This window comes from Galleria mellonella, unplaced genomic scaffold (assembly GCF_026898425.1).
Source record: "Galleria mellonella isolate WM207_F2 unplaced genomic scaffold, CSIRO_AGI_GalMel_v1 utg35, whole genome shotgun sequence".
NCBI lineage: Eukaryota > Metazoa > Arthropoda > Insecta > Lepidoptera > Pyralidae > Galleria > Galleria mellonella.
The window spans coordinates 1745079-1806026 of record NW_026442082.1 but is presented as its reverse complement, the minus strand read 5'-3'; the positions used below and the strand labels follow the sequence as shown (position 1 = coordinate 1806026).

At 32.8% G+C, this 60948-nt stretch overlaps 4 protein-coding genes across 6 annotated transcripts; 2 read left to right on the top strand and 2 right to left on the bottom strand.

Annotated features, from left to right (window-relative positions):
- Positions 1-1350: 1350 nt before the first annotated feature.
- LOC113514523 (MICOS complex subunit Mic60-like) lies at positions 1351-12004 on the bottom strand. 2 transcript variants are annotated; one of them, XM_026898611.2, is made up of 17 exons: positions 11860-12004; positions 10143-10339; positions 9721-9917; positions 9531-9608; positions 8772-8926; positions 8087-8213; positions 7150-7313; positions 6814-6939; positions 6380-6452; positions 5861-5961; positions 5244-5354; positions 4501-4618; positions 3723-3860; positions 3095-3198; positions 2827-2928; positions 2464-2552; positions 1351-1650 (listed from the first exon to the last, which is right to left on the bottom strand). In XM_026898611.2, exons 1-17 carry the CDS (start codon positions 11902-11904, stop codon positions 1473-1475), a joined length of 2103 nt encoding a protein of 700 aa, XP_026754412.2. In that variant the 5' UTR covers positions 11905-12004; the 3' UTR covers positions 1351-1472. The 2 variants fall into 2 exon arrangements, with proteins under 2 accessions (XP_026754412.2, XP_052752819.1); XM_052896859.1 differs by lacking the exon at positions 1351-1650 and having other exon boundaries at positions 2422-2552; positions 2827-2944.
- Positions 12005-13045: 1041 nt separating this feature from the next.
- On the bottom strand, positions 13046-31758 carry LOC113514328 (MICOS complex subunit Mic60-like). 2 transcript variants are annotated; one of them, XM_026898387.3, is made up of 19 exons: positions 31606-31758; positions 30049-30230; positions 29349-29505; positions 28733-28823; positions 27871-27942; positions 26944-27113; positions 25762-25888; positions 23956-24119; positions 22630-22755; positions 21627-21699; positions 21450-21538; positions 20885-20995; positions 19909-20026; positions 19386-19520; positions 17644-17747; positions 16855-16956; positions 16351-16436; positions 14972-15195; positions 13046-14400 (listed from the first exon to the last, which is right to left on the bottom strand). In XM_026898387.3, the coding sequence occupies exons 1-18, from the start codon at positions 31648-31650 to the stop codon at positions 15018-15020; spliced, it is 2130 nt and encodes a 709-aa protein (XP_026754188.2). In that variant the 5' UTR covers positions 31651-31758; the 3' UTR covers positions 13046-14400; positions 14972-15017. The 2 variants fall into 2 exon arrangements, with proteins under 2 accessions (XP_026754188.2, XP_026754189.2); XM_026898388.3 differs by lacking the exon at positions 27871-27942.
- A 45-nt stretch (positions 31759-31803) lies between these two features.
- On the top strand, positions 31804-32737 carry LOC113514279 (39S ribosomal protein L35, mitochondrial). The gene is made up of 2 exons (XM_026898322.3): positions 31804-31953; positions 32110-32737. The coding sequence occupies exons 1-2, from the start codon at positions 31932-31934 to the stop codon at positions 32613-32615; spliced, it is 528 nt and encodes a 175-aa protein (XP_026754123.1). The 5' UTR covers positions 31804-31931; the 3' UTR covers positions 32616-32737.
- A 1955-nt stretch (positions 32738-34692) lies between these two features.
- On the top strand, positions 34693-46012 carry LOC113514344 (fumarylacetoacetate hydrolase domain-containing protein 2). Its single transcript, XM_026898410.3, has 5 exons — positions 34693-35289; positions 40755-40974; positions 42922-43086; positions 43918-44084; positions 44985-46012. Exons 1-5 carry the CDS (start codon positions 35009-35011, stop codon positions 45139-45141), a joined length of 990 nt encoding a protein of 329 aa, XP_026754211.2. The 5' UTR covers positions 34693-35008; the 3' UTR covers positions 45142-46012.
- Positions 46013-60948: the final 14936 nt, after the last annotated feature.

Sequence of the window (60948 nt, the reverse complement as noted above, 5' to 3'; positions counted from 1 at the left end):
TTAATATAATATTGAACTAAAAGAAGTTTACTGTGTCGATTGCAAACAGAATTATCAAAGTCTATTTACAATAAAGTTATTGCGTAACATATACACGAAAAAAAAAATACCAAATTAAAACCATAAAATAAATTTTATACACATTAAGTAAATTAACATAATAATAAATTTCATTAACAATTTCTACTATCTAATTTCTAATTTCTACGTATCTAATGCCATGTTATGTAAATCATTGCCAAATGTTATATAAATTTAAAATTCTATTTTAAAAATTAGTACTCGTAGCGTGAATAATGCAATTTTATGATGATTTATAATCATTATTATAATTAATATTTACAACATATGTTAATTTCACACTACACGCTGGAATGTGTTTGCGATAGTATCCATTATCTAGAACAATTTCTAATATTTTCGTATTGAATTTGAACTAGAATATATACTAGGCATCTATCTTTTTGCCAACTATCTATGTATTTATTTCTTTACACTTTATTGCACGATTTAAGAAATAATGCATACATTAAATATTAATGAGATGTGATACAATAGGGGGATCAGCCCTTGTAGTCACTCGCGGAGTAGGCAGACGGAACTAAATGCCAAGAACTATTCCTAATATCTAAGGAAATATTCCTTACACGTTTATTAAATAATTTAAGATCTGTCATTATTTAATTTCATAACTCGTCTTATTACGTAAAATAATATTATGTGAAATAAAATATACAATTTAAATAATACAAATATTTTCTCCAAATTTCAATTTTTATTCAAAAACTTTAAAATTTATTAAATAATTTCCATAAATTATTTCGTGCTTGAACACTTTAATTTTGAATATTAATGTATTAAATTATTTACAGTTACATGACTCTAGATTAGTCATCTAGTCATTATCAAATCATTAAACTTTTATACAGCATTATGAGTCAGTCTAACTTTTTGAGAGTTAATCTTAATAGCACGTAATATTGAGAAAAAATTATATCATTAATAGATATACAATCGTAGTACTATTACCATAATAATTTGAACACCCTATTTATTATTGTGTTACAATAAGAGGTCTTTAGGTTTAGTTTCTTCAGTATTACTACCACATAAAAGTATTTTTATACATTAATACTAACATATCACAGATAACAAAAATATTTAATTCTGCGATACAACTTCCATACAATCCTGAAATATTTTTAAATTTCTTTTTTTATCACGATCTCAAACTATCATTGCCTAATGTTAAACCATTTCAGATTAGTTTATCAAAATAAATTCGGCAGTATGGACAACTAACCTAAAGACGTTATTATAATAAAAAATATTTTATGTAACGTAAAAAAATATATGTATTTAGTCGTTAAACAATGTAAACAAAATTCAATTTTCGAATTCATTAATGTGAAGTTTGCTACATATTTCTCATTTGTTTATTGGTGTTACAAGTAAATTCAAATATTTACACTCTAAATATATTGCAGGCCTAAAGCAGCAGCATGAGCCAGGACAGCTTCAGCTGCTTGCCTGGTCTCCAAATGAGATTTGGCAGCGTCATGCCATGTAGATGCCGCAGCCCGAGACGCACCCTCCAGGGAAGCAACGTAGCGGAGCGCCGCCGCTAAATTACCGCGTTCGATCCAAAATCTGATGGGAATAACTTAATGATACTCCTCACGCATTTATGCTCATATTTGGTAGTGAGAAGTAATTGAGACACTAAGAACCAGTGTTACTATCAGTCAATCAGATCAACTTCCACGGGGAAAATGAAATGGGATTGTTAATAATGGAAATTGTAGTTCTATTTTTTTTTATTCAACTTAGAATAGCAAACAAGCTGATGGCCCACCTGATGAAAAGTGGTAACCGTCGCCTATAGACATGAGCAGTACAGAGTATACTGTTTCACCCATGATACCCCCCATGCGTTGCCATTCCTGAGGACTCAGGTGTTATTCCTCTGTATCCAGTAAATTCACGCCATATCCCACCCTTCAAACCGAAACACAGCCATACAAACATAACTGCTTTACGGTTGAAACCCGAATGGGACAGAGGTACCCAAGCAATCGACTTTTGTACAAAGTCTCCCTCTGGTACTAACAATATACCCTAGGTCGACCGCAATGAAATCCCCGTAATCTAACGTGATTCATTTCTGGTGAACTCATCAAGATAAGCTCACTGATCTGATTTCAACCCCACTTGTCATAATTCAGTATATCAACAACGTAGGCGTGGTTACCGTTCCATTATCACACATAAAAGAAAAAATTTCCACGGGATCCCCTTGAAAACCAACTGGTTAATTCTTTCCCATTCATATATTTTTTTCCACCAGATATTTGTATCAAACTATAAGCACAGGGACACATTCCATTTCGTGTTCATGCACTAAAACCCCTCACATATATTGCAATATTTATTTATTTATTAACTTTTACTTCTCCAACTTGCCTGGCTCTTTGCAATAAATCAAATGTATCCAAATTTTTAAAAGGCTCCTGGGGTGGCTTATCAATCTCTACTTGAGGAATACCTGAAAGCTGTAACAAAAAATCTAATTATGTAGGTACATTCACTATTTACACTTATTCAATGTTTAAAGTTTATACTAGGTCTATTTCAGAATATTATCTATTTGTGTGCCAAATTTTATCAAATTCAGTTTAAATACTTAGGTACCTATTCAATCATCTTTACTATAGTAAGCATACTTCATTTTTAGTATTTCATAAGATATATTAACAGCAGTTGTTGATGCTCGGTTTGACTCTAAAAAACTAACTATAAAAAATAGCGTAAAGTTAGATAAATAACCTTCATAAACAGAAAAAGAGACTGCAACCACGACAAGAAGAAGATCGGCAGGGCCCCACCATCCTGCTCCACTAAGGCTACCCTCAAAGCAGTTTTCTCCATCTGTTGAAACGTAGAACTTTACTGGCATTAGTGCACAAATAACATATCAATTAAATTAAATATATAATAAGGATCCAATTCTACTATTCATACATATTTAAGTATCCGTCAGCACACTGTCTCAACTTTCCACTCTATAAAATATTTAAGATGCATGAATATTTACCAGATGATATTTTTCACGCAGTACACTTTCAGGAACAATTCCTTTCTCGCGCACAGAATCTGGTATAGCCTTCAGAATAGTCAGCACCAATTTGTCACCATCGCCTGCAAATTTGTTTATTTCTTGCTAATTGTAATTCTAACGGTTTTGCTCACATGAACTAAAATAGAAAATGCATATCCTATTTATTAACCCTGTATAAAGTCCGTCTGCATTCCAAATTCCTTTCAATCTTTTTTTTTTTTACTATTGAAAAAATCCCCTGACTGACCTTGATCTTACGAGCTCACCTGATATAAAACAATGATGTGGTCTAAGATGGAGCTCACAAGCCCACAGTTTAGTAAATTTTTAATAGTTCACTCGTTTAAAAGCACTTAAGTAACAAACATCTAAGATTCTTCTTCTAGGATATTAAATCAGCGGATTTGAAACACTTCTCACGATAAATGGATAGCTTTGTATGTAAAGGTAAAGTCAAAGATACTAAAGATGTAGATAAATGTTCGTTCGATTCATTGCAAGTGCATTAGAATGACAGTTGTGAAGCAAATGACATCGGCCTCTGACTTTACAAAGAAACACAATGACCATTCAACCAAAGCATCAATCGAGAAGAAATACTAACCAGAAGCTTTCTCAATGGCCTTCAACTCCATATCGACCTTTACTATCGAATCGCCCTTTTTTGTTGCAGCGAGCAACGAAGCGCCGGCTGTCCATAATTCTTGTGATCTGCGAGTCTCACGCTCCGCTTTCAAGCGATCTGTAGATAACGAAAAGATTGAACGCCTCTGTCCCATTCGTGTTTCAACCGTAAAGCAGTTGTGTTTGCATGGCTGTGTTTCGGTTTGAAGGGTGGGATATGGCGTGAATTTACTGGGTACAGAGGAATAACACCTGAGTCCTCAGGAATGGCAACGCATGGTATCATGGGCGAAACAGTTTACTTTGTTATGTCCATGTTACTGCTCATGTCTATAGGCGACGGTTACCACTTTCCATCAGGTGGACCGTCAGCTTGTTTGCCGTTCTAAGTTGTATAAAAAAAAAACCTAAACCATGCTTTAACCACCACTAACACTTTTTACAGTGCTAACAAGTTAACGACTCCTAGTAACAAAAATGGTAAGCGTGACCAACCTCAATGGATATAAACAGCATCATGAGCATCAACAAATACACTGTCACCTTGTCTTTATAAATGAAAAGTGTCGTCCTTAAAAATAACAGAATTTTCATCCTCTCCATCTAAAGGTTGCCTGGAAGAGATTACTTTCACGATAAGACCGCCCATTGTTTTCTCAGTGTGATCGTTTTCTTGTTATTATTTGTATCTGTCTATAATTAGTTTACTACTTTAATCTTTTGGAAAAACAATAAAGAGTATCTATCTATCTATCTACCGTTAAGTTTATCTTCAACAATTTTCAGTTTGGCACCCATCTCTTTCAACTGATTCGCAAACATTTTCTTTTCACACGCCACTTTTTCTGCTACCAATTTATTAAACTTCGCCTTTATCTAAAAAAAATAACGCCAAACGATTACATCAATTGACTGTTACTTGAAGCTACAAAAATAATGGTATTAGAAATATGAAAATGAACTACATTTGAGACAAAAATAGCAACAACCCATAACACCCAGACTTGTAATTAGACAATTTAGAAAAGACCGTTTCTGAAGTTTATTTCACCGACTGTTTTTTTATTAGATAACCCATAAAAATATGGTTTTCGATTAACGTCCCTATACAGATAAATGCAGTATAGGGGAAGTTATTTTTAGCTGTATATTTTTCCTTTGCTAGCATTGTCAGGTCAATGTTTTCAGAGTGTCCCCTGGAAACCATCAAGTTTAATTCCAGGTAAACTTACCTTTCTCATCATCTCTGGTACTCCGCCAACGTATACTATTAGCGAAGGTGAGATTACCATTCCATTGTCACTTATTATAAAACTAATTTGATATAACGATAACATCATATATATTTCAGGAAATCAAGATGTGAGTGGCTCAAGTCCCTTCTATATGGCGATCAATGAGGGTCTATGATCAGCAGTTGATTAAAAAATCCTGATAGAACAATGTGTGAACGAGAAATTATAATTTAGTTACCGAAAATAATGAATACACAGTAACTTACTTCATTTTCCTTCTGAATAAGTCTTATTTGTACATTTTCTTGGTGTCTGGCCAGCTGTTTCTGTAAAGCTTCTTTCAGAGTGTTGTCATTGGTAGCTCTTAAATCGTCATACTGTAATAAATTTGTGCTTAGACAAAGTGCAATTTCTGGCTATAATATAAGAGACTAGCTTTTACTCGCAGCGTCATCCAAGTAGCCTATGTCCTTCTCTATCCTATACAGTACGTATATACCAAATTTAATACTAATTGGTTAAGCCATAAAAATGCTATGGAGGAACAAACTCTGCTCTGAATGTACAATCCCATGACGACAGTACCATTTTTATTTTTGGAAACACCCAAACAAAATATAAATATATTTCTTAAATTTTAAATATTAATTTTTATTTTATTAACTTCTACAAATAATTAACTATGAGACATAATTAATTTTATTCATTTTTTATAAACTATTTAAGCATTCATATAAGTGTATCAATAAATATTCGTGAATATATATTTTCAAAGTATTAGAGGAATTAATTATTCCCACATGAAAATAATTCTCAATAAGATGATAAATAAAATACTTAATATCTGAGAAAAAAAAGAGAGATATTGTAAGGATGGAGTTACTCTTTTTTTATATTCCTTCTCCAAATCAGCTCTCTTTCTCTTAAGTTCTGCCTGTATATTCGCTTCCCTTGCTTTCTTATCTTTTTCACAATGTGGCAAAGCTGCAGGAAAATATAAAAATTTTAATGTGCTTAAATCTGTCTTAATTGATAATATTCAAACCAGAACCTTTCTATTTTCGAATAAAGAAAAATGTCGGAATTCTTCAAATAAATTATCGTTGATAAATTCTACAAATGTACGACAATCTTGACTTAATTTTAGAAAATTAAAAAAATATCTTATTAATCACTGACATATTATATTTTTTAATTTTCAATGATGAATTTTCTATGCATTTTCGAATTCGACCAAGACATCTACAATAATAAATTTTATATTCATTACAGTACACTATAACCTACCTATTCAGTACCTATTCATTCTACTAAACTCACTCTTTGCTATGTGGGATTAAAAGATTTTTTTTTTTTTATATTTTTAATTTTATAGTTTGAAAAATATTGTCAAGGCACTTACTGTCGATAGCTCTATTCACTCTGTCAGTCATACGAGTATTAGCTCCTTTCAGTTCCTCTTCCAATTTTTGAGACTAAAAATACACTTTTGTTAATACATACTATATAGAAAAAGAAGCACTCTTCTCCAAAAAAGGGTTCAGGTGAATCTTTTTTTGGAAAAGAATGCTTCTTTTTATTGCTTTCTTGCACTAAATAAATTATAGTATAAAGATGCATATCTATGCATTTTACAGACGTGATCTTTACACTATAATTTATTACGTGAAATAGAAATATAATCATACATATTCCAAAAAAATCACTAGTCAGAGACAACAATTCCACTGATAGAATATCGCTTTAAAAAGATGCTAATCATTGCTTTAAAATGTTTTTAATAATTTAAGCTAATTATTTCGATTTGACCATATTTATTGCTTGCACATGACTTACATATCTATATGTATGGTACAGAAGTAAGTCTGCATCGCCTTGCATCGAAGGTTTCTTCTGTGTATACTTTAAACCAGGAAATAAAGTCTCGTTTTCTTCTGTGTACTTTAACATTAATTCTTCTACCTATAAACATGACAAATATACGATTATTAATTAACAAATTGAATAATAAATAACGACACAATATTTACGTATTTAACTATATTTTTGCGAGTAAAATAAGTAACAAGGTTTTGTGGTCAAATTCGTGGAGAGTTCGATTCTCGATCCGAACATTGTTAGATAATAAACATTTCAAAACTATATGCACTTTTTTGGAAAACAGATAATTACCTTTTGCCATTGCGCATCTAATACTACAGACTTGTCGTTCTGCCACTTATATTCAATCATCATAGCTTTAATTTTGTCTCGATATTCCTTTATAAGGCACCTCGTGTTATTCATAGCTTCGCTAGAAGCTTTTACACCGCACTCGAAATAATGTATTAGCCCGTCTGAAAACATTATACTCTTATATTAAATTGGAAAGTTAATATGTATTTTCTAAAAATTGCATGTTTGTAGTCACTATAGTTTCAATGATTAAGGGGGAAAGGGATTGTTAGTAATGGAGACTGAGAATCCCATTGCTAACAATATACCCAACCAGGTCAACCTCCTCGCGGTTCTCCCTGGAAACTATCGTGGTTAATTCCTGATGAATTCATCATGATGGGCTAACTGGCCTGTTTTCATTCTCATCGATCACTCTTCACTGGTGCTCCGCCAGCGTATTCCGTTAGCGCAGGCGGGGTTACCATACCATTTTCACCCATCAAAAAAAAAATTCCAGTGATTACGTGATTAAACGATATATGCCATTAACAAACTTTTAAAATTTCTAAGTTTAAACTACTTCTACAAATTTATAACCCATTTTTTACCCATCAATGTAATAATCTTTCATGTTTTGATTTTCTTAATAGTAGTTAGTTTAACCTGGACTGAATTAGTGAACTACTTTCACTTCCCATTAGGTATATACTTCGTTAACACAAAATGTAAAACTCGTGGAAATGGAAAGTTTGGGTACGACTTTACTAACGAGCACCTCTATAATAAGGATGCCTGTGCAAATTTTAAGACTTTCAATTTTTTAAGTTTTCGGTAATCTCTCTCGTGGCATTGACGTCCTATAAAGGTGATGATAAAATCTATCACTATTTGTCGGTCAAATATTATTGGCGCTTTTTAAATACGACATAGACATTTCCAAATATATGTTTACCTAATTTAGGGGTTGCACTATCGATATTTTTAAGAGACACGTTGACTAAGTCGATTCGTTCAGCCATCGCTGCGTGCAAGTTTACAAATGAATTCAGACAAAAGTTGTCCATTATTTCTTCTACTAACTGCAATTAAAACAAACTTATATTAATTGTATTCTGAACTAAATACCAATTTTTATTCAAACTTTATCGAACAATATAACTAGAATAGAATGGAAAATAATTTATTTAACATTTCACATAGGAATGAAAATAGAAAAAAAATTATTAACCATTTATTGACATTACGCGTACTTCAGTGAACACTGAATGGAGTTCCATGCGGTCTCATTCGGTATATGCTGTAACATTTCACAACACCACAGCGCTGATTTGCAGTAGGGTTACCGAATATTTAAATATACTTACGTGTATAAAATATAACAGAGACTTAATATCGGGAGACACTTTCTCTACCAATCAACCATTAAGCAAACAGAATTAATCGGTACATGTATTAGTTGAAACATATGGTATTACATAATTATTACATCTTTTTCTATGCAAATATAGCAAACAAGCTAACGCCCTGACTGGCTGAACACTGAAGTCACAAATATACATATACTCTGTAACGCCTATCTAAGTTATACCTCTGTAACCTGCATTTTAAATTAATTTTATTATGGAAAAATAAAAAACCTTATTATAATAAGCACATGCGTCTCTTGCGGTTAGATAATTATTGATGATAGAATCTCCCAAGTCTTTGAAACACATCTCGATCTCACAGATGTCTTTTGTAATGACTGGCGGAGGTGTAATCTCGCAGGGAGGTTGCTCCGATTCTGTCTCTTCTAGAAAAACAATATAATTTCACAAACTACAAAGGTCATCTTTATATGTTGTGGAAATAGAGAAGCCAAGAATATTGCAACCTAGTGTAAAGCAAGCAAGATAAATATAAAGAGACTGTTATATTCGCAAAATGAATTATGTCCATATAATTTACCAGAAGGAGACTTTGTATAAAAGTCGTTTACTTGGGCGACTCTGTCCCATTCGTATTTCTACCTGTGTCGTGTTTGCATGACTGTACTTCGGTTTGAAGGATAGGATATGGCAGTGAATTTACTGGGTACAGAGGAATAACACCTGAGTCCTCAGGAATAGCAACGCATGGAGGGTTATCATCGGTAAAACAGTATACTCTGTTATGTCCATGGTACTGCTCATGTCTATAGGCGACGGTTACCACTTTCCATCAGGTGGGCCGTCAGCTTGTTTACCATTCTAAGTTGCATAAAAAAAAAGAAAAAAATTACAGACACTATCGAAGTCTGTTCCTAATATATTGATACTCTACTAGAAAGCAAAGGTGAATAATATACCTAATAGTTTCTTTCTTTTGTCACACAAAAGTAACATAATTATATCCTAAGGAAATGTCAGATATCATACCTTCATCTTCTTTTTCAGTTATCTTCTCTTTTGGCCCTTTCTCTTTAGATCCTTTACCTCTAGATCCTTCAGAAATATCTGCAATTTTCATAAAATATATACCATTTTAATAAAATATATACCTACTATTTGTACGTGCAATTAAATTATTCTAGTTCAACTAAATAAATAAATCCAAACAAAAACCAACACAGAATAGGCTCTCCATCAATAGAGCACTTCTTGGGTTTTTTATCGGTGAAATACTTCAAGTAACAATTTTTAAAATCTTCGATGCTCTTCGCCAAGAACTCTCCATATGTCATGTTCTCCTGGTACGCTATAGCAATCAAGTCGTCGAACCATGGAGCTTGGATTGACAGCCAATCACGCACTTCAGGGTTTTGTCTAGAAATGAAAACCATTTAAAATTACTTGTCCGCTTTCCTCTTATTTGGCCAAAAAATTTAATTCTGAGCTACCAGCATCCTTTCTTCTTACTATAATAAAACGATGCATCGATTAACTGATCCCTACCGATTGGGGGGAGAGGGATTGTTAATAACGGGGTATAACAATCCGATGATAAAAGGTGGCTGTGAGCATCATTACAAACAAATAGCTATAACTTACTTGGCATACACAGCAAAACCTCCAGCAAGAAACACAACACCCAATGTTCCCCAGAACACACGGTCGTCCTTCGGCGGTGGAGGGGGCGGTGGTAACGGCGGAGGACAGGTTTGTCGTTCTGTTGGGTCCTTGTACTTCAGGGTGGGTGGGGCATGTGTGATAGTAACTATTTGTATATCGGCAGGATAACGGCGCCACTGTAACGTTTACACACAGATATTCCTCAAAAAAACAGCCGATGTTTTTTATAGGATTCTTCTCAGTTTGTAAGACACAATCTTAATTATGAAATTAAAATTGTTTATTAAAAAAAAATTATTTCACTTGTGACAAAACCATATACATATATATCGGTCACGCCTATCTCCCATTAGGGTAGGTTGAAACAATGGAACGCCAAATGTTTCGATTAAAAACAAGTCTCTTTCGCTTCCTCCACATTCGTCAATCTTTTCATACACACTCGGCGGTTAAGAGTACTATTAAATTAACCCTTCTTCAGCACGTCACCTATTTGATCGACATATGTCCCCTACCGACTTCTCTATTCATTCGTGCTCGATAAATCTTTTTCGTAATTCTTCTTTCATCCATCCTCTCTTAATGGCCAATCCAACGCAGCATCCTGTTTCGATTTTTATCATAACACACTGCGGTGTTTTGTTAATAGTAAACAAAACACTGATACTTACCCAATTATCTATGAATTGATCCTCCACACTATTTAAAAAAACTATATTAAATTAAGGTATACTAAAAGGTATATATTATTATATAAATTTTAATTTTAGCCTTAATGCAAGCTGTACATGGTGTCCGAGTTGGGGTCTGGATTCCTGAGATACAGATCTCTGATCTAGTTTAGGGTCCAGTCTCCCACAAGTTTTACAGACCATTGTAATTATACATACATATATAGTTGTATTTTTTTCATGTAACTGTATTTTTCTGTAAAATTTGTGGAGAAAATAAATAAATAAATAAAATAAAAATAAATAAATATATAGACTCAAATATATAAATTTTTCAAGAAGAATATTTACTACAATAAGAGTAATAGATATTAAAACTGGGCTAAAAGGAAATATCCAAAACCGTAAAATTTGCAATCTTAAAAAAAAAATGGTTACTAAAAATCACCTCACCTCAAAGCGATATAGAATCCATATAAGATGCCACAAAATAAAACTTAACGTGATTAGCTAATTTCTTATCCCGATATAAAGTATTATAGGCGGTGAAAAAAACGAGCTGACTGACTTTCGTCATAATTGTATTATAATCGGATTAAAATCACATCGAATAAAATATCAAATGAGTCATTATTAGGTTACCTACTGACTTTCGACATAATTAAATTATATGCAAATCGACAGGGGGAAAGGTATTGTTAGTAATGGGGATTAGCAATCCCATTGCTAGCAATAAACCCTATCAGGTCGACCTCCTCGCGGTTCCCCCTGGAAACCATGGTGATTGGTTTATTGTTACATTTGTCACGATGGGCTAACTGACCTGCTTCACCCTCATCTATCATCCCTCACTGGTGTCCCGCCAGCATTTACCAATAGCGCAGACGGGGCTACCATTCCATTATCATCCATTAAAAAAAAATCAAATCGACAGCAGATCTACCCGCGGAAATCACAACACATCCAACACAAAAAACTTTATTTTTATGTTGTTAATTTCTAATTTTAAAAGCAACAATACTTACCAACAGAAACCTAGTATTATAAACGTACGGCGTTATCCGAAACATTTTGCCTGATAAGTATTTTTTTTAAGGAAAGTGGATCGTTTTCTTTTTCATTCTTACGACGTTTACAATATTTTTTATAGCTGACAGACAATGAAGAAGTCAACAAGTTATATCTGGTTCAGTATAAAAGAAAATTCGGCCAGTTTCACTTGTTACTACTAACTTTCCCCCTGATGGGTAAGAGTGGATTTTTTTCCACGTCTTCTGGTATAACTTTTTGAATTAATAAAATACTGTAATGCTATGTTTATCAGTGGAGATTTCCTAAAATGCATCACTATATAAGAGTATCAAGAAATCATAGCGTAAGTTCTTTATCTATGATAGTAATGAAACAGAAGTATCTGGAATTCTAAGGATCGGAGAGACTATATACATACTTACTCATATTCAAAAATAACAGAATTTTCATCGTGCTTCTGATCAAACTGTTTATAAATAATCCTCTTTAACCGAAGGTTGCCTGGAAGATATGGCTTTTAGCAATAAGGCAGCCCATTGTTTTCTTACTGTGATCATTTCTTGTAATTATTTATATTTATAATAAGTTTACTATTGTAATCTTATGGAGGAAACAATAAAGAGTAATCTATGTATCTACTCACGTTTTTGTTGTAAGTTTAGCTGTATGCATCATCATCGCTTTGCCTTTTCCCATTTATTTGGAGTCGGCGCAATGTCTTTTTCTTCCACAAATCCCTCTGCATTTATGCATATTAAAACGAATTGTAATGGAATTAAGGAAGTAAAAATAAACACCGTTCCATTATTGTGGTAGTATTAAGCTAATATCTCAGTTAATGTAATGTCTTGGGAGGAAAGGATTGTTAGTAATGGGGAAGTTAATCCGCATTGGTATCAATATATCATATCAGGTCGACTTCCACGCGTTTCCCCCTGGAAACTATCGCGACCGATTTATCGTTGAATTCGTCACGATGGGCTAACTGACCTGCCTTTTTATCCTCGCCTATCACCTCTCACTGGCACCCCGCCAGTATACCGATAGCGCAGGCGGGGTTATCATACCATTTTCACCCATTAAAAAAAAAATTATGTCTTACATCAATACCAGGGTAGGTATTGATGTAAGACATGATAAAGAATAGAGGTATAAATTAATAAAATAGAAACAACCAAGTAAAAATCATTCTTTTAATTTAAATTACATACAATATTTTTTTAATATTTACATAAATTACTAAAATTAAAGAACCTCCTTGTTTGCACCTGGCACCGTAATTTAAATATCCCGATTGATAAATGCGAAATGGCAGAAAAAAATCTATCATGATTTTTAATATTTATAAACTATCAACATGTTACAGAAAATCTAATACTACTGTACATTTCTGAGTCGGTATCTGCATTTAAAATGACATATTTAAGTATGGTGGAGATTATAAAATACAACAAAATACTCAAGACGTCTCAGCTACCTTTTCACAATCAATAACAATTATTATAACTATATTATAAAGTTTATTATTGAACAACATTACCAAAGTGCCTTCACACACGAATCTTAGCGAATGGGTAATCATACTGAGGTCTTAGTACGAGTTTACATACGACAATTGGTCAAAGTTAAAAACACTCATGATAAATAATTCTCGATCAACACTTTTTTATGAACTCGTCCTAAGCACTCACAGTGCAGCATTCATCGCGTAATACAATACTAATACGTACTACATGCATTCCGAGTGCCTAATGTGGGTCGAACAAGGATTCAAAGACATCTAAGTTTCTAAAACTATCCGCTAGAGGCGCTGTTACAAAATCGATATAAATATGAACGCGTTCGTAATATAAATCTTTATACAACTCACAACAGGCATTCTATACTATAACACCTTATTCGTGTGTGAACACCATAAGAACCATAACTTTGACACTGCAGTGTAATCAATAACAAAAATAAATAGTCTTATTTATTGAAACTAATGCAAAATGACAGTTCCCGTATAAATAAATTAAAGACAATTTTACTCTTCAATATACGACATTCTATATTCTGTTTCACGAACAAAATTGTGATAAAATTGTATAGAAAGTTTAAATTATTAAATTGTTCAAACTTTTGCCATTTTATTTATACGAGCATAAAAATAGTAGTTTGGATAAATCAGAACAATAATGGCAACAGATCTTCAAAGTATTTCATAATAAAATACAATATAATGCGGTAAAAAAAAAAAATAAAATGAGAAATGTTATCACCATATTTAAAACAACCGTAACAAAAGCATAAAGTATACAGTGCTATGACTAATATTGGCCAGCAATGAATTAAAATAACGCACCCTAAATATATTACATTCTCGAATTGTACTGAATGCCATTTCATTTGTTTCTAAATGAGTGAAAAAGAAGCAGATAAAGTTAAACAGCTTCAAATGTATTGAATCGTATAAATGAATGTAAACATGTTATTTTTAAACGAATGCTAGATTCGCAGATTTAATTCTTCACTTGTAGCTCGGTGATTACCATCTGAAATAAATATTTACCGTTTGAAAGTCTAAAAATGTATTTTATAGTAATATATGACTGCTTAAATTCAGGAGAAAAGACATTTTATTGTTCACAGGGAAAATTACATAAAGGTAATTTTTAATGGTATTTTATGTGGTGGTAATTTTCACAATTAGCCAGACTTTATTCTCACCTATCATCCCTCACTGGTACCCCGCCTTTTTTTTAACGTCTGGACAATGCTTTATGCAGACCCATACACGTTGTGGGAGGTGAATGGGTACTGTGGGAATCCCCCCGTAAGGTGGGGGTGTACCCACCAAAAACCAGACATATATCCTCGAGGTGCCATATGTCGGAGACATGGGTTCGCTTTCACACTCACCACATCTCCGACGGCAGCGACCCGCCCCCTGATGGTAAGAGCAGGTCTCCTCTCTCAAGATAGGGTGGATGGCGTGCTTACCCTACCACTCGGTTGATGCACCGGCATACTGGTACCCCGCCTGTGAATACCTAACGATAACGCAGGCGAGTAAACCATTCCTGTATCACCCATAACAATCCCAAACTAGCAGGGTAGACTCACCGTGATTTAGGCTGGTAACTAGCGACGGTTGACTGGTGACTGGTGCCTACAGGTAAAGCAAGCCGGAGACGGATGCATGTGCCATCACAGCCTCCGCGGCCTGCCGCACTTCGAGATGAGTGCGGGCAGCGGAGGCCCAGGCCCGCGCGGCAGCCCGAGGGCCGCCCTGCAGCAGGTTCACGTAGCGAAGCGCCGCGCCCAGGTTACCCTGGTCCATGTAGTACCTGTACGATTATGTTTCTAATTTTTTTCTTATTCTTTGCTATTGCTATTGCTTTGCCCGCGTGCATAAGGATATAAAATATCTTATGTGTTACAATATAACCCAACCCACGAACCAAATTTTAATTAAAATCCGTTCATCCGCTTAAGCGTGCTTGAGTAACAAACATAATCATCTTTAGAAATTTTCACGTAAAATATTACATAAAAATTACTAAAGATGATTGGATTATTTTAATAAAAAGGACTATCCATAATTTTGAGGAGTGTATATGAAGTAACATTAAATGTCAAACTAAGAAATGGTATGATTAGAGTAAAACGTACACTGAACTGACTCATTATACAAGTGGCATGCGAATTCGTCGATGGAATTGATATCGCTTCCGAGTTTATGAGATATCCGACGTTGCTATCTCATTCTATCTCACGGACTCGCTAGCGATGTCGATTACATCGATGAATTTGCTTGCCACTTGTCTAGAGGGCCTGATCATATATCAGTAACGGAATAAGAGTAATCTTTTTCATCCCAAGCATTTCCTAAGAGATAATTAAAGAAAGAATACCAATGCAGATGAAAGAAAATTAAAAAAGGAACATTATTCTGAACCATCTGGCCAACAGTTAAAACTGTAAGAGGTTCTTATGTTGATTTAGTCTTTTAAAAAGGAGAAATTAAAGAATTGCATAGGAGATATATCGAGCTCGAATGAATGGAAATAACGGATATTGTTAGTCTGAAAAACTCTCATTTTTTTTTAATTAGATTAATTTACTATAGATTATAATACCATACCACAGGGGGGAAAGGGATTGTTAGTGACGGAGACTGAGACTCCCATTGCTAGCAATATACCCAACCAGGTCGACCTCCTCGCGGTTCCCCCTGGAAACTATCATGGTTAATTCCTGGTGAATTCATCATGATGGGCTAACTGGCCTGTTTTCATTCTCATCTATCACCCTTCACTGGTGCTCCGCCAGCGTATCACGTTAGCGCAGGCAGGGTTATCATACCATTTTCACCCAACAAAAAAAAAATACCATACCACACAATATCACTGATTGTGCACAGAATGTGCACTATTATGTTTGTTTTTACATTTCAATAACCTTTTGTGTACAATAAAGAATAAATAATATCTATATATTACCTCGCCCTTTGAATTATATCAAAGGTATCTAAACTAGTGAAGTCTGTAGGTTGATTGTCTAATTCGTCCTTTGGTATTTCAGCAAACTGGAAAAAAAAAACTCACATTGAATTGAAGGTTATTGGAATTTTCTACACATTAAAAAAATTGGTTATATATAACTTAATAAAAACACTGACATAAAATTTATTGTATAAAATTTTAGATAGAATAGAACATTGTAAGCACTAAGAAAAAAAATATAAAATTTTATACATAGTTGCCAACAAGATATCTTAGTGAATAATATGAATTATACAAAGATTTGCGCTAATAATGCGTTAGCGTTCACGTTATTAATTTGCTTTTGAAAACATAGCTTCGCCTCGAGCGAATAGTTTCGTAAATTATATTTTTCATATAAAGATATCAACGTAAAAGTGCATACATCTATGTAGAATTCAACCTAGCTACCCAGGCGTTCAACTACTATACAAATTAAAAAAAGTAATGCAAAAAATATACCTTATAGAACAAAAGCTTGGATTGCAGCCATGAAAGGAAATATACAGGTAGGCTTGCACCCTCACGACCAATCAGAGCCACTTTCACTGCGGCTTTTTCCATCTGTAATAAAAATTAAGATGCTGAATATAAATACAAAAACATTAGAACAATACTTAAGCTTAATTTAATTAGAATAACTAGTATTTACTCACGACTTCGTCTGCATAAGTGAAATATATTGACTTACCAAGATAAAAAGTAGCTTTTGTCCTTCTCCATACAAAATTCTGTCTTTAATAAATTTTGTAAACATTGATTGAATCACTCTACATAACAATACAAGAGTATAGTCTACTCTTAAACTCAGGCAACCTGAGAAAAGTGAAATCTTCCCGCGACATAAATACTATATTTGCCATTCAGTAAGTAGTGTTAAGAGCTACCAAATAAAAGGAGAATGTGGGAGGGGGGGGGGGGGGTTGTCAGTAATGGGGTCCAGTAACGAGGTCTCGGGAACTATAAGACTGGAAGAAAGGTATTTAAATTGTAAATTTTTAGTAATAAAGTCTAACTGCTCCGTTTGCTTACCTATAATTTCTCACCTGTGCCCCGGTAGCATATACCGCAGACGGTGTTACTATATACACTATATTTAATAAAATTATTTGTTTTTTGTGTACCATTTTTTTTTTGCTATATTTCTATATGTGATCTTTATATCAATCCTATAAAATTTAGACTTTTTTTCTAGACATATCCTCTAATGTAAATTCCTAGTCGGTTTGTCGAAGTGGTTGATGTACTTACTTTATCGAACCTTTCCCTTAAAGCCTTCTCTGTGGCGATTCCATTCTCCCGCACCTCTTGTGGTATACCTTTAAGTACAGTCTGCACCAATTTGTCGTCTTTACCTGTAATATTCATTATATAATATATATTTATTTGTAAAATGTTTCTTTTATTTAATAATTTCAAATCGATTCTGGATTAAATTTACAATTCAAATAGAATAGAATTTGGCTAAACAGAATACGTTTCGAAACGCATGAACTAGCATTATCTGTAATCATTGCCACTGTCACAGATTATTGTTAAAACACATCAACTTTTTTATTATTTTGACACAATTTTTCATTAAATCTTCAAAAATAAAAATGTCCCTTTTATTTTTTTGTTTCATGTAATTAAATTTGCCATAAAAAAATATTCTAACTTAGTTATAATAGTATAGTAATATAATAATTATTACTAGCGACTCGCCTCACCTTCGCACGGATGCAGTTCACATCACATTAGAAACCTCTAAAATTATCAGTGTTTCTCTAATATATTATGCATTAAAACCTTCATCATGAATCACTCTTATTAAAAAAAAAAGCGCATCAAAATCCGATGCGTAGTTTTAAAGATCTAAGCACAGGTAGAGACATATGGACAAGAAGCGACTTTGTTTTATATTATGTAGTGATACTTTGACTAAGACCATTCAACCAATCAAATACTCTAATTATTGACTAGCAATCCGCCTCAGCTTGGCATGGATAAATAGAAAGATAAATTGGTATTAATCTTATATATAAAATTCTCGTGTCACGGTGTTTGTTACCAAATTCCTCCGAAACGACTTTACCGATTTTCATGAAATTTTGTGTGCATATTGGGTAGGTCTGAGAATCGGCCAACATCTATTTTTCATACCTCTAAATGAAAAGGGTAACCGACCCCTAAATATTCTTTTTTTTATTTTATTGTCAAAATTTTTTATTTTTATTTTATTATGATTTAACATTGAAAAATACATACAACCTCAAATTTTCACCGTTTTACGATCAACTCCTGTTTTTTAATCGCGATTTTTATATGTCGCAATAGGGTTACAGGATGTCAATCGAATATAATAATTGTAGTACGATATATTTTCATGTATAGTTCTAGAAATAATGTATATGGTAAAACAACGTTTACCGAGTCAGCTAGTAATAATATAAATAATTTTTGATACCTTGGACTGCATTACTGTAATTTACGTTAGGACCTATATTTACTTTTTTTTTTAATAATATATAATCTATTTTATAATAAATCGGATATTTATTCTAAAGTGGACAATTAACGCCACTGATGATCATAGACCTTTCCCATAAGGGGCAAGTAATGTATGTGTAAGTATATTTGTTATTCATATATATTTATTTGTTTATATATATAATTTCAGTATCTATGTATATCAATAATTAGTAGTACCGCATTCGAGTATTCTGACACTTCCCTATGGTTGACTGGGAGAGAATGCTTTTAACATTAAGTCTGCCATGTACACATTTGTACTAATGAATAAATAAATAAATAATAAGTATAGCCTGACAGAATTTTTAAAATTTGTTGAGTAGTATATCCACTATAAACAAACAAACATACATAAATACATACAAAAATAAAAAAATCCTACTTATAATATTAAGTAAGATATCAGATTAGCAACAGACACCTTTATAATGTATGTATAAAAACTTTAAAATTATTCCAATCACTTCACCAGCACAACTCACCGGCTTTCTCTAGTGCCTTAAGCTCGTTGTCTATGGTAGTAGCGGGCTGCAGGCGGCGAGTAGCAGCCAATAGCGCCTCGCCGGCAGCCCATAGAGACTGCGAACGCCGCGCTTCCGCTTCCGCCTTCGCGCGCTCTACCGTGTAATAAGACAGAAATTATTGTTACATTTAATTCATTATCGTTTAGTAAAATTATTATTTTTATTCACTATAATATCACGTGTGACAAGTGATTGGCTCGCAATAACTTAATGTCGAACTCACTACTATTTTCTTTTTAATGTAACATATGAATTTTTGTTTTTATGATAATAGCGAGCGAATAGAGACTTTAACGCAGTGCGATTGCTTCACAAAACAAATCAATATTGTAAAAAAAGATAGATTAAATTGGAATATGCTTCGAATTAACTTTTCGTATATACATGGTTTATTAACAGGGACCAGGTTTTATATAATCGTAAAACATCACTTGTACCAAAAACAAATTGCTTATTACGTAAACATGTATAAAATACTTACGCTTGAGCGTCTGTTCAATGGCCTTCAATTTGCCGGCCATCGAGGCTAGTTCACGCTTGAACACAACACGCTCCTTCTCCACTTGCTCGGACACGGCTCGGCTGAATTTACCCAGGATCTGTTTTAAATATATAAAAATATTGTAGTACCTAATCAGCTATAATCCAGAGAGAAAAGAATTATTAGTGATGAGATTTAACTGCCCCATTGCTAGCAATACACCCTATCAGGTCGACCTCCACGCAGTTACCCCCTGAAAACCATAGCGGTTAATCTTGCTCAATGGATTACTATGGGCTAACTGTCCTGTTTTCATCCTCATGTCACCCTTCATTGGTACCCTGCCAGTGTATACCGATAGCGCAGGCAGGATTACCATTCAATCTTCACCCATTAAAAAAAAATACAACCCTGGATGGAGACGCTCCATAACAAATATCACAGTACATTTCTCTTTCATAAAATATGTATTGTATTGTATCAGCCCTTAATTGTCCACTGTTGAACATAGCTTCCCCCATAAGGAGGGTTTTGCCAGTAGTTGCCACACTTGCCAGGCAGGTTGGCAACCATAATTAAGCTTTAATAATGTTTTTCCATTGATCTTTAAGTTCACCTTGCCTTTTATGATACCCAGGGGAAAAGAAGGGAACGGCTCCCATTCTATGCTGGGATCACACGGCACAAACCGTGTAAAGTGACATTTTGGAAGTCATTAATAAAAAAAATATAGAAAGTAAAAAGTTAAATATTTAAAAGTAAAGTTAAATATTTGCCAAATTTTTAATGATCTGACTACTATATTATTACAATAATATTATAATAAAAATCCAAATAAAAAAAAAATGTTGTGTCTATTGACTCTCGCTAAAAATATTACAAAAGAAGTCAAAGAATCATTTCCAAAAAAAAAAAATATATATCTATAATAAACAGCACAAAGGAAACAAACAGCATACACTGTATGCATAATTACCTCTTTTTCTTTGTTCGCGAGTTTATCTTGTAAAACTTCTTGTTGAATTTCAAATTGCTTTTTAAGTTGCTCTTTTAATTTCCTATTAGCTTCTGCTTGGATTTCTAGGCTCTGGAAATTTTATTACAAGCATTTTTTAATTGTAATTTATTTTATGAGTCTTAATATTAGTCTAATTCGGAATTACAACCTCAGCTATAATATTAAATATTAATCATCAATAAAAATTGTCTTTTAAACAATACATTTTAACAAAATACCAAAAATAACTATTAGATTTGTATACAGTCAAAAAACTATGATATAGGTAAATAAATATTTTTTTATAGGAGAGTGATGTTTCAAACATTATAATATGTATGTATATAAATTAATATTTCAAATATTACAAATTCACTTACAAATTATAAATAATATAAAACAATCCCAATAAACATCATAAATAATAATTATTGTAGTTTTTACACATTTCTGCAATTATTTAGAGTAATAATTTTGTACACGATATTCATCTTATTTCAAGCATAAATGAAAATATGAAAAAAAATATACATTTGTAAATTACCTTTTTCTGGAATTCTTTTTCTTTTAATAATCTCTCTTGATGAATCAAATCGTCGACTTTTGTTTCAATTATCTCCTTTTGATCGTGACCTATAAGAGATTTATCAGATTTATTTATAAATATTTCTTAATAAAACATTTAGGTATATAATAAAACTATGCAAAAGACCAAACATACATTCAATAGCTCTCTTGATCTTAAGGTCTCTCACTGTTTGAATTTCAGCCAACTGATTTTGAAGAAATTGGATCTGAAAAAAGTGATTACAAATTACATAAACATATGTTTTTATTCCTCAATTTAAAAATTTAACTCAGTGTGTTTCTAAGTACAATACAATTTTAGGTTTGAGATTCACAAATGAGGCAATTTAATAAAATAAAAAGTATAATTTTCTTAAAATAAAATACCGCAGATTAAAAAACTACAAAATTAAAAAAGAAAAAATAGTACATAAATCTTCCAATATTTTCAAATGAGTAATATTTAAAATTAAGGAGAACAAATAATGTGAAATAATAATAACCATATGTGAAACAAAAAACTAAATACTGGCAATAAATTGTATTACATGTCGTATGTAAAATTTATAGAAAAAATTGTTATTTTATACTTGTGATCACATTAATACACTTCTGTGGAGGGAAAGGGATTGTTAGCAATGAAGTTTGACATTGCAATATGCCCTATCAGGTCGACCTCCACGTGGTTCCCACTGGAAACCATCATGAACAATTCTTGTTCAATTCATCACAATGGACTAACTAACCTGCTTTATCCTCACCTATCATCCCTCACTGGTACCCTGCCGGTATATGCCGGTGGCGCGGGTGGGGTTACCATTACATTATCACCCATTAAAAAAAAATACACTTCTGTGTACATAGCAAGAGTTACCAAGCAAGAAACATATTTTATTTGACTAGAAACATAACCTTATACATTACCATTTGCATTTTAATGTAAACAAAATTAAATAAAAATCAGTACCATCTTTTATAGCAAAATACTTTACCAGTGAAACCAAAAGAATATGAGTTGATAAAAGAATATTTCAAATCTTTTTCTAATTATAGCTAGTATATTCTTAGTTTTATGTGCGACTAAACGACCTCTATTTGAGCCCATAAAGTATACTGAATTAGAGCTATTGTAATGGCATTAAAAAAGTGGAGTTTACCTGCTTCAGTGTGTAGAGCAGTAAGAGATCAGTGTCACCCTTGACATCGAGTTTGCGTGCTGAGATGTCGATACCGGGGAATAGTAACTGCAACTCGTCTTTGTACGCTTGCCGAGCCGCTTCGACCTGTGAACGACGTATATAATATATCGATTTGTACATAGAAAAAATAATATATATATATATAGAAGTATATAGATGCCTCAAATATAAGTTTTAGCAACAACTTATACAAATTAAAGCAGAGGTTTTTAAAGAGGAGTCGAGGAACCCCTTAGGGGTCCATAGCATCGGTATTAGGGTTTGCAGTAGGTCAGTTAACTATAAAAATATTTATTAGGAAATTGTATAGTAGAATATAATAAAACCACCAATAAGTTTGTTTTTTTAATGAAAAAAATTTAGGACCTAACCAAAATGTTTTTGATGGAGTCCATGGAATTGTTTAAATTGTAAAAGTGGTCTGTGACTGTAAAAAGTTTAAGAAAACCTGAATTTTAAAGATTGTCGACGATACACTAAAACTTATTGCCACAATATTATTGTATTTCTGTATTTCTTGACTAAGCAAGATATGAGAGTTTCTTACTTCGTACACATACAGTACTGCTGTATTTAATGCATACTCTATGTATTAAACATCTACAATCTAAGTAGATTACCACCATAATTATACTAATATTGTAAATGTAAAAACTTGTAAATATTTGGATGTTTGTTATTCAATCATGCTTAAACAGCTGAACGGTATTCAATGAAATTTGATACATGAATAGGTTATACCCTAATTACACTTTATATATGCAAGTGAACTAAAACGTGGTAAACAGTAATAAATAGAAATGATACTCAATACACTTTGTGTTATGCAGTAATATCGCCAAAATGTCCTTTAAAAACCCGCAGAGATTGAAGGGTGACATAAATTTATTCAGATTTAACCCTCTGACCAGGCATCCCGCGGTTTCCGCGTGCTCGCATTTTTTATGTTTATTGAGGCTGTTATCCCGCGACTTTTGTTTTGGTACATTGATATTGTTTCTCAGTATCTCAAAATATTGTTTCTCAGTAGTCAAAGCGACGTGTGAAAATGACCGAAAAAAATACGGGGTCAGAGGGTTAATAAATAATTTTAAGATATGACACGAGATATATGCGAGGAATCGATACGCTCTCACAGCGGTGTTTGTAAGTTGCGAAACCTGACTTAATAGGACGTGAATTGAACACGAGTCATCAACGCGCCAACGTAATTATTATTATTGAATTCACGGGACTGTCAGTTCTATCTGGATATTTATTCTTATTGTACTACCATACACTGACCTTATTCCAGTACCTATCACTTAGCACAGACTTCTCCTGTTCCTTCTTGTATGCGACTTCCGCCTCGGTGAGATCGGCGCGGAACTGCTTGATGTACCGCGTAGTGGCCGCCACGCTTTCCGGTGGCGCCTGCACGCCCGCCTTGATCAAGCGGTCCAAGGTGTCTGAAGATTGAAATATAATTGACTTTAACAGCTTCCACCCGCAAGTACGTCCGCAAGACAAGATTATATCCATTGACCGGGATAAATAACAGGCTATATCCTAAAGAGTGAGTGTGTGCCTAATGCTAAAATTTCGTGATGATGATTGACCAGTTAGTGTCAAGAAGTAACAAACAATGAAACTCAGATTTACAATACCAGCCAAAATTTTCCAATTAAATTAATATTAAAGAATGTAGAGATAAATAAATTGATAGATAGATCCTCTTCTTTCCTCCAAAATATTTCATTAATAAACTTATTATAAATACAAAGAATTACAATAAAAGATTACACTGTGCTAACACTACACTAGAAATGGGTCGTCTTATCGCTAAGAGTGTTCTCTTCCAGGCAACCTTTAGATAGTTCAAATTATTGGATGTTACTAACTCTCTACAGCTTCGCTAGCGCCATACCTGTTCCTACATTTTTAAGATCTTTTCAGTGCTTATGGTAATAAGGAATCATTATACAGAGCGAAACTAACACCAAACAGCGGCATCTTTTCAGCAATGCTATAACAGTAATAATAAATAAATTCCTAAAGAAACATGGTTTGAAACTTTACATAAAAATTTGAGCCTTCCATACTAACATAGCCTAATCCAGAGGGCCTACCATGAAATGTTTTCCGAAATTTCAGATCCGAACGAAACAAAAATTTGATGTTAAAATTACTTGATACATCCAGTTTAAAAATATTAAAAATACTAAAGAATCGTTCCTTTGGACTTTTATGGTAGGATTTATGACAAATGAAATGTTAAGCTCCATTTATAGGGTCAATTTTGGTACGAACAAAAACACGAAATTGAGCCCGAAAATTCGGAATTTCATTTCACGGTAAACCCCCAGCTGTCAATTTAGTATGAGAGACCCAATACTTTGTGGCTACTAATTTTAATTCCAACCTAAATAATTATTATTTAGGTCAGAATTGGAAATATTAGTATAAAATAACATATGTATACAGTCGATTATACATATATATTATCATCATCATCATACCAGCTTTTTTTATACAACTTAGAATGGCAAATAAGCTGACGGCCCACCTGATGGAAAGTGGTAACCGTCGCCTATAGACATGAGTAGTACCATGGACATAATAGAGTATACTGTTTCGCCCATGATACCCCCCATGCGTTGCCATTCCTGAGGACTCAGATGTTATTCCTCTGTACCCTGTAAATTCACGCCATATCCCACCCTTCAAACAGAAACACAGCCATGAAAACACAACTGCTTCACGGTAGAAACATGAATGGGACAGAGGTACCCAAGCAATCGAAGTCAAAAGTACAAAGTCTTCCTCAGCTGTTATCACTGCTGAACATAGCCCTTCCTTTAGCGGGTTTTGCCAGGAGTCGAGTCTTAGTAGACTGATTGACAACCGCAGTTAGACTGTGGTGATGTTTTAACAGGAACACTGCTGCCCATGCCTCAACCATTTAATTAGTCGCCTCTTACGACACTTACGTAAAAGATTAACCCTATCTATGCCTGGACCATACGGTGAAGATATATATACTAAATTAAAAAAGAATAAGTTAAAAAACTTCTTTTTTTATAGAAGTAGTATTATTAATAATTTACGCACCTATGGCACATTTAGCTTTCGCGGACGCATCTTTCGCTACTTTAAAGACTGCATCTCTCTCGCTCTGTGCTCCATGGAGCGCGCTATAGTGTCTCTTATCTAAATCATCCAACGACGATTCAACGATCTGAAAGTCAACAGAAATACGTTAATTGTCGTGGAGGGATTTTGTATACACATTTTTTTTTTGATAGACGAAAATGGTATAGTAACCCCGCCTAGGCTAACGGGATACGCTGGCGGAGCACTAGTGAAGGGTGATCGATGAGAATGAAAACAGGCCGGTTAGCCCATCATGATGAATTCATCAGGAATTAACCATGATAGTTTCCAGGGAGAACCGCGAAGAGGTCGACCTGATTGGGTATATTGCTAGCAATAGGATTCTCAGTCTCCATTACTAACAATCCCTTTTCCCCCTTGTATACATATTGATATTATTAAAAAAACATCTGTACTCTTCTTCTTTCTTTGAACTCATTATTTTTTTATAAATACTTTTCCAATGTTAATTCTATTAAATTAATAGTTCTGCAAAATATATCCACATTATCATAAATGTCTATATCACATGGGCATTTTCATAAACATAGGCCTCCCTCATAGACTGTCACAAGGAACATTTCTAAGCCACCTGCATCTAGTGGCTCCCTGTAATAAATTTGAGGTCATCACGCCATCTAGTGGGGAGTCGTCCTAGACTATGTTTCCTGTGCGGGGTCACCAGTCAAAACACTTTCTTCCTCATCGGTTGTCGGTTCTTCGAGCTATGTGATCAGCCCATTGCCACTTCCGATTGCTTATTCTTCGAGTTATATTGGTCATTTTGATTTTTCTGCAGATATCCTCATTTCAGATTCTATCATACAAAGAAACTCCAAACATAGCTCGCTAAGTAACTGGAAAGTTTTGCATATGGCTAACCGTATAGGATCACATTTTCTACATAAGTAAATTAGCTATTTACTAAATAGGTAAATTGGTTTTTAACAGGTTGGAAAATTATATATTAACCTTACGACAGTCTTATCTATTTCTAATGTTACCAATTCTTTACGGAAGAGAATAATTACGTTTATTAATACAAAAAATTAGAATCGAATAAGGAACCTTCTTCTTTTGAATTAATTATAAATTAAATAAAATAAAGTGAGACTTGTAAAACAAAAATCCCGTAAATACCTTAAATAGTGCCTTATTGTAATCAGCACAGAACTTCGTGGCTTTCTTGTAGTTGTCAATGGCCGCTTTGGTATTTTCGTGCATATCATGTTCCAGCTCCACCATGTTTTTAGTGATATTTATAGGCGGTGGCGACTGTGGATCGCTTTTTTCCGTTTGGACTAACGTCGCTGGAAGATGTTTTTAAAAAATAAAATCAGTTACAGTATATTTTGTATGTCACAAACATTAGACAATTTCTCCTCTTTGATTTGAGAAACATTTTAAAGGTTAATTAGCAGAATCTCTCTAAGTGATATGTACAATATGTCCTATACAAATAATCAAATATGCTTATGCCTAAAATACTAAATTGTGTAGTCAAATTGGTATCCTAAAATACCAAATTTGGTTGTTTAGTCGTTTGTAAATTGTTGCTGTTATGGTGAATTTGTGTTACAGTAAATGCCAAGAGGTAACAAAAACAAACCAACTATTAAATTTATTAGTAAGAACTTATAATGCATATAACTCTCAACCATAAGTTTTATTATTATTAAATAAATTTATATATAAAATAAAAAAAAAAGTAAAGCTGTTGCACTGCTGTACTTTTTTAAATGTTTCTACATCAATTTATTTGTTTTTGCAACTAAATACATCGCCATCTAGCAGCTACAATTTTATTATTATTATAAATTATTATTAAAAATTTGAATTGAATTAGGAACTAAAATTTTGAATTGAAATTTCTTTTGAATTAATTATAAATTAATCACTCTAAGAGTACAAACGCAAAGTAAAATTCAATTATCTAAAAATAATAATTATATACGTGTAGTATATATGTAATTATGGATATCATCAATTTCAGCTTTGAACAAAGAATAGTTGCAACTATGATGATACTGAATAATTATTAATAATAATTCTAATTAAATAACTAACCAGTGGTTTCTACATCAGGTGTCTCCAATTTCTTCTCCTCAACGTACAGTGGTTCAAATGAAGGTGGTGGCACTGTTAGGCACAACTCTCATTAAGTTAAGCAGTGATTGTTAAATACAAACTTGTTAAATAAAAGATGAACGGTAATTAATGATATGAAAATATCTAATATTAATCTTTACAGATATCTCTATTCTGACTACTATATTGTAGTATTTAGTGTTTAGATTTGGCCCAACTTCAGAAATAAGATTTTTTCGAATCAACAGTATATTTTTTATGCATATGATGTAATAACTTTGACTATTTGTAATTTTGTGCCAGTTTTACCAATATTCTTTTTATCTAAAACATTTGAATGTTCAGAACTAATTTGGTACAAGTTTGGACATCTCTTCTATTTAACAAAATCTAAAAATATAGATTACCTAAACTGATAATTTTTCATAATTAAACATACATTTTTAGTTCTACAAACTATTCGTTTTACAATCCATAAATACATAATATATTCAGTTCTCATTCAATAAATAATTAAGATATAACGCCGTATTGATGTTGAACTGTTGCATTAAATGGACCAAATGGATATATTTATATAACAATAATAATGAAAGTTAGTGCAAATAATTCAATTGTTAACATAAAACTATTAATTAACTAAATGACAATAGCTGTTAATAATTAACGAATATTAAAAATTTCATTGTATGCTTCAAACTCAATACAAACTTCACAAACAGTTTACTATACAATAAGGTCTTACTTATAACATTCCTCTATATTGGCCCTTGCAAAATAAACTTTTAAACCTATAAAAGATAATAACAGTATTTTTTTAAACCTGTAAAGTAACACTCACATTGATAATCTTTCTTGCCGAATTCTTTTATGGCATCTTTTTCTAAATTCTGTTCTGGTCTCTTCTTGTAATCTATTGGTGAAACACCCTCCTATAACAGATATTTATAACTGAATAAAAGTATTTAAAAATAAGATAGTTGTGAACACTGAATTAATTTAATATTAGAAAGATGAGTTTCAAGGAATGATATTGATTTTCTAGTTAAAATTATATTTTGCAGAATTTCAAAATTAAATATGGATGATTTTGATGATAATTGATGAGTTCAGTTTAATACATTCAGATACAACTGTAGGAAGAAACTGATAAAATCAGTTATAAAAAAATTGCAGGTATAACCTAGCATTGAACTAAATTGTGATAATGGTAATGAATATGAATCATTAAAACTTAGTGAATCATGAATAAAGCTATGTAATGATATCATATAATTTTTTTTAATTATAATGTATATGAGTTTATTGTAAATATTTAATAATTATTTTTAAAATTTGAGTCATCTACCTTAATTACTACACCCTAGAAATAGGGTTACTATAATAATAAATAACATTCTGCAATAGCAATAACATAACATAGCCACCAATATTCAACAATTAATATCATACTATACCTTTCCAAACATGATATTTCCCAGTGATGATGAGATCTTATTAAACTGATTGACGGTGAACTTCCAGTATGTTGTATTCTCTTGGTATACAAGAGCCACAAAATCGTTGGCCCAAGGGACATTAGATTCAAGCCAGTTTCGAGCTTCAGGAGTGCTTCTGTTAACAAAATGAGTGTTACTTTACATTTCCCTTATCTATCTTACTTCAAATAAAATCCCTTTGGGGCTTTTAGAATATAATAAATAATTGTAGTTAGTTATCTATAGACAATGCAGTTGGATTTTATAGCTGGTTTTACATATTTTTCTAAAATTGTTGGTTGTTTCACAAAGAATAATCTTGGTTGTGAGACCAATGTATCTTTAAGCAAAGAAGTTTTATTTTTTTTCTAATCTGCTAATTGGCAATCTGTTCCTTATAGAACAATACTCCAATCTGCTGTTTGGATGTCAGGTTTAAATTTTGTTAACATATGATGAGGCCAATACATTAACCAGCTTTCAATATCTGTCTGTAAATCTTTCTACCAGTCCTTGGATGCTTTGTCTTTTTAATGGAGAAAAATTAATGCTTCCCGATTCCTGTATTTATCTTCAAGCAAAAAAGTGACAATAAGAATAGTCATAGATACTTTAAAATTAGGATTGAAAAGATTAAACACTTTGACAACTAATAATAATTTGGGGAACTTTAACTAACTTTGCATATACAACAGCAGCTCCAGTGAGCACCGTAGCGCCGATTGTACCCCATAGAAGTTTTCTCGACTTTGGTGGTGTCTTTGGTGTGGATTGAGATTGGTTGTCATAGTGTGCATGGCGGCGCGGCGCCCGCATTACAACTAGAGCCGCGCATGAGCTTTCGCCAACTGGTTTTCTCACCTAGAATGGTCAATATATAAAATTTGAAGACACCTATTTTTATTAGAATATAATAAATAATCTATGTTTTATATAATATTTAATCTGTAGTAAACACTGGTGTTTTTTAGCTGTACTGCCCACTCTCTCTTCTCTGCGAAACATGGTGGCTTGCATACATATTTATATTAAAAATAGTAAAACATTAATTTGTATTCATAAAAACAATAACATAAAGCTGTAAGATAAACTTCTTATTTTTAAACTTAGACCAAGCTCTTCCTACAGTCAAAGTTAACACCTACTGTGTAAAAGAAGTAACAAGCAAAGCAAACACCTGTGTTTATAAACACAGGTTTACACCATCCATCCATCCATCACCAAAATACTATACATATGCATAATAAGGGTGGTTCTTTTGCTACTTACAAAGACATATCTAAGAGACACATATGTAACCATTTTAAGGAGTCAGGCCCCTTAGAAAATAATCTTAAATAAACCAATGATCTTAAATGAATAGCATAAACTAAAAAAGTGAGACATGTAAGCAAATTATAAAAATATAGTAACTAATGAATAATGTTAATTAGTAATTAGGGTTATGAAGGATACTCCATACAATTACAAAAACTTATAGTCCAGATGAAAATACAGAAAAAAAAGTTTAATATCAATGGCATACTTATACTCAATTATAAATTACAGTCAATTGAACTGTCAACATAATTATGTAGAGTGCCAAAAGTACTAGTTATTTTTTGTTAAGTAGCATTATTTTCATCAGATAAGCAAGCTTGTGACAAAAAAGCTTCATGATTTAGTAAATTTTTCTAAGACTTTTTACTAAAGATTCCTGAATTAATTTCTTCTTACAATTTATAAGGTCATTGTGATTTATGGACCATAAATTTTTCTTAAAAATTATACAGTTGCATTTATGCACTCACTATATTAAAATGATTGTTAGTAGGGTTGTCCCCATTGACTGTATTATTTAGTGAAAAAAATATTGATACTATTATCTAGGTTGAACTGAATATACCAACTCATAATTAAAGTACTGCAAAACCGCTACCGATACATCATCATTGATTAGGTTATTCATCATCTTCATGATGATGGTGATAGGTTATTTATGAAAATGACGTCTATTGATTGTTATGTAAGGGACAACAATAATACGAGTTTATATTTATATTTACTATATAAGCTGGATATTGGTATGTGTTTGGATCAAAACAACGAATTTTAAACGAAAAGCTTCGTCATATTCATGAATACATGATATTTAGTGGCATTGTAATTGTAGAAGTAATTTATCGAGCTGTAATCGTTTACTTTGTTTATAGAATTAAAATAAAAGTACGAAGGAAACACTTAAAGGAATACATACCAAAACAAGATTGGCGTATGCTAAATGATTCGAAAATTTATACATTTCGGCACTATCGGCACTGAATCTCTTTCCACTTGGGCTGTCAAAAATGAGAGACTAGAAAAATTTTACCTGGGTATTTGACAGCAAATGGACCATAGATTAAAGACACAAAGTATGTCTGAGTTACAGATAAAAACTTCATTTCAAAGATCACTAAAACGAGGATTCGTCGATAGAATTCTAAACATTAAGTTGCAAGCTGTGGTTGCAAGGGCAGCTTTAATTGGCAACACTGCTGCTCTATTGCTGCAAGAAAAAAAAAACCTTGTAATGATTGAAAAATGTTTCGTTCTATATTTTGTGGTAAATATTTATAATTTTATAAGTAAAATATACCTTTACTTTAGTAAACTACTTCTGAATATTTTAATGACAATAAAACTATATATATACTTTCTATTTCTATTGTGAAGTATTATGTTGGTGGCAATTTAAATTGAGGTTATCTTTCTTTTTCAGCCGTACGTAATCTACGAACTTTTACTGTCCCCTATTATAAGGCCAGTATCATTACCAAAAATGTAAAAAGTTTGTGTACATACAATAATCTTCAAGTTACACCTAAACTGCAAAGTTTTAGCAATGGATCTCTATCATCTAACCCACAAATATTGGCTTTAACTAATAACATAGTCGTTCCAATAAGAACTGTAACAAAGTTCAGTTTAAAGAAAGGCAAAAGGAAAACTGTTAAAGCTGTAACTCGTAGATTCTTTCGTTTGCATTGGGGTGGATGGATAAGACCTAAAGTGGGCAGAAAGAAGAGGCTATGGAAAAAATCAAGTGCGCAAAAACGACGTCTTCGTCAGCATGTTCTCTGTAATTCAACTCAAAGTACCTTATTAGATAAAATGGTTACAAAATTCTGGAAGCGCCCCAAGTATTATGTTGATGATCCATATTCACCATATCATACAAGAGAAGAATTTTATATTACACGAAGAAAGCCCATAGTTAGAAATTAGTGAGATTTTGATTGTATATTTGTTTAACTAGAACAAATTTAGTTTTTCAGTGTAACTTATATACATTTTTTTCTTGTTATACCTTAGTAATGTAATAAAATATAGCACTCATGTAAAATTAATGACCTTTATATAAATAACAAACCTATTGTTTGCATATAATATTTACTACTTAGACCATAATATCACTATCAACATTTTAACATAATAAACAATAATAATGGTTCTAATATGTTCATTAGTTAATACAATTATTGTATTATATAGAAATAAATGATTTAACTGCAGTAAAACTATGCGGACCCACATGAACTATCGTCATGCCAAATTTCCAGCATTGTCACCTGACCATCCCTCACTGTATGCCAGAAGCAAGAGGATTGTTAGTAATAGGGCCCCATTACTATCAATATATGTATGACTGTGTGCTTTTTTGCCACCTTCATAGTATAAACAAAGGTTAGGTCAACTATCACATGGCCGCCTCTGAAAAGCATCATAATTCAGTCCTAGTGAATTCAATATGATGGGCAAATTAACCTAATTTTATCATTCACTAATACTTCTTCAGTATATATCAATACTGAATAAGGATTACCATTCTATCAACAGTCTAGTTTCTGTGTTGTGCCATCATTATCATCATATATATAATCAATGAAATACACTATCATCTATTTCCAAGTTCATAAAAGTCTGTACTAAAACATTATTTATATGGGTACTACTAAACGATTGATAAAAATACTTTTTTGTAAATACTTACAACACCTATATGAAACATAGAAAACACAGATAGACCTATATATATATATATATATATATATATATATATATATATATATATATATATATATATAGTATAAAGATTGAACCCATTACCATCGGAAGGTAAATTAATCAATTTACTGCTGAGCAAATGATACAAAATCTTTCATATCTCTACTTATCACAAAAGGTACAAAATAGTTACAGACTTATATGGAAAATAAAAAAAAAATTGTTATGAAAATATTTTCTCCTTTACTATCCAATTAAAGTACTTGAGAAGTACCTAGTTGATAAAATGAGATACTAAATAAAACTAGTCAGGTGAGAGTTAAACTCACACGCCAAGTATTCGGTACATAGACATGAGATAAAATGTTCTTATCTACAAATATGTTTATTGTATTTCTTATATAAAATACATCATAATTATCCTATCAGCATTTAACTGTCCACTGCTAAACAAAGGCCTCTTCCTATTGGGGAGTTATGCCAGTAGTTATCATGCTTAGCATACAGGTTGCCAACTGCAGTTGGACTTTGGTGATGTTTTAAGATATTATTATCCATCCCTTGACCATGAAGTTCCCTTAGTCGCCTTTTACATCACCTAATGAGAAATGAAAAGGTATATCTACGAAATACATACCTACTAGTTACTATTATTTATATTGAAATTCGAAATTGTGTTTAATAATTGCACCGACAAATTAAATTTGTATCTGGAGATTTTCTGATAATTTCTCAAAAACTGTGTTAATTACAAATATCATTTTATTATTCCTGAATATTCACGTATACATTTATAAACCCTAATTATTTCGGTATCAATTTGCTGCAGAACCCACAAATTAGAGAGACTATGTCTAAAAGAATCTTAAAAACTAATTGAATCCAAGATTTTTTTTTAATGGGTGATAATATAACGATAAGCCCGCCTTCGCTTTTAGTATGTACACTGAAAGCGAAGGCGAGGCATCAGTGAGTAATAACAGTAAGCCCATCACGACGAATTCTTGTTGAATTATTCGCGACTAGTTACCATTTTATTATTATTCACGATGATTTCCAGAGGGAACTACGTGGAGGTCGACCTGATAGGATATATTACTAGCAATAGAGCTGTAAAACCTCATTGCTCACAATTCCTTTCCCCCATCCAAAGATATTGGGATTAATCACATAATAAATTGCTTAGGTAAAATGATACAATACAATGTGTGATAGGGTAAAAATCGTATCGATTTGGAGGAAAACATTTGAAGTTTGGGTGGAAATCAAAATTCACATCTGGCAATCCTGGTTTAAAATGTCACAATACCTGCTTAAAGTAAACAACCGGTACCAGAAACAAAATTATAATTTTAATGTGCTTAGAAAGATTTACGGACTGTTTGTTTAAAATCAAACATATTAAAGCACCTCTTGTTTTAAGATTAAATTAAATCCAGTAAACTTATCATAAAATTTCCAAGTATTGAATGTTCTTTTTGGTTTGGTCTTAAAGCATCTTATTGCCTAGCAGTAGTCGTATAGTCGTTGCCCCCTGTTATATAAGCTTTGAATGAATTGTTTACGAGATTTCATCAATATTCGTGACGTTTATCACCGATATTACCTTGAAAATGAGTGCTCTTCAATTTGGGCGCGTGATAACTCGAAAAATAATTTGTTTGACTAAAGAATCAGTGGGCACTGGATTGAAATCGACAGCAGTACGTTATTTCTCTGTAACAAATAACAGAAAAATGAAATTTGTGCAGTTTACTTATAAAAATCAACCGGAAGAAGTACGCGTTGGTTATATTGAAGGAAACAATGTTGTAGACCTCAATAAAGTGGATTCATCAATCCCTACAACTTTGCTGGGAATCCTGAAAAATGGAGATGTAGAGAAAGTTCAAAAGTTAGTATAAAAATTAAATAATTACTTTTTTTTATCTATAACTTGCAAGACACTATTTCACAGTTTTTTATAAATTAAATATTATCTTGTAAATTATTAATTGGCATCCACAAAAGGTATCCACTGACTGAATGGTCTAATATATTTAGTAATATGTAATACTAGCTGTTTCCCATGGCTTTCTCCTTATAAATTTATATATAAAATATCCTGTTTGTTAAGTTGGGATATAATCTAGCTGTTAACTAAATTTAAATAAAATCCTTTTAGCCATTTAATCATGACCAAACATACAAACGTCTAAAATTCTTTATGAACTTTCATATTTATAATATTAGTAAAATAATGTTTTTAATTATATTTTATTTTATCTTTGGTTATTTTCTGCCTTTTTTTATATGAAGCTTGGTTTTAATAATCAAAGCTTTTTGTAATTATAATACAAAGTTTTATTTAAATGAAATTCTGCACAGAGATGGATCATAACACAAATTAACATACTATTTATTAGTTTACCTGGCACTATATAATAATATTTGAACAAACTTGGGCACCTTCAAAATTTAGGTATCAGATTTGTCTTTGATCTGAGTAGGTATGATCATGTCTCTGCTTTTCATGCTTGGGTTAAAATGGCTTCCGATCTGACTTCAACATGATATGCACATCCTCTCTACTCTTTATAATGTACTTAATAATCCCAACTCTCCATGTTACCTCCGCTCCCAATTTTGAATCCTGCCCCCCTCTCTCACGTCCCAGATGTGCTTGCCTGGTCCAGTCAAAAGTATTAGAACTCCCTACTTGTAAGACCCATTTTTTTGGGAATTCCTACTCATTCCACAGACTTCCTTCTAACATACAGGAGAGTTATTCCATTACTTCATTCAAGAAAAGGTTGAAGTTTCACCTTTTAACTAATGATACATAATAATACTTAATACTGTGTATTGTGTCTACTATATTAATAATTATTATTTACTATGTTTTTTAAAACTTTTTACAAGTAATGAACTTAATGCCATATGGCATTGTCTATTAGCTAACCATTAGGGAAATATATATATTTATTAATTTATTATTAATTTGTGTATGTTTATTTTATTTGTATTGTATTTATCTTTTCCATGTACCTTTTCTGCACTAGATATCCCGCTAATTATTTTCTCTCACTGCATTGGGTTGGCTGGAAGAGGTCTCTTTTAGAGAAAAGCCTACAATTGCAAAGAAGTTGTTCTAATTGCTGACTCGCTGTATCTTTTTTCAAAGTCTTTATTTCCAAACTACTCTGTACATTTTTTCTTAAAGATTGATATTAAACTATTTACAATACATTCCTATGTTTGGCATGTCTTTCGACATAGGCCTCCTCCAAAGCCTTCCACTGCTTTCTATCAACTGCCATTCATAACCAAAGGGGGGGGGGGACCTACAGTAATTTTCAGGTCATTACATGGCATTACCAATATTATATAATAGATTTTTTATATTTTACTTTACTGTTTTTAAAGAAAAATTATACAAGTAAATCATTAGTGTGATATTGTTATCATTCCTATCTGAGAATACTGATAAAAACTAGTTTTTATTTATACAGACTTAATAATAAGAATAGATATTTCAAAAGAAAATATAGTTATACAATTCATAATACTGAATTACTTTACCCAAGCATTATAGTCGAGGACCTAAAATATTGTTTTTACTTTTACATATGAAGTATTTTTTTTGCAAGATGGGTTTGTGCCATATACCATGCCCACCCCAGAATTGTCTGAAAAATGTCAGAAATGTGTGAAAGTATATATGTGCCTTTTTTAAGGCTGCAGACTTCCATTAAAAATAATCTTAAATACATAAATGATTAGACCAGAGGTAGTTAGCCTGCAGAAGATGCATTTGGTGTACAATCCATGAACATGAGTTAGATGAACCTAACTCACCACTTTACCATGCTATGTCTTGTCTTGTTCTGCTTTGCTTACTAGCTGCATATGGTTATACATCTTCGAAACCCAAAAAAATCTATGAAAATATTCACATAACTAGGATATTGGGGGAGAAGGGATTGTTAGTAATGGAAATACTAATCCTCATTACTAACAATGCTATTGCTAGCAATACACCTGTTAGATCGACCTCCTCGTGGTTCCCTCCTGGAAACCATCATGCTTAATTCTGAGTGGATTTATCACCATGGGCAAAGTAACCTGTCTTATCACCCTCACCTGTCATCCTTCACTGGTGTCCCGCCATTGTAAACCGTTAGCAAAAGCGGAGTTACCATTCCATTATCATCCATTTAAAAAAATAATTAAGATATTACCAATTTGATCTTTATCCATTTATTTATTTTTATATTACCTATGTAATTATTTAGTACATACTTTTAATGTTAGTTAATTCTTTTATCTTTAATTATAATAATAATTTTAATAGTATTAAATATCGCCTGGTTATAATGTGTACCTATCTACTTATTGTTATCAATATTTTTTATATGTATAATATAAATTCATATGTGATACACAAATACCTACAACTTGCAATATATTGTTCGTCTTACAACAGTTTAGTCCTCAAGAATGGTATGAGTGGTACTATGAGCATCACAGATATAACTGTGATGCTTTTCATGCCTATAGGCCACAATTACCAGAGGGAGACTTTGTACAAAAGTCGATTGCTTGGGTACCTCTGTCCCATTCGTGTTTCTAGTTTTAGAGATTTCGTCGTCATTGGTCATGGACCAACTGATCTGACTTCATTCTCACCTATCATCATTCATTGGTTCTCCGCCAGCATATCCCGATAGTACAAGCGAGTTTACCATTCCATTTTCACCCCATATAAAAAAAAGAAAATAAATTGTTCTTTCAGATCAGTTCCTTTCAGTTTTTTTTTTTCAATTATAAAAAAACAATATTCTCAATTGGATTGTATTTTTGTTAATATTTGTTATTTCGTAACTCCGTCAGTTATAAACCGATTTAAGTTTTTTTTTTTTTTTGTGTATATATTTACCATTGAAACCCATAGAAATTTTATCAAAATCGGATCAATAGTTTATAATTCAAGATTTTGTGGCAATTAAATAAGTATTACCACAAGATAACAGCGATATCCACAGAACATCTTTCACAACGCCAACTAGTGTCAAACTAAGCAGAGCTTGAAATATAGATAGTAGATAACTTATAGACATAGTTGTATTAAAATATTATACGTATAAAATACATAAAAGAATTACAAACAAACAAACCAGAGGGAGACTTTGTACAAAAGTCGATTGCTTCGGTACCTCTGTCCCATTCGTGTTTCTACCGTGAAGCAGTTGTGTTTGCATGGCTGTGTTTCGGTTTGAAGGATGGGATATGGCGTGAATTTACAGTGTACAGAGGAATAACACCTGAGTCCTCAGGAATGGCAACGCATGGAGAGTATTATGGGCGAAACAGTATAGAATAGAATAGAATAGAAATCATTTATTCAAATAAACTTACATTGAAGCACTTTTGAAAAGTCATTACATTTTTTTTAATTTACCGCTCGTTCGGAAAGCTGTCTCATCACAAGAAGAACGAGCAAGAAACTTGCGTGATGCTCTTTTAAATAATTTTATTATTATTTTACATTTTTAAGTTTAATTGTGTGAATACAAACCACCAATTAGCACTAATTCAATTAAATACTCAAAAAGAAAAAAAAAAATTGAATACATAACCAACTGGTTAAACAATTAATAAGAGGAAATCAGTCATAGTGATTAGAGCAGACCAGTCCCTACAAGCAGCACCCGTTCACGAGTATGACGGATGAGCCAGCCATCACTGCGCTCGACCATATTTTAGGGAGCCCAATGACCCGGCCCACCACGCCGCCACAAGTCTGGACATTTTAGTGAGCATGACTACTCAAAACACTAGACCACGTCAAAGCTACTCACAATTGCCATCTGATAGTTATAGTATTCACATTTTACATAAGAATGCATGCGGCAATTAATACAAAAAACCGCTACGCTTTCATATTTCTAAAATTAATCAATTAAATCAAGAAAGCAATGAGAAAATAAAATTATAACGTTGTATGCTAATAAACTAATTATTTACTTGATATGTTGTCATCTATGAATTCGTCTATCCTGTAATAGGCTTTCTTACATAAAAATTGTTTAATATAAGATTTGAATTGCCTCTCTGTCAGATTTAATGCAGATTCCGGCAGTTTATTATAAAATCTTATGCAATTACCATAGAATGAATTACTGATTTTGTGCAGACGGCATTTAGGTAAAATAAGCTTATTTATATTGCGTAAGTTTCTACTTGTACAGTCTTTGAGTTTTTTAAAACTCGCTAAGTTCTTCCGTGTATACATAATATTTTCAAAAATGTATTGTGAAGTAACTGTGAGGATATTTGAGTCTTTAAAGCACTGACGTAATGACTCTCTCGAACCCATACCATAAATAGAACGTATGGCTCTCTTTTGTAAAACAAATATAGTATTTATATCGGCTGCTTTACCCCACAGCAGTATGCCATAAGACATTATGCTATGGAAATAACTAAAATATACAAGTTTAGCCGTCGCCACGTCTGTTAATTGCCTAATTCTTCTAATTGCATATGCAGCAGAACTGAGTCTACTGGCCAATTTTGAAATATGGGGCCCCCATTGTAATTTCGAGTCCACTGTTATACCTAAAAAAACTGTATCATTAACAAAATTTACTATTTCGTCATTAAGCAATAACTGTGTATTTATTAGTCTTACATTAGGAAGTGTAAATTTTATACACTTTGTTTTGCTGGAATTTAATAATAGGTTATTACATGTAAACCAATTTAATATTGCAGACATAGCACAATTTTGCAGACATACTTTGTTATGTCCATAGTACTACTCATGTCTATAGGCGACGGTTACCACTTTCCATCAGGTGGGCCGTCAGCTTGTTTACCATTCTAAGTTGTATAAAAAAAAAAACCTATAAAGAAATTGAACCTGCGTCCATGGAAGGAAAAAGTGTCTTAAGCTGCTAGATCACCAAGTTGTGAAAAGTCAACTTCAACTCTTGACGGATAGTTTTCTTTGCTGAACAAAAACTACAGTCCAATTTTTTTCTTATTAGCTTACTGTTACTTTATACTTACTGTTATTTCATTATCATATCAGTCCTCTACTTTCTACTGCTGAACAAAAGTCTTCCTAAAAGTGCAGTTTTGCCAGTAGTTGCCACGCTTGGCAGACGGGTTGATAATTGCAGTTAGGCTTTTAGTGATGTTTTACGAGAGAAGCTGCTGGCCATTTCTCTACCATTAAATTCCCTTAATGGCCTCCTTTAACACTCACGGGAAAGGGAGGGATAGTCCATTCTGTGCCGGGACCTACACGGCTTGCTTTGTATAAATATTATTATCTATTGTTTGTTAATGTTTAAATGTTATTAATTGTTCCAGATTAAAATCAACAAAACCACCATCGGTGCCACTCTCAGCGGTGACCTTGGCTGCTCCAATTCACGGTATAGATAAAGTACTATGCATTGGACTGAACTACAAAGATCATTGCGTAGAACAGAACCTCACTCCACCGGCTGTGCCTATGATATTTAATAAGTTCCCTAGTGTTATTGTTGGACCCAATGATGCAGTAAGACTGAGGACAGAAGTCACTAAGGTAAGGCTTTAAAACTTTTATTTATTTATCTCTCTGTGATATACAGGTTGGATTAAAATTATACATTAATATAACCAATACTTACAGTGTTTCTTGTGATCTCCCATGGCTTAATGTATGGCTTACAGTAATACAGTAAAATTCATATTTTTTTTTTATACAACTTAAAATGGCAAACAAGCTGACGGTCCACCTGATGGAAAGTGGTAACCGTCGCCTATAGACATGAGCAGTACCATGGACATAACACGAGTATACTGTTTCGCCCATGATACCCCCCATGCGTTGCCATTCCTGAGGACTCCGATGTTATTCCTCTGTACCCAATAAATTCACGCCATAGCCCACCAGACTTTTGTACAAAGTCTCCCTCTGGTGGGATTTTTAATCTTTGCAATTTTATTAGTATAGAAAGAAATGTCACACTCTAAAAGGTTATTTATTTAAAATATACTAATTTGAAAAATGTTATCACACGTTAATAATTTATCAACATGGTAGACAGCACCTACCTTATACTTACGACCGAAAGAGGTTGAAAAATTTACCACCTAATACTAGATATTTCGTCTTTGTGTAACTGGGAACGCACTCGATCCGTCGACTTCTCATCTTCTATAAACAACTTACTTTACTTCGAACCATAAGACTCACAGGAAGTCGCAGTCCCACCTTGTATAGTCTATGTAATAGTACCTATATATTGAAAATTTAAAGAAACTAATAACGGACTCGACCATAAGATTTCTGGAGGTCTACCATGATATAAAATCCGAATTTTCGAACTCAATTTTGTGTTTTTGTTCATAACGAAATAGACCCAGTAAATGGTACATGTCATTCGTCATGTAAATCCTACCAAAAAATCCAAAGGAACAATATTTTAGCATTTTTAACATTTTAAACAGTATGTATCATATAATTTTAACATCAAATTTGTGTTTCGTTCGGACCCGAAATTTCGGAAAAACATTTTATTGTAAACCCCCTTATGTCTAATACCAATAAATAGATTTAATGTTTCGATTTGTTACTAATTTCATTTTGAGATTTTCTGTCTGTTTCTGTGAGAATTTCAACAGAACTTAGAAGGTAAATACCTTTTCATGATAAATAAATTTATAAATCTGCAGATAAAACTAGATTATCACTAATGTGTCCTGATGATGTAAACTGTCCTATATCGTGTAGCCACCTACGCGGCACGATATGAATTGCGATCAATTTGTTTCAATAATTGACCCCAATTTGTGTCGCTGAGGTCAGAGCAGACCTCTGTGATTCACGCAACATTCTGACCCCATCAGCTTAATGTGCAGGAGAACTGTCTTCAATTAGGTACATTCGTCAAGTAGCAATCCACTCATTTGTATAGTTCTCAATCTTTATTAATGGAAGGGAAAGGATTGTTAGTACTGAGGGCTTTAGTTTACATTATGCTTAAAATAGCTAGATTAATGCAAACAGACATAAATACAAATATTTGTTTGTAAGAAGATCGAATTTATGACCATCAGAAGCTTAAGCGGTGTGTGAAGTCGCTAGATCAATAAGATAAAAAGTAAGATATAATAAGACACTTGAGATAGGAGTTATCATATCGTGTTTTGATAACAAAACTTGATTGAAACTGAGATACATAATAATGCTACTTTTCAACCAAATAATTTTGGGATCGATTAATAATGGATTGAATTACTACCCCAGATCTTTAACAGAAATTTCCCTCAACTTATCGAATATGATTGTAGCATTGTGAAAAATAATTATTTGTAAGCAATCGATTTCTTTTTCTGAGAGTTTCATGTAATTTGAATTACATGAAAATCTCAGACCAATTTTCAATGAACTTTAAATTAAGAAACTAAATTAATTCGAGAAAAATCTGTATTATGTTGTCTACTTCTTCATTACATAAAGTTGTTGTCATAATTTTTTTTTTTTCAGAAAGTGGATTGGGAAGTAGAACTGACTGTTGTGATCGGTAAGAAGGCGAGCTTCGTGAAAGCGGCCGACGCTTACAACTATGTACTGGGTTACACGGTGGCGCAGGACATCAGCGCTAGAGACTGGCAAAAAGAGAAGAACGGCGGTCAGTTCTTACTTGGCAAGGTAATATATGTAGCTGTGTGGTCCCGACATAGAATAGGCCACCCATTCCTTTCCCGTGGGTGTCATAGGAGGCGACTAAAGGGAGCCGAGGGATGGGCAGCAGCATCTCTCTTAGAACACTTCTAAAGCCTGACTGCGGTTGCCAATTCTTCTGCCAAGCTTGGCAACCCAACCTCTCCTCCTCCCACTCCTAGGGAAAGTTAAAGGCTGATATGATGATGAAGGTAATATAAGACATTATCAACATGATTTTTTGTGTTTATTTACTTCACTTAAAAATGTATGTTCTCATAAACGTTAATTTATGATTAGATACTGAGTGTAAACGAAGTCGTTAACTGTATGTAACTGTACGTTCTAAGAATCTACCTAGGGTCGGCCTTAACCTGTCTGCCGGCTCGGGGCAAGTTTATAATTCCTCTCTTCCCCTGATGACGAGCTTTTATTAAGATATGCCTGAGCACGACGAAGAAAAATGTCGTGCGTGCTGTTTAGAATAGATCTTAGATCACAGTGCTCTCTAGCACTGCCTAGCTGCTCTCGCTCCCTTAAGGACGGCATTGAGTCTAACCATGTTGTAAAATATTTTAGGATAAAAATTGCGGAAATTAAAAATTAAAATATGACAATAAAATTATAACGTATACAACTACTTTGACGGCAGTACACGTCGCGCCGAAGTTTCACTTTTATTTTCTTTTATCGACCCATGTTCTTTTAATTCGCTTTTACTGGTAGAAAGTACACTCCTGTGAAAGTTTCCTAATGAGTTCGATTTCACCCTGTGTATATATACCAGTATTTCTCTATATATTTTACTGTCTCTCACAGTCGATGGACACCTTCTGTCCCATTGGGCCTTACATCGTGACCAGCGACGAAGTCGGCGATCCTCAGACCCTGGACATCAAGTGCAGCGTCAACGGTGTCCTGAAACAGACCAGCAACACCAATCAGCTCATACACAAAATACCCGATGTCATTGAACGACTGACATCGTAAGTGTTCTATATTTGATAAGCCTTTTTTATACCACAATGCGGCAAACTAGCGTACAGCTCGTCTGGTGGTAAACGGTCACTTTTTGAAGAATCTCATATTGTAGTGTCTAGGGAAAATTTCAACAGGCAATGTTTCTCACAGCTTGAACGCTTGCGGGAGAAAATTCCTCTAAAATAGAAATGCGCGCGACCATTCAGTTTTAGCGTAAGAGAATGGATTTTCTATAAGTGAGGAGCACTGCATGACGTATTATTTTTTATTGCTACTACTACATACATTGTAAGAAGCCAGCAAATGATCAGGAATATTAGAGATGTACCTTACACGAATCAGAATAGATTTTTACTTTGCACAATTTGTCAAATTTAATAGCAGTTTCTCGTTAAGTATTATATTTACATCGGACTAATACATGTATTTACATCGATGGGTTATACAAAGTATATTCATGTACAGTGGGATTTCAACTTTGGTAAACCATATGAAAGACTTATGTTTAGCAGTAGACGGGGTGAATGGGTGCATTGGAAATATTTCGCTCCTTAATTATCCACTGGGATGAATATATATTAATACTAATTTTTACCTGCAATTTCAACCATGTGACCAGAGTAATTGATGGACTAGAATAAAAAAAAGCTTATGGTCCGTCCTAAATAATACAGTTAGTGAATAAACTAAGTTAACGAACAAACTCTGTTCCCATATTAATTTGTACTATGCTAGATTATTTATAATTTCGTGTGGGTAGTAAACAAGTAATTTTTCTTTTTCTTATAGAATAATTATTTGCCTGTTGTTATTTCATTCACAGAATATATTTTGTAATCATACATAATAGACAATAAACAATTATGTGTGTAACAATAATAATGATTGAATACCTGATTTTCCAGGGTGATGACCCTCCTCCCTGGGGACATAATTCTAACGGGCACTCCAGGCGGCGTCGGCATGTACCGGAGCCCCCCGGAGTATCTGAAGCCCGGTGACGTTATCCGCAGCGAGATACAGAATATTGGAGTTCTGGAAACTAGATTGGAGAAGTTTTAATTGGTGCTCGAGTAAGGCTAGCACCACATTTGACAGCAGATCGTTCGTAACGAAACACCAAAATGAATACAATTACTACTCTCGATCATACTACATGGAAATCCGTCATTATGTCGACGTAATACCGCGGAACTTTGGCGCTCACCGATTTCCAGTCAACGAAAAATTGGCAACACTGCATTGGATACTTAAGTGATATAACATCTCATAACAACGCAGACCGCGTATGCGTTGGCAAGTTTTCATACGTCTGAAGATATGTTAAAAGTGGCTGCTGCGTTTAGTTGCCAATCTCTCGATTGCCGAATGTATAATTAAATGTGACGCTAGCCTAAATAGCTTTGTCAGAACAGGCTATATGCAGTCTGACAGACTGGGATTACTTATTATACGTTATTTGATTAATGATTTTTTAATTGGGACCAGACTAACTTACCCTCTAGACAACAAACGAATTTATTGATAGATACGGTATCACTACCGTGTACATGAATTAGAAGAAGATATCAGAATCGGCATTTTATTCTTTCCCATACGTGTTCTCATAAGAATTAAGTGTGCTGGAAGTTTATGTTTCCATACAAATTATTAAGCCTCCACTGTTTAAATAGAAGTTTTATTAATTATATTAAGTATGTAAATATATTGCATATTAAATCTATTTCATTTGCCAAATAATGAACCAAATATTACGTTATTTGTAAAAACTAAGTGTGCAGTTAAATATATGCACGACATTGAAAAGCCATTTTGTAAAGTCAGGGTTAAAATATTAAAAAATATTTTATAATAAGTGCAATTGTATTAGGGTTTAATTATTTTTGTATATTAATCAAATGTTATAATAATAATATATTGATTTGTTATAAAATGATTTTTTATTTATTCTGTATTAAATAAATATTAAAATACATCAGGTTGCTTATAAGTTTTGTAGAGTTCCGAAATAAAAGATTTCAAGATGTTTCAATAAAATTATTATGTTCAATTCCATATTATTACATCATTAACAAGGAAAGGCAAATGGGATATGTTGATATTAACTTTATTTAGAAAAGCTAATTGAATCTATATTTATTAAATCGCAAATAAATACGAAATATATTAATATAAACAATAAATGAAATTCATCAGACACTTAAAACTAAAATACCAAAAGGACATCTCATTGAACTAAAATGCTTGATAGCTTATCAAGAATTGTACATGTTTAAAATAAATTACCGAGAAAAAATTACGGTAGTTCGTATACAATATTTCATTCATTCAGATTAAATATTTCATAAAAAAATGAGATTTGAGAACTATTTACTTCAGTGAATAGCATGTTATTAATTTTTGTTATAGAATAAAATATTAACAAAAACTATTACAATTTATTATTCATTAAGTAGTAAATGAATTTAAGTAATATATCGTTAATTATTATGAGACCAATTTTGATGTTATATTTACAATAAATATTACAATTGCATTATTTCTATACAATTTTGATTTTTTAAATATTTCCTTGTTAACTGAAGTTACGGCGAATTACTTATATTAATATTAATTATTTTTTTTTGTCCTTGTTATTTATGTACATATTGTTTATTATTTTTAAAATACTTTGAATTTATGAAAGTAATCTTTTCTTAAATAAAGTTATTACTTTTACAAAAAAAAAATTGTACCTAGTTCTAAAATTATAAGTGACACAAATAAAAATTATTATTTGATAGCTACACTTTTAAACCGATATCATAGGAGAGATCACTTCTATATTAAACCACTTAAAAAAACTCATCCAAAGTGGCTGTATTAATTTACCATTCTAAATTACAATACATTACTAAAATACCAACATACGGAACTAAAACGGTTGCCTGCCATTGCTAACTATATAATAGGCAAGTATCTAGATAAAAATAATTAACTGAGCTACTTGGTCAATTTATAGTAAAACCCATAAAAAATTCGATATATCTACCTACAATATTGTTAAACTGGCAACACTCGCTGTTCAAACGTATAGCCGCCATTGCTAACTTAACTGAACGCTGATTGGTGAATGCCCCTACAATTGCGCCAATCGGCGTCTTCCGTCCGCGACAGGAAGAGTCGTTTGCGCGCGTGTAGTTCTTTTCATAGTCTATTAAATTTAATGCCATGCAAGGGGACTTTTATTGGGTTAAGTGGAGCTATACGGGTCGTAACCAATGTTCATGACCTCGCCACGTGCACACAAATCACTGACGTGCGTGTCTATATAAAATGGACGTTTTTTGATACCCGCAGATTTTAAGCTCGTCTATTCGCGGCGGATATTCGTCGTTATGAATATTATTTCCAGCAATTTTCTTGTTGAGCTCTATTGGTGCCTATTTCGTTTATTGCTTCTCAGTGCTCTGTCTATTATGCAGTTGCAGTTCATTTATTCATCACGTTATGACAGTATTATTGGTTTTATAGTCACATTTTGGATGGTAACAGTTTTTGCTGATAATAAAATTCAAAACATTTTAAAAATTCAAAGTAAAAATTAATATTTGGAATTCGAACTTGAGCAATTGCTCAAGTTTGATTTTCGAATATTAATTTTTAGAATATAATATATGAATCAGGCCATTATTTTTTATTTAGATTACCAGATTTTTTTTTTCTAATATACTTAATTGTAATTTTATCTATGATTATAACCTTAGTGTGCACATATAAAACATTCTACTAACGTCCCAATGCTGGACACTGGTTTATCCCTATAGGAAAAGGATAGCTAATATACTAACTATATATTGATTAAACCAGAATTTTATTTTTAACTAGTTGCCCACTCCGGCTTCACATGAGTGTACTAACGAGAAATTTTTTTACCGTTCTGTGTGATTTTTCATGCAATTTTTTTCATACAATCCTTATTTTGACAAATTTGACACAACAAAAAAGAATTAATTAGTCAAATATGTGCAGGCGTTCTGAAGTGATGTGCTTACATACATTCGGATTATTTTTTATTTATGTATATAGATTTAACTTCTCTAGCACTGTTCTCTAGCACTAACGGTTCGCCATATGTGTGAAAACACATTTAACGCCATCTTGCGGAGAAGTGTTGAACTTGCAAGAAATTTAAATAATAAATTAATATTTTAATGTTTACCGAAGTAAGTATAAGGCTAGTACACGATCTAACAAAATTAATACTGAATGAGCGTCCATTTAATATTAATTTATATTGTTTGATCTTGATGCATTGTTAAATCGATGATTAAAATGGCTACAGAAACCACTTACGATCGGGTGAGCCGTATGCTTGTTTGCCACCTCAGTGTGTAACGATTCGTCATATGTGTAAAAATACATCCAACGCCATCTTGCAAAGAAGTGTTGAACTTGCAAGAAATTTAAAATTTTAATGTTTACAGAAAACGAATCATTCATCTAAATACTGAGTTTACATTGTTAAACTCGTGATTTCATATATTTTCTATTTGGTTATTATATTTATGCGTTTATTATTAGGTAGACTTGACATCTCTTTACTTAGACACCTTTAGTTCATTATCCAAATAAGCTGAATTCTAAGCAAATTTTAGCATATAAATTTATCTAACCACTGCATCTTAAATAGTAATTTAATCGTTTCTAAATAGTTATTATAGTTGTGTGGTATTCATTTATTACTTGACTACTAGGTAGATTAGTTTATTTAAAATATCATTATCTGAATAGACTGACTTTAAACATTATTAAGGTATACTATTAACTTAGCCATCTTTAGCGTAATATTTATTTAAATACTACATTAAATACAAATGCAATACAAATACATTCTTATTAAAATTTGGCTCCGGCCTACTTAACACCCTTAGTAGCTCTCTTCCTACGGGTTGATCTACTCATACCTGGCTACGGCCTATACAACAAACTCTCTTAGTAGCTCTCTTCCTACGGGTTGACCTACTCATACCTGGCTACGGCCTATTCAACAAACATTCTTAGTAGCTCTCTTCCTACGGGTTGACCTACTCATACCTGGCTACGGCCTATTCGACAAACTCTCTTAGTAGCTCTCTTCCTACGGGTTGATCTACTCATACTTGGCTCCGGCCTACTCAACATTCACAAAACCTATCTTAATCCTTGAGTATTCTTGGTATTAAGTAAATTATACAAAATTAAATATGCTATGTTTACATATAGCAGCTATCAACATTATATTGGTTTTGCCAATCTTACGGTGTGGAAGGTAAATCACACTGTTCTACATATTAATCGGGCTGTCTCCACGGGTTGATCTCTAATGTCACATTATAGAGCCGAAACAGAGCCTCTCCCATAAGTAAGTTCTGGTGTCGGAGTGATCTCGTGATTTCAGTCACATCTCGGGCTGTCTCCACAGTTTGATCTCTATTGTCACATTTGAGCCGAAGGGAAACCCCCATAAGTAAGCTCGTGACTGAGTGATGCTGGGACTTCAGTTTCGACTACGTGCTCTATCTACGGGTTAATCTCTTAATGTCACCTTATAGGACCGAAAGGGGTTGCATCCAGAGAAAACTCTCGTGTCTGAGTAATCCTGGGACTTCAGTTTCGATTCTTTGCCTTTGGCAAAACAACTACTTTTCTACTGGAAGCATTGTGGGGCTGGTGGAGCTATTGTAATGTTGATGTACTAATGTACTTTTGTTTTGGTTTGGAACTGAGAATACTCTTTACTTCCCTACCTTACCCAGTGCATTATGCATCTCCAATACCCCTGTCTTCTCAGGAGGAAGAGTTATAGATAGTTGGAAAGTCTTCCACTGATCTGGGCGTGTGGGGAGCTCGACCACTCCCCTATTTATATTTTACAATTATTTTGTAATTCAATATTAAATTAACATAACTTCTAGTTTCATGAAAATGAGTATAACTCATTAAATACCCTTAATCCTTAAAGATTTATCAATCATCTTCATTATTTAACTCCTGTCATATACCAATTTAAGAACCTCTTAGTTATTACATACACAACGGGTCCTACATTACTAGACGATCACACATTTATTAATTTGGCCAAATGATCGAGTGTTCACTATAATGATCTAATTATATATATGTGTTTAGAGTTATAAAAAGGTTGATGACCTTTCTCTTTTTTTTCAAAAAAATTCTGTAGGGGGGACCATTACACACTTTATAAGTGACGTAGTTATGGAGTAACTAACATTAAAAAAATACAACGAAATTGTGAACCTCATTCTTTTTTCAAATCGGTTGAAAAGAATGTGTTTGGTGTTACATTTCTAGGAAATTATGTGCCAATACCAATAAGGTGTATACCTATGGACTCATTGTACCTATTTGTCTATACTCCATCACCAATTGTTAGCAATGGAGTTTGACAGACCCATTGCTAGTAATATGCGTTATTAGGTCGACCTCCACGTGGTCCCCCCTGGAAACCATCGTGAAACATTTTTGTTGCTTTCGTCGCGATGGACTTACTGACCTACTTCATCCTCAGCTATCATCCTTCACTAGTGCCCCGCCAGTGTATACCGATAGCGCGGGTGGGGTTACCATTTTATTATCATCTATTAAAAAAGATCACGTGGAACTACCTCTTTTACGCATACGCCATAAATCATAGACTTAGTATAACTTACTATACTGCATAATCTAAGCCATAAATACTAGTAATAACAAAAATACAGTGTACAGTGTATACAGTACAGTGTTTTTTTTTTATTTTGACACAAAATTAAAAATATAATATCAGGGAGGATGTATTTAGAATTAGAATTATTAAGATTTTGTTCCTCGAAAAACATGTTCAATCATTACAAAATTCATGATACTGATGATGAGTCCTGGTCGTTTACGGTCACGGCGACCGCTTTGACTCTGTTATTTTTAATTAATTGTCTGCTATTTTTCGCGTTAGTGTGCTCGGATATGGCTTACATAGCCAATCTTTTTAGTAATTTTTTTTTATACGACTTAGAATGGCAAACAAGCTGACGGCCCACCTAATGGAAAGTGGTAACCGTCGCCTATAGACATGAGCAGTACCATGGACATAACAGTACACACACATACTGTTTCGCCCATGATACCCCCCATGCGTTGCCATTTCTGAGGACTCAGGTGATATTCCTCTGTACCCTGTAAATTCAAATTCATTCATTCTTACAAATAGCGAACATGTAAGCACACCATTGCTGTTATAATGATACGGGTACATAACTAATATAATATCAACAAAGCAATAAACTTTATTTATTTCAAAAATAATTTTGGAAATCAATTCAGAAATGGCAACACTACTGCGTAATATACACACACCTTTTGAACTCATTTAAATTTACATTAAAGAAGCGTTACTTTTATTTTTTTAATGCGAATAATTTTAGCGTTTTAATGGTAAACAAGATGTAAACTGGTGGACAGTGGTAACTGTCGCTTACAACAGAATATACTGTGACGCCCAAAGTAACCCTACGAGTAATGCGTTGTTATTCCCGAGAACTGTTATGTTGAATAGGTACTTTACATCTTATATTAATATACATAATAAAATTTTAATTAGAAGATGTTTGTATATTTAAAGAAAAAAAATATATAAAAGGTCTTAAGAGCAATATAAGTAAAAACAACAATTTTAAAAAATGTTGTCTGTCTGTCTGTATGTTTGTTCCGTCATCATACACAAACTAATTGACCAAATTAGAAGTAGATTTCACAGTTGTGTTTCTGAAAGTTTAACTTAAAATCTGATATCTTCTATCTTTTATTTTATGCAATTTAGAATAGAAAACAAGCTTACGGGACACCTGATGGAGAGTAGTAACCGTCGCCTGCAGACATGAACATGATATCCCTCATGCATTGACATACTCGTACCTGGGGACGAAAGTGTTATACCTCTGTACCCTGTAATTCAAAATCCAATATACATTTGTTTTATTTTGATATGTCATTTAGACCTAAATCCATTCCGACGGTTTTCCTATTTCTGTAATTTCCATAGACAAAGTAGCGGACAAAAAGTATAAACTATATTTAATTTTCTGTTATCGTAACTATTCGCTCAGGTACGCAGCTACTATATTAAATTTATAGTTTTATTTATTTATTTATAATATACATATTTTTTTGGTAAGCTTTACAGATTTACCAATGCATTCACCAAAAACTATAGACTATTATATTATTCCAAACATTATATGAATGGAAAAAGATTGTAGTTATATAATAAATATTAAAAATGCAGTTCTACGTTATTTGTTATTGTCCTGTGAAACTGCGACAGTACAGTGAAATAAGTTCATATGTGAATTTGGAATTATCTCATTGAGCAGACGAATATATATACCGAATGAATCCATTATTTATGAACTTAGATCGGTAGACGTCGTTTTGGTGCATGAAACATGGATGACCTCCGGTGAATATGGTTTTTTAGGGTTCCATACAAAGGGTTATGGAGCGACTGTCCCTCCGTCTATCACAGCGCTATATCTTAGCAACTACTAATGCCATTAATTTTAAATTTGGAATAGTTTTACGTATTGTTGACCCGCATATATTGCATTAGAAATAATTGTAAAAATATTTTTATTTCTTTTGCTAGACGGTACAAAACGAATAGCATAATTTCAAAAATAAGCCATTAATCCAAGTGGGTTATTATATGAATGGTCTTCATTTGTACATTTTAAAACATTTTTTTTTTTATATTTATGATGCGTAGTATTTAATGTAGATAAAAAATGTGTGAAACACAATTCCCTTCTTTCCTTATTTAAAAAGTTTCTGAAGAGAAAAATGTGATATAATTACAAATGTACACAGTATGTAAACAGTATATGTGAATATTACAGGAAAAATAAAAGTACGTTTCTTACTAGCACCGTTTTTAAGGAATTATCGGGAAACTTCCAAAAACAAGCATTGTTATGGGTTTCAGTTTTTAACCACAGTTATGATCCAAAACAGAAATTATATCAATAGTACTCGTATCAATAATAAGAAGTATTGGTAAATAGGTGTCTATGTAATAAGAAAAAAGCAATGATGGACCTTCCATCTCATAACTATACATATATTTATATACGGAACCCTCGGCGTGTGAGTTTAACTCGAACCTGCCGGTTTCTTTTTATTTTCTTCAATGGTTTAATTAAGGTTAATAGACAATTGTTTTTATAGACACTTTTTTGCACGCATAACAAAACTATGGAATCAACTCCCAGTAGCAGTATTTCTAAAGAGATATCATATTGAATCCTTTAAGAAAAAAGCATATTTCTTGCAATTTTTTTGATGATATGCCTATGGGCGGTAAATACTTATAAGATATTCTTATATATATATATATATATATATATATATATATATATATATATATATATATATATACATACATATATTATCTATTTATTATTTAAAAAGTGCTTTATCTAAAGATAATTAATAAGATTCTTATAAAGCTACTATTGAAATTTAGAATCTCGCTAGCAAAAATAAATTAAAAAACATTCGAAACAAAATAGGTTTATGCTATAATTTTTCAAATTTTACAAATTATTCTGTGATTAAAGTTTTACTTTTCTATCACTGTCAAAGCACTTTTTAAATATTTACTTTTTAATACTTACTCATCATAAGAACATTGTAACAACTCTATATTATGTACATGAATGCATTATAATAATAAATAAATTAACTAGAAGTGTTAAAAAATCAATCGATGGTTATTAAAAATTATAAAACACTCTTACATTGCCATACTAGTGCATATTTTCTTAAAATAAGAATTCGGGACGCGTACATCTGCGATCGCTTATAAATATTCGTTGGACGACTGGTAGGAAAAAGTTATTTAGACTGTGATATTATCAACCTATGACGATACTCTTCATCTTGACGTAGATTTTGTTCCCGTCGACGTAGGTGTAGTGTAACTAAATACTCATTGATAAGCACTTAAGCAGCAGGAGAGCCGATAAAATACTCCTGCGGCACTAGTACTTAGGAACAAGATTTAGCTTCGTTTGTTCTTCTCTTCTCTCTTCTTTTGCCGTTTGATTCTGTATTAAGCTGGATTATTGGGAAGGGAAAGGACTGTTAGTAATGGGGTCAAATAGCCCCATTACTAGCAATATACCCTGTCAGGTTGATCTCCACGTGGTTCCCCCTGGAAACCATTGTGGTTAATTCTAATTGAATTCGTCAGGATGGGCTAACATCTTCATCAGTCATCTATCACTGGTGCCCCGCCAGTGTATACCGATAGCGCAGGCAGGGTTGCTATACCATTATCACTCATTAGAAAAAAAGCTGGATGATTGTATACATTTTAGTTTTGTTGATTAGTCAATAGTCATTAGTCATTTATTCAAAAAACAATGTACATTGTGTCTGAAATAAGGGATAAACATACAAAAATCATTACATTAACCTGAATACTACAACCATCCAAACTATAATAATGACAATAAATTATAATAAATTAATTCTGCAGTAAACTGTGTCAATTTCATCGTAATATTATATACACATGTCAAATTCATTTTTAATTATTTATATTAATCATCAGTACAGAAATCATGTACGGAGTAGTAACATTTCTCCAATAAAAGGGATCGTAATTTAATCTTAAAAGAAATGAGGCTTCGTATAATTTTTAACTGGACAGGTACTTTATTAAATAACACTACTGCCTGATGACGTGTACCGTGTTTGACAATGTCTAGACGGGGCACAAAGTTAGTACTAACATCCTTCCTCCTAGTACTCTCCCGATTTTTTCTATTTTGCTCCGTTTCAATTTTCAGAAGGACCTTTACAAAATCAGTAAGGACAACCAGTATATAAAGGCTTGGAACTGTTAAAATTGCGAGCTTTTTAAAATATTCTCTATAGGAATCTCTTTGTGAAATTCGTACAATTGTTCTTATAGCCCTTTTTTGTAAGATAAATGCTCTGCTGACGTTATAATTGAAGCTATTGCCCCACAGTCGTATACTGTATCGCAGCTTTGACTCAATCAGCGCATGATACACCAGTTTTAGCTGTTCAATGCCAATCTCATCCCTCAGACCTCTGATAGCATAACAGGCCGAACTTATTGTTTTTTCTATGCTGTTCATTTCATTTGTCGAGTTCATTACAATATTTAAATTTGAATGTGAACGAAACAAATTTACAAAGAATGTAATGTTGACGTAAGCTTTAAATAGTTTACAGTTGACACATTTATTCATTTTAATCGTCATAATTCCTAATAATAAAACTAATAAAACAAATATATATATAAAAAAATTGTAGCCACTTTTCGTTGTAATTATAACTCAAGAACGGGCTCACTTATCCAAACCAAAAGTTTAGGCTTTGTTCGGACTATTTAGTAGATGGTTTATGTGAAGTTTGCACAAAATCGGTCGAGCGGTTCTTCATTTATCACGTGATACAAAATTTGTGTTTTAATTATTTTTGAGCAAAATGCGTTGTGTTTAGTTGATATAATAAAAGTTTTAAAGACTTTTTTAATGGATGATAATAGAACCCGCCTGCAGTAACGATATTCGCTGGTGGGGCACCAGTGACGGATAATAGGTGAGGATGAAAAGGCAGGTCAGTTAGCTCATTGTGTGAATACACCCGGAATTCAGCACGATGGTTTCCATGGGGAACCACGTGGAGGTCGACCTGACAGGATATATTGCTAGCAATGAGACTTATAGTGCGCAATACTATCAATGCTTTTCCCCTCAGTTTTAAGGACCGTCCGGTACTAGGTTTCGTCCGGCATTAAAGGACTTCCCCTTAACCAAGCTGATGCCTAATCGTTCTTATCAATTATCATACAAGTCCATAGATAAATCTCAGCTTTGATAAAGAAAATTAAATAGATGTAAAGGCATGGTGTAATGTATATTAATTTATTTAAAAGGTGTTCTAATAGCAAACCAAAATATTCACCATGCAATATGATTATTTTTAATCTGATTAAGAAGCTATAACTTAATTAAAACTTAATTAGATTGTTATATTTTAGTTTGCCCAATCAGCAATTGAAGGCATTGAATTTTAAAAGAAACTATCTTGCAAATTCATGAAAAAACTTATTTATACATTCTTACTTATATTATAAACGTAAAATTGAGTTTGTTTGTTTGTTACCTTTTATTATGAAATTTTATATATACATACTATGTGAGACGAGGTTTCCCAAAGAGGGTTGACGTCAGGCAGGTGGCCGGTCGTAAAACTAAAAACCAAATCTTTTTGTAATATGGGTAAAATCATATTACGCCGACCCCAAATGATTGGGATAAGGGTAGGAAGATGATACTATATGAGACGAACAAGGATTTAGACTATTTTTATCAGGGTTAATAAATATGTACTGGTCACGTAGACGGGTAAAAGCTAGTTAGATTTAAAATACGAATTTTGAAATAAGCCTACTTATAAAAAAGTGATTGAAGTAAGTAGATATGACCGATTGGCACAGTCGTGAACTCGTGAAGTCAATTAAACTCGTCTGGATTCATAATTAATAATACAGATGTTGTCTCGAGACACGAACAGTCAAATAATAATGTACAAGTATACGTAATGTAACATCGAAAGCTTTAAGAAAAAACATATTCCTTTTTAAAAGGCCGACAGTACACCTGTAATGCCTCAGGTTTTGCGGATGTTCATGGGGTGGTAGTCACTTACCATAAGTAGAGCCGCATGCCTATTTGCCCACTGTGTTATAAAAAAAAGTTCAATTTAAAAAAAAAGATATGCTACTCGTAGCATCTCTACATTCGCATGACAAACTACTTGAGGGGGAAAAGGAATTGTTAATGGGGTCTAACTGCCCCATTGCTAACAATACACCCTACCAGGTAGACATCCACGTGGTTACCCCCTGGAAATCATCGTGGTTAATTCTAGTGGAATTCGTCACGATAAGCTAACTGACCTGAGGGCCTACCATGGAATGAAATTCCGAATATTCGGGCTCAATTTCGTGTTTTTGTTCGTACCTAAATCGACTCAGGAAATGGAGCTTAACGTTTCATTCATCATAAATCCTATCCTAATAGTCCAAAGGAACGATATTTTAATATTTTTAATAATTGTAAACGGCATGTATTATGTAATTTTAACATCAAATTTCTATTTCGTTCGTCCCCGAAATTTCGGAAAATATTTCATGGTAGGCCCTCTGCTTTCATCTTCACCTATCTCATCCCTTACTGATGCCCTGCCAGCATATTCCGTTAGCGCAGGCGGCGACCATTTCATTACCACCCATTAAAAAAAGACAAACCTCTTGTATTGCGTCTTGCAATTGCGGGACAATTGTATTATTTAACTATAGTTATGTTTGTATAGTACTCAAATTTTCTTAGAGAAAATAGATAGAAACTGTTATGAATAATGCATTGCAATAGGTTTTATTAATTTATTCAGTATTCAACCGACTTCATAGATTCTTCAAAAGGGGGGTAAAGAGGTTTTTTCAGGGTCGGCAACGCACGCGTAATACCTCTGGTATTGCAGGCGTTCATAGGCTACGGTAACCACTTACCATCAGGTGGGCCGTATGCTTGTTTGCCACCTCAGTAGTATAAAAAAAATAGATACTCATTGTTATTATTCAACTGACTTCAAAAAGAAGAAGGTTCTTAATTCCTTTTTTTTTTTTAGTTTTTGTTACCTCAGAACGCTGTCTATTGTAAAACGATTTGGAAAATTCTATATTTATCTCATAGGATATGCTTACATACATATAAATGCTTACTTACATAGAAATTTTATTAAAATTCTGTGTTCTGTAGTTTAGTTATTTTAGTTTTTTTTTTTTTTTTTTTTGTGGGACACAACCTTTTATTACTCTTTCACACACACTCCAACGTACACTATTTATTTTAGACTTATATATAATTTTCCTTTAATATTATTAAAATCCATTATTGGCTGTATTTATGAGACTAAGCATGTAGAGCTCTCTTATAAAATAACTTATTTTGTTGTTTATTTCGTATTAAATAAAAAAATAAATGATAATAAAATAAAATAAAAATATAATGAAGAAAAGATGTGTAAGTGTACTATCGCTATATGCTGGCGAGACACCAGTGAGTGAATATTAATGAGAATAAAGTCAAATCAGTTGGGCCATCTTGGCGAATTCACTAGCAATTGCTAGTGAATTGAAACCACGATACTTTCCAATAGGGGTGGGTAATATTATATATAGCAATATCTATATATTTTAATTTTTTTTATACAATTTAGAATGGCAACAAGCTGACGGCCCACCTGATGGAAAGTGGTAACCGTCACCTATAGATATGAACAGTACCATGAACATAACAAAGTATACTATATCGCCTGTGATACCTTTCAAGCCCTGAGGACTAAGGGGTTATGTCTCTGTATCCTAAATTATAATATTCTCCAGACATACAGACGTCTGTGGTTGCCAATCCACCTGCCAAGTGTGGCAACTATTGGTAAAACCCCCGAAAGGGGAGGCTTATGTTCATCAGTGGACCGTTAAAGGCTGATCATCATCATCATGATGATGATATGATGAATGATATAAAATTTATTTAAATTATATACTAATATTTACGGAATCCTAACTAGCACAGTATTAATTCTGGTATTACTCCTCTCAAATTATTTATTAAAGTTTTTTCGAATTATGTTTATTTCAACTACAATGAGAAAGCAATCGTAGGCACAACAGTATAAGTTACTATTCTAAGTAGCTGATGTCTTTATATAAGAGACTTAATAAGATCAAATTAACAAATTATTTATAAATTAATAATTAATAAAAAAAAAACTTTTAGAAATGCCTGTCTTTTTGTCTATAATTTGTTATGGCATCATGCAAAAACTACTGCATCAAATTGAACGCAGCTTTCACAGTTGTTATCTCCATTTCCATCTACTTGATACCCCATCTAGAAGTAATTTATTTCATTATTTTCATTTCTAACTTTTTATTTCTTCTCTTTCTAATAATTTCACTAAAATAGCGCAACTTATCTAAAGAAAAAAATATAGTTACTATTTTTAAAAACCACACATACGAAGTCGCCAGTACAAGCTAGTAGGTACCAACTACATGTGTCACGTATGGTGCATCTTTAGCTAATTGCTCAATTGGTCACATCCGTACGCCATAGACCACGAAACTATTGGAACTGACCACGTTCGTCGACCAATTAGTCGAACAGAAATATAGTGTTTATGTGAGATTTAATCATCGTTCAGAAGAGATTGTGGACGACTGTAAGTATTTATTCAATTTATGAACTGTAACAGCCCAGTCGAACGATGCTTGACTGCGTCCCAGACATCCCCAACAAGAAAACTCAACACGAATCTCTAAATTTTTCAATTAATGTTTAGATAATTTATTGCTCGCTTCAGCTGTGGAAAGTAAAATATATACCGGAGGGAGACTTTGTACAAAAGTCGATTGCTTGGGTACCTCTGTCCCATTCGTGTTTCAACCGTGAAGCAGTTGTGTTTGCATGGCTCTGTTTCGGTTTGAAGGGTGGGATATGACGTGAATTTACTGGGTACGGAGGAATAACACCTGAGTCCTCAGGAATGGCAACGCATGAGGGGTATCATGGGTGAAACAGTATACTCTGTTATGTCCATGGTACTGCTCATGTCTATAGGCGACGATTATCACTTTCCATCAGGTGGGCCGTCAGCTTGTTTGCCATTCTAAGTAGTATAAAAAAAAATGCTAGTTGTTTCCCGTAGTTTTGACTGTATAAATGAGTGTATAAAGTATCCTATATGTTAAGTTAAAATCTATCCATGTACAAAATTTTATTCAAATTCCGCAAGGTGTTTGAGAATAACAATGATTAAAAATCCAAATATCCAAATATCTTTCTAAACATTCACATTTTTAATATTAGTAGTATTACACAATTCATTGTCAATACATACTGTTAAATAGATATGTTAATTTCTTATATAGCTTTTATGATTATATAGCTAGAATGTCTCCATAGAAAACTTCGAGAAAAACGGGTCAACTTTTTCATACAATTTTGCGTCATAAATAGTTATGAGTATTTCCTTTATAACTTTTATATTTATTTTGTCTTATAATTTCTACATATTTTTAATGCGTAAACACTCATTTTATTTATTAAATAATACGTCAAGATACATTTTATGCGTAAGTGTATAGAACAATAAAAAAAAAAAACGATTCAGCTAATTTGACAGGTAGCTGACAAAAAGTTGACCAGTTTTTGAGGCTTGATGCTTTATCTATATAATCTAAGGTTAATTTATATATTTAAAAGTTAGCATATTATATTTACATTAGTTTTTCAATTACAGCTAGGTAATACGTCAATACAAAGATCATTCCGCATCACTACTACGACCTTATACAAGTATTATACAAGTATGACGATAGTATTTAGATATAATACCTATTTTCATTGATCGATCATTCATGTTTGCAGTAGACCCCTTTATAAGCAAATGCATGTGTCGTGTCTGTCCATGAGAATTATTCTAAACGCAGCGTGCGCGCCCATATGTCTGCGGGATGAATGACCAGAGCGAGCGATTTCGGGAGCGCTCGCTCATTCGTTATTTGAAATATAAACCATTACTTTTTTAATTGCTATGGCGTGTAAGTAGCCAGTAACATTTGTACTGCAAATAGGTCATAATAATGTTTACTACAATACATTTTTATGTTTTTGTCTATGAACGATGGGTGCCTACTTATTTTTTTATTTTTTATGACTGGTCGTAAAGATACATATTTCATATTATCTT

Excerpts from the sequence above, each read along its gene's own strand:
- LOC113514328 (XM_026898387.3), bottom strand. The coding sequence starts at position 31,650 with ATGTATAAATTTTCGAATCATTTAGCATACGCCAATCTTGTTTTG. Across the intron at positions 25,889-26,943 it reads ACAATAAGGCACTATTTAAG|ATCGTTGAATCGTCGTTGGA; the intron begins GTATTTACGGGA and ends GTTGACTTTCAG. Across the intron at positions 16,957-17,643 it reads TAAGGGAAAGGTTCGATAAA|ATGGAAAAAGCCGCAGTGAA; the intron begins GTAAGTACATCA and ends TTTTTATTACAG.
- LOC113514344 (XM_026898410.3), top strand. The coding sequence starts at position 35,009 with ATGAGTGCTCTTCAATTTGGGCGCGTGATAACTCGAAAAATAATTTGT. Across the intron at positions 40,975-42,921 it reads TGAGGACAGAAGTCACTAAG|AAAGTGGATTGGGAAGTAGA; the intron begins GTAAGGCTTTAA and ends TTTTTTTTTCAG. Across the intron at positions 43,087-43,917 it reads GTCAGTTCTTACTTGGCAAG|TCGATGGACACCTTCTGTCC; the intron begins GTAATATATGTA and ends TGTCTCTCACAG.
- LOC113514279 (XM_026898322.3), top strand. The coding sequence starts at position 31,932 with ATGTTTCGTTCTATATTTTGTG. Across the intron at positions 31,954-32,109 it reads GTTTCGTTCTATATTTTGTG|CCGTACGTAATCTACGAACT; the intron begins GTAAATATTTAT and ends TTTCTTTTTCAG.
- LOC113514523 (XM_026898611.2), bottom strand. The coding sequence starts at position 11,904 with ATGTTTCGGATAACGCCGTACGTTTATAATACTAGGTTTCTGTTG. Across the intron at positions 4,619-5,243 it reads TTATTCAGAAGGAAAATGAA|ATAAAGGCGAAGTTTAATAA; the intron begins GTAAGTTACTGT and ends TATTTTTTTTAG. Across the intron at positions 1,651-2,463 it reads GATTTATTGCAAAGAGCCAG|ATTTTGGATCGAACGCGGTA; the intron begins GCAAGTTGGAGA and ends TATTCCCATCAG.